This window comes from Salvia hispanica, chromosome 1, assembly GCF_029641045.1.
Source record: "Salvia hispanica isolate PSC_SH4W2 chromosome 1, Shi_PSC_v1, whole genome shotgun sequence".
Lineage (NCBI taxonomy): Eukaryota > Viridiplantae > Streptophyta > Magnoliopsida > Lamiales > Lamiaceae > Salvia > Salvia hispanica.
The window spans coordinates 61,119,881-61,191,969 of NC_142692.1; the positions used below are offsets into that span (position 1 = coordinate 61,119,881).

General features: G+C 37.5%; 1 protein-coding gene, 5 long non-coding RNA genes and 1 other non-coding gene across 9 annotated transcripts; 3 read left to right on the forward strand and 4 right to left on the reverse strand.

Annotated features, from left to right (window-relative positions):
- Window positions 1-3,660: 3,660 nt before the first annotated feature.
- On the reverse strand, window positions 3,661-5,436 carry LOC148934309 (uncharacterized). 2 transcript variants are annotated; one of them, XR_016134428.1, is made up of 4 exons: window positions 4,748-5,436; window positions 4,188-4,333; window positions 4,004-4,075; window positions 3,661-3,896 (listed from the first exon to the last, which is right to left on the reverse strand). It is a non-coding gene; the product is annotated as an uncharacterized LOC148934309 (long non-coding RNA). The 2 variants fall into 2 exon arrangements; XR_016134427.1 differs by lacking the exon at window positions 4,748-5,436 and having other exon boundaries at window positions 4,188-4,703.
- A 601-nt stretch (window positions 5,437-6,037) lies between these two features.
- Window positions 6,038-6,775, forward strand: LOC148934310 (uncharacterized). Its single transcript, XR_016134670.1, has 2 exons — window positions 6,038-6,076; window positions 6,536-6,775. It is a non-coding gene; the product is annotated as an uncharacterized LOC148934310 (long non-coding RNA).
- A 6,947-nt stretch (window positions 6,776-13,722) lies between these two features.
- Window positions 13,723-15,498, reverse strand: LOC148934311 (uncharacterized). Of its 2 annotated transcripts, XR_016134426.1 has the most exons (4): window positions 14,810-15,498; window positions 14,250-14,395; window positions 14,066-14,137; window positions 13,723-13,958 (listed from the first exon to the last, which is right to left on the reverse strand). It is a non-coding gene; the product is annotated as an uncharacterized LOC148934311 (long non-coding RNA). The 2 variants fall into 2 exon arrangements; XR_016134425.1 differs by lacking the exon at window positions 14,810-15,498 and having other exon boundaries at window positions 14,250-14,765.
- Window positions 15,499-16,099: 601 nt separating this feature from the next.
- LOC148934312 (uncharacterized) lies at window positions 16,100-16,837 on the forward strand. The gene is made up of 2 exons (XR_016134669.1): window positions 16,100-16,138; window positions 16,598-16,837. It is a non-coding gene; the product is annotated as an uncharacterized LOC148934312 (long non-coding RNA).
- A 6,192-nt stretch (window positions 16,838-23,029) lies between these two features.
- Window positions 23,030-24,195, reverse strand: LOC125217905 (uncharacterized). Its single transcript, XR_016136462.1, has 4 exons — window positions 23,970-24,195; window positions 23,829-23,888; window positions 23,703-23,745; window positions 23,030-23,165 (listed from the first exon to the last, which is right to left on the reverse strand). It is a non-coding gene; the product is annotated as an uncharacterized LOC125217905 (long non-coding RNA).
- Window positions 24,196-25,695: 1,500 nt separating this feature from the next.
- LOC148934313 (replication protein A 70 kDa DNA-binding subunit B-like) lies at window positions 25,696-27,666 on the forward strand. The gene is made up of 8 exons (XM_089062261.1): window positions 25,696-25,801; window positions 25,881-25,965; window positions 26,056-26,180; window positions 26,257-26,341; window positions 26,422-26,539; window positions 26,680-26,843; window positions 26,950-27,064; window positions 27,148-27,666. Exons 1-8 carry the CDS (start codon window positions 25,696-25,698, stop codon window positions 27,439-27,441), a joined length of 1,092 nt encoding a protein of 363 aa, XP_088918387.1. The 3' UTR covers window positions 27,442-27,666.
- Window positions 27,667-63,814: 36,148 nt separating this feature from the next.
- LOC125185789 (small nucleolar RNA snoR69Y) lies at window positions 63,815-63,921 on the reverse strand. Its single transcript, XR_007170287.1, has one exon. It is a non-coding gene; the product is annotated as a small nucleolar RNA snoR69Y (small nucleolar RNA).
- Between the last annotated feature and the right edge of the window lie 8,168 nt (window positions 63,922-72,089).

Below are 72,089 nucleotides of genomic sequence, written 5' to 3' on the forward strand. Positions count from 1 at the left end.
TTCACTTTCTTTTGGTTGCTTCCGCTGAATTTTTTTGAAACTTATTAGTATCATTTGGTTGTTTTGAACTTATTCCTTTTGAATTAGAAGATCGAGACATATTGTGCTTTTGTTGAATTTATGTCAAACCCTTGACTTTTGATCATAGTTTATGGTATATATTCTTCATTGATTTTCTTGGTTAAACCGTTGACTTATTTCTTTGATAGTTCGTTTAATACCTTGGCCAAATCTCTTTAAATGAAACCCTAGCCTATGTTCTTATTGCTTTTAAGTCCGCCTTGGTAGCAGTCGCCGTATTTATTATACCCTAGAAATCCGGGCTGTTACAATCGTGGTGGATGCCATAGTGGAGGAAATGATGGCGGCGGTGGTGGCCGGAGTGGTGGCAGCAGCAGTATTGGATTCAGTCGACATCTCCAAGCAAAGGTGTTTAAAGTTTCGAAAGTTTTAGTTTCAGGTTATAGGTCCAAATCCCTTCAAAGGCAAGTCGTATCTCGTCTTGCGATTGTTGGTTTCTGGATTACAAGAGATAAACACTAGCCGGGCATAATACAACCCAAAGAAGGAATGTAAATGGAAAACTGAAATGAAATTACAATATTGAAATCGAAACAAATAAACCGTGAACAGTTGTTAGCCGAGTCGAGGAGTCCTCTTTCCGCAAGACGAGTTACGCCCCGGTAGTGCTCTTCGGATTGGCGTTTCGTCCCCAAAGATAAAACGGCTACGTGAAGTAGAACCGCTATCAGCAGAGCTCCGACGAACTGGATGGAGGAGAGGGCAGAGCTTCGACAGAAGAACAATGCAAGAGAGGGAGAGAGCTTATGCCTTCTAGAATGCTTGTAAATGGTGTAGAGAATGCAAGAGTATGCATGCCTATTTATAGGCCAAGCCCACTCATTTGAATTGATGGAGTCAACACTCATAATGAGTGTCATGATGGCTAGATTGTAACCGCCGGAGGTTACTAGCCGTTACAGACGTTACAAACGTCAACCATGGAGGATGAACCTGGATGGATGTATCTAGACACCTCTCACGTAGTTGTTCATTCCAGAAATGTATCTGGACAACCCGATCAATGTGCATGCATTCTACGAAGCTTTCTCTCTATGCTCAATTGCCACATTGTTTTATCTACGCGTCCAAAATTAATTAATTAATTATATATCTTCATATATCGTGACATTCTTTGATATATTATTTCTCACTCACCGGGAATCGATTTAGAGAAAATGAATATACCATAATCATCTACTCGGAGCGTAGATCGATTTTAAATTATTTAATTTTATCAAAATTAAATATTTCGTCACTTGAATGATCCGTCAAATTGCATTGACCGGACCACGATTCCAACAGATTCAACCCATGTCTGATGCAGCCAACTTGGATCCATCACAAACGTCGTGGTTCGATACATCTTCCATATCTAGAAGACATTCTTCTTCCCTTTCGACATCAATGACCTCACAAGCAGCTGAGGTTTGGACAATGACATTTGATTGTTTGAACAAATTAGTTCGTCCGGTCAGCAAAAGATTTCTACCACAACGTAGATCTATACTCGGAACAGATTTAAGCATGCCTCGTATCTTCTTCAAAGACCGATCGACCTTTTTTATTCTGCGGAAACTGAGCATCCATGTTGCCTGCATATCCTTTTGAAAGTCGTAAGTCAGACTTCAAAGATTTAGGACAAAAACATGTAAGGTTTGATCAATACTTTCCAAGTATGGAAATTGTATTTGACAATTTCTCTACTCGCTATAATTATGCAACAATTATATCAATTGATAGTTGATACCCAAAAGAAAAACAATCACTCACCACCAAAACTACTTGCAGCATCTTTGAGGCTCCGGACAAGTACTTCTGAAGAATATTCAAGCTAATGTTCTTCTCACTCCGTGTTTCTTTTCTTCTCCCTAACAAGAAACGAAACAACGCAATCACGTTACCAATGAAAGGAACACTGCAGATCAAAAACATGAGGACAGTATTTGCTTACTAGAATCTATTTTGGTGGAGTCTAACTCATCGTTTATAACTGATTGCTCAGGCTTCGTTTCCTTGATTAATAATGCTTACCCACAAATCTAACCGTTATAAACAGAGAATTAAGGTATCCAAACTTTCCCTAATTTTGGTTCTCTTTATGCGATTCCACTCCTCAAATTTTGCAACCAATTTCTCAGTATATATATGCCCTATACTCATCTCATTACTCCAAATATTCACACACCAAATATTCACACATCTTACATTATAATTACTTCCTCCCATGGTAATTAACTTCCCCAAATTGGCAAAATTTCATATATTTAAAGGTATGTTATGGTATCATTTCTAGTTTATATTTCACTTTCTCATTGCATTTTCTTTGTTTTATCATTGAATTTTCTATGATCATCTATTTTAAGCACTTACCATAGAAAAAAGAAAACAGAAACGATGGAATTTATCTTCCTCGATGATCTACATCCTAACATACTTATGAGTCATCAAAAGTTCGGTGAGAGAGGAAGGACAAGGGGTTGTTGTGACTAATATAAAGAGTTCTTTGTGTGATTATTATGTTCCTAATATGTGATCTTACCATAGACAAAAAAAAAAAAAGAAACGATGGAATTTACCTTCCTCGATGATCTACATCCTAACATACTTCTGAGTCATCAAAAGTTCGGTGAGCGAGGAAGGACAAGGGGCTGTTGTGACTAATATAAAGAGTGAGTGAAACTGAGACGGAAGATGCTACATTAACAGTGAGTGTAAGAACCAACTACTAGCAAAAAATCTTATAGAAACAAGGATGTAAATGGTGTATTTGTTGAAATTGGCATGACTCCATAAGGGAGAAACAAGGATGAACATTTCGTTTCTGAGCTAAAGAGCCATTTTCAAATAGTATTCGATCAATTATGTATTAATCAATATTCGATTGATTGGTCTGAGGTTATCGACAAAAAAGATTTTTCTAAGCCACTTCGTTTGTTTTTGTCCAAGTCACATGACCTTGACACGGAGCTGGAACTGCTGACTATGACGCATGCGCTGACTATGGATATGATGCCGGAAATAGGCCGATTTTATATCATCCTTCAATTCGAATTGGCAATATTAAATTTCGTACAATAATATTTATCTTTTCACAAAATTATTTTACAATATAAAGTTAATATGAAGAAAAATCAATAAGCCGTGCAACGCACAAGGTTGATACTAGTATAAATAGAAAACAAACTTTGAGTGTCTTTATAGTTGGAATGAGATCTGAAAAGACAAGAAATCAGGGCAAATCCCTCTGTCACGTTCCAGTAGGTCGATGGGTTTGCACCCAGAAGAGTCAGCGTCCCGTTGGAGTGTCTCTAGCCCTTCGTGCATTGACAGTGGATCGTTCGGCGGGTGGTATGTAAAGGTTACATCTGTTTGCTTGTTTCACGAAGAGATCTCAGCAAACCGATGAGTTGGAACGTGTAATACCCGCGCCAGTTTATAATTATTTGTGTTCAATATAGTAATGTGGAACTAGAGAAGTAACGTCCCCTCCTTTATTTTAAATAAATGGAACGCGAGCCTTTATTGAAGCTAATTCTTTCTTTTATCATTTTCGTTACAAGATGATAGAAATAAAAAAAAAAAGGATGAGCGAGCAAATTAGAACAGACTAAAGATACACTTCGGACTAAAGAAGTTCGAATATCCTTCTACATACACAAACTATCAAACTAGCTTTCCAATGAGTTACATGAAGTAAAAGATCGGGATGTGAGCCTTCAAACAAGCCCTTCGGTTTTCTTCCTGTAGGCCCGAACCACGGCCCGTTCCCGAGAAGCCCGTCAGGCCGAGGATAGCGGGCTGGGCCGGGAGCAATACAGCAGCCAAGTCTTGCTCTACCCGAAAGGAAATTGAGACAATGACAAAAGTTAACAAAACCTCATATAACAAATGTGGAAATCTGCCAAGTAAGAGGAAATTCTAGGAAATGAGACAACAATACCTTGCAAAAGTGAACACAAGTTGTACTAAAAATAGCAAGCATACTCCTGCACCTCCCCACCTCAACCGAGAGCTGCAATGAGAAAACAAAGGTTCTTAAAACTAAGGAGTACAAGGCTGCAAAATCTGTGTACTAAACAATAAATTAAGGAGGGACAAACTGAGATAAAACAAGTAGAGTTTACCTCTCAATGCTGCCAAAAAAAAATTGGAGGCTTGCCTCATTTGGAGTGGCAACTTATCCTTGACCGACTCCTTGCCATTCAACTAACCCAAACCGTCGCCCTCCAGCTGCACCAATTCAGTCCAACCCGAGCAGCCACCTGCTCCCCTGCACATCAAACAAATAACCTAATGAAGGTAGTACTTAGGCTTCAAGAAAGAGACAAATGAAATGAATTAAAGGTGCCATCTGCAGCATGAGAACAAAGAGCTTTGACAGCCCATTTAATTTCCCCTAAGGTACACAAAATCAGCCTATAAAAAGCCCCTCCACCACACTTATGAACTCCCTTCCGCATACTTCAAACTTCCAGCAACATAACAAGATTGAGAGTAGGAGAGCTTGAGTTCTAAGAGCTGAAAATTCAAGCAGCTGGGGTTTCAAGAGGTAATACACCCCCATCCTTTTTCTTAATCAATCTTTCATGTCATCATGTAGAAACACTAGAACCAGAAGCAATAAGCTACTGCCTTTACATCAAAAAGCAACAGCTTAAGTAGTTTTCACAGCATAGAAACTCACATGTTGTTGCAACTGCCTTCAAATGTTAAAAGCCCCACCACAGTGGCACTTTATAACCATTTCAAGATCAATACTTTAGCCTAAAGATCAAGCTCATTGCAGTGAGCTAAACATTAGCTCAAAACTCACAAACTCAAGTCACAATAATAAAAAAAAAGGCCACCAACATAACTACTGTCCAAATCTCAACAAAATACATAGAAGGGAGTATAAGAACGTAGCTTTAGGGCCGAAGGGATCCTCGGAGACCGCCGGCGACGGCGAGGCCATGAGGGCAGCCGCGGGGACTCCACGGCAAGCTCCAGCTTCCGAGGTGAAGACGGTATCGCGTACACCAAGCAACGGCAGGATGGCCATTTGCAGAGCCCGATCCCAGCGTCGAATCGCCGTGGCTGTGGCTGCCTCGGCGGCGCATCCAGACGATGATGGCTGCGATAGCGATGAGGGGAAACGCAGCTCGACGGAGGGCCGGCGGCGCTGGCGGAGCGGAGCTGTGGGTGCACAGAGAGAGAGAGAGAGGCGATGCTCCCTCTCCTTCTCCGACGGTGCGACACCAGCGACGAGCGGCAGCCGCAAGGTGGCGGCGGCGGGTGGCGGCGTTGACGACGAGATGGCGGCGACCGGGTGAGGCGGCGATACCACCGAGAGAGATGAGGGAGGTTGGATTAGGGCTAGTGTTGATTTGGGGAAGATGAGGGATGAGAGAGAGGCCGATGGATTGAAGGAAGGGAGAGTAGTATTTGGGCCTCTTTAATTCTAGCATTTGGGTTTTCTTTTTAGATGTTGGGCCTCCTAAATTTTATTTTGTGTTGGGCTGGTGATGAAGGTATTAATTTGGGTCACTAATTAAATTAAAGTAGGTGTGAGGAATCTAATTAAATCATGGGCCTTACTATATTATGGACTTAATAATTAATAGCCCGCAAATTAATTCCACGAAGATAAGTCTAATTTTTCCGGAAATTAGCAAGAGTGCTCAAATGATTAATTTTAAGAAATTACGATACGCTAACGATGAATAGACCTCGAGCCAAATTTTTAATACTTGAATAAATAGCATAGGAGGTAGCACCCTCTAGCTAAGCGAATAATTTTCCCAATTTAATTAAATCAGATCTGCTGATTTAATTAATACTCAAGAATTTTAGAACTCTTCTAGAAAATTTAGAGAAAGAATAAAATGATCACGCACTGAGGATGCATTCATGTCTAAGCTTAATGGATATCTCAAAATCTAATTAAGTATCTTTTTATTTCCTAAAGGGACGTCTTCGAACGTCATCTAAAACCAAGTTAAGGAAATTTCCGGAAGGAGCTTTAGCTTTTGAGGTGAGCATTCTTTTAAAACGTGTTTCTAGTATGAAAATGTGAAATTTTGCTCAAGTATGTTGTCATGCCATGTTTTGTTTTATGATTACCTATCTGCTTGGCTATGCCAATTCAAGTTAAATCGAATTCGGGTCCCAGTAGGGCCGCAAACCCTACTCGGACTAGTGTACACATAAGGGGACCGTGAGCTAACAAAAGGGGTTGGCCGGTCCAGTGACCGTCGTGGAATGTGGCCACATTCCCGGTTCACACAAGGTTCAGATATGGTATATCTATGTTACGTGATTGCGCAATCAAAATTCTTATGAAAGGAAAAGTATTTAGAGACTCGGGCCTTTTAAATAAAAACCCCGTGATCTCTCAACTGTGGCTTGACAATTAAAATCAAAACTGTTTTTGGCAATGTGCTCACTGAGTATATCAAATACTCAGCCCTGCATGTTATTTTCAAATGTGCAGGTTGAACGTGGACGGGCAGGCGATGGTGTTGGGCATGAATCCTCGCATAAGTCAATAGGTAGCCCAGGGTAGTATGTCTCCATACATACTGCCTTGTCTTGGACGTTTCCGCTGTAATAGGATTCTATGTTAGAAGGATTGTGAACCTAGACCGCACTCTGACTTTATGTTGTCCCATTTCACTTTCACCTGCGGGACTTTTGTCCTAGGCTTCTTCTTTTAAATCATGATTTTTTTTCATCCCTTGACTCTAAGGTACTATTGAATCACGTTTAGATGCAGTCACTATCATTAGGAAGTTTGTGGTCGTGACAGAGTGGTATCAGAGCACCGTTCTTTCGCTCTGGACCCAAGAACCTTCCTTCAAGCCTTAGTCTAGAATGATAGCACTAGGCTAGAACATGACTTAAATAGAAAGTTAAAGGACCCAACACCTCGACTCGTCACGTTCAACCGCAGCAAAAGAGGTAAATACCTTTTGTTTCTTGAAAAAGTCTTTTTCAAAAAGGGGATAATAATGTTTTAAGTCATGGAAAAACTATGCAATCTCTTTGAAGAAAATGTGTCTTTCATGAAACATTGTGAGTGCTTTTGAACACTAAGTGTAATGTGCTATGCATGACCAGCTATGTGATCTTGGACTTATGGTGATAGTGTTGATAACTCACATCTGGGACTATGCATGCAAACCTAGAACGCCTAAGGAGGTACATTAGGCTAGAGTATCTATGAACGAATAGTCGTGAATGACAACTCTTGCACCGCTTCCAAGAGCGATGAAATCAACGGAAAAATGCAAGATAGGGCGAACCCCTAACTTTACTTGAAATATAGAACTTTAAATGCGAACTACGGCGTACTGTATTACGACCTTTACGAACGTCCAATATTATGAGGGCCCACGTGTCACTCAAAACGAATACTAATACGATCTACCCCTATCAGGGAAAACCCTAACGGTTTATCGATACGACGGCTAGTACTATATATTTCACTATACATATTACTTCTATACTTTATTTTCTCTTTTTCGCGTTTTTGAGAGCCCATTCTTTCGTACAGATGGCACGACAGCGCTACACCCATCGTAGGCCGCTCCGAGCTGGCGCGGATTCCGAGGCAGTGATTCGCTACTACCGGTCCTACCGCCGCTGCCATGGGGATACGCTGGCAGAGTTCGTAGCTCACTACGCAAAGTTATGGGAGGAGGCCAACTGTCACGGGGTGAAGCCCTACGAGGGTATCATGAGGCTCGTCGGTCTGTTTCCTGAGGAGTGGCAGAGTTGGATGACGGCCACTGCCGAGTTGTACACGTCGTCCCCGCCTCCCACATATGAGCCTATTGGGGATATGCCCGGTTTTCTTAGCGCAGTCTCCGCAGGGTGCTTCCACTTCGGTGATGGGCCCCCACCAGGGACGCAGGCGCCCGGAAGCGAGGGATTCCGCAGGTTGCCACCCTTGGCCCTCATGCGGGGTGCAGGCGGAGTATTCGAGGAGGGGCAGTCGTCTCGAGCTCCCGCCCACGAGAGGGGCCGAGTAGAGGTTACGCCCGACTCGAGTGATGAGACCGAGTCTATGGGGAGCAGCACGGCGGATGAGGATGACGACGAGAACCCAGAGGAGGAGGGCGTACACGACGATGAGGTCAGTGAGGAGGACTCCGAGGGAGAGGACTCGGATGAGGAGCCCGAGGAAGTTTTGGAGTGGGGCGAGATGCAGGAGGATGGTTCCGCTGAGGAGGAGCCACAGGTTGGCGGCCTCGCTGATTTGGAGTTGGAGTTCATTCCCCCACCACCAGCCGGACCACCACCAGAGATACCTCCACCCCCAGTGGAGCCCCACCCGGAGACGTTACGGTTGTCCCAGCAACCGATAGATTTGACTTCTTTCAGCGAACTGTATCATCGCATTTGGCGTATGCGCAGAGAGTTGGCCGCCGGGACCGATATTCCCTTTGCACCAGTGGCAGCCCCGGGGCCATCAGAGCCGGTGGCAGTGCCGGAGCACCCCGAGGAGCCGGTGCCTCCGATCGAGACGTCCCATCAGGGGACTAGTCATGGCGACCCGATGTGGATCAGCAGCGACTCTGAGCAGGACTGATTGAGCAGGCCTCAGGCGTGTTTATCGTAGTAGCTTAGCATCATGTTTTCCCTTTCCATGTATCGAACCTTTTAGGAGTTTCTTATTTTCCTGATTGCCCTCACATGTATCAGATTGTAAGTCCTCGCTAGAGGCAATTTTCTTCGATTATGACATGTGATGTTTCTTGGCTACGTTACTTGCCCTTGATATTATTGCTCCTTGTGTTCAAGAAAATGGTGCATTTAATGAACCTAATGCTTGCGATCATGACTTTCGACGAGTATAAATCCATGTTAACCTTGTTATCCTTAGAACAGAATGCCACCAAGGAGACGTGCCGGACGGCCAAGAAGGAATGGCGAGGTGCCACAAAATGTACCACGAGGAAATGGAGCGGGAAGAGGGATGACCCCACCACCTCCTCCGCCGCCTCCACCTCCACAGGAGCGGCGAGTAGAGGAACTTTTTCTGAGACAAAACCCTCCGGTTTTCAATGGTTTAGGGGACCCAGTTGTGGCTGAAAACTGGATACGCGCCATGGAACGTATCTTCAACTTCCTGCACTGCAACGATCAGGAACGCTTGACTTGTGTGACCTTCCAACTGACAGGATCAGCTGATTTCTGGTGGGAGGCACGAAAGAAAATTTTGACCCCGGAACAACTGGCTCAGATGACTTGGGATGAGTTCAAAACTGGAATGTATGACAAGTACATCCCGAAGAGTTACCGTAAGGCTAAGGAAGTGGAATTTTATAATCTGAAACAAGGGCGGATGTCCGTTACTGAGTATGACAGAATGTTCTGCGACATGTCTCGCTATGCGCCTGACCAAGTCGATACTGATGAGAAGATGGCTGAGAAGTTTTGTGCCGGTCTGAGGTACGAAATAAAGATGGCCTTGGCAAGCCTTGGAGGGTTGTCATACCCTGAATCACTAAGTCGAGCTTTGGATATCGAGGCTGCTATGCCCAAAGAAAAGTCTATTGTGCCTGTTGCCACAACACCACCTCAACAACAGCACAACTTCCGAGAGAAAAGAAAGTGGGATGGAGATCGTACTCCAAATGAAACTAAGAGATCACAACTTGCTCTGAAGCCACCGCAGAACGGTGGAAGGCAAATTGCTCCAAATCAGATGATGGAGTACCGACCTAGAGCCCCTCCCTGTGCTAAGTGCTCAAAGAATCATCATGGGGAGTGCAAAGCTGGGACTGATAGGTGCTTCTACTGTGGCAAGGGTGGACACTTCTCCAGAGAATGCCCGGATAGGAACGCTGGAGTCAGAGGGAGACAGAACTATCAAGGGCAGCGTCCACAACTGCGGGCACTTCAAGCTGAGCCGAAAGGAAAAGCGGCCCTACCCCAAGCTCCGCAACACCAGCGGCAGTTACGGCAGAGGCTTCCCACTCAGCCCAGAGCTTTTGCACTGAGACAGAGGCAGCCTAAGACGGAGCCAGGGAACCAAGAGCAGGGCAATCTGGCAGGTATGGGAACTCTCCTCAACATACCTATAGCCATTTTGTTTGATACTGGTGCATCACACTCGTTCATATCAGCACCTTGTGTGGATACCTTAGAACTGCCTACTGACGAAGTAAAACATAAGATGAGGGTGTCCTCACCCGTAGGAGGCCTTATAGACATCACACGAACTTGCTCAAACGTAGAATTCAATATGGGAAACCTTAGGTTAGTGGCTCACAATTTGCATGTGATGTTGATGTGGAGCGTCGACATCATATTGGGAATGGATTGGTTAGCCGAAAACTACGCTACCATTCTTTGTAAGGAAAGGCAGATCTCGCTGCAATACCCAGGAAGGGAACCCACAATCTTCCACGGAATCTCCATGAGGCGACGAAAGTCCATAATTTCTGCACTACAAGCAACCACTATGATAAGGAAAGGATACCCTGCATACCTCGTTTACCTGAATGGAGAAGAGAAAGAGGACCGTAAGATTGAAGATGTAGCAGTGGTACGAGAATTCCCAGATGTCTTCCCAGACGCACTACCGGGATTGCCGCCAGACAGGCAATTAGAATTCACAATCGATCTCGAACCAGGATCGGCCCCAGTATCTAAGGCACCATACAGAATGGCGCCTAAGGAGTTAGAAGAACTCAAGATACAGTTACAGGAACTGCTAGACCTAGGCTTCATCCGACCCAGTGTGTCACCATGGGGCGCACCAGTGCTCTTCGTGAAGAAGAAGGACGGAACACTGAGAATGTGTATCGACTACCGAGAGTTGAACAAGCTGACGCTCAAGAACAAATACCCTCTACCGAGGATTGATGATCTGTTCGACCAACTTCGAGGGGCTGGTGTATTCTCGAAAATGGACTTGAGATCAGGCTATCACCAATTGAAAGTCCGACATGACGATGTGCCCAAAACAGCATTCCGCACCAGATACGGCCACTACGAATTCACTGTAATGCCTTTCGGGCTCACAAATGCCCCGGCAGTGTTCATGGACTTAATGAACCGCGTGTTTCACCCATACTTGGACAAGTTTGTCCTAGTCTTTATAGATGATGTACTCATCTACTCTAAGAACGAGAAGGAACACGAGGAACATCTGAGAACCACCTTAGAGACGTTGAGAGCCGAGAAACTCTATGCTAAGTTTAGCAAGTGTGAGTTCTGGCTCAACGAGGTGAATTTCCTCGGACACATAGTAACCGCAGATGGGATCCGAGTGGACCCTGCAAAGGTGGAGGCAGTACAACGTTGGCAGTCACCGACCACACCGAGTGAAATTCGAAGTTTCTTAGGTTTGGCTGGATATTATCGGAGGTTCATTGAAGGATTTTCTAAAATAGCCAGACCATTGACTCAGCAGCTCAAGAAAGGAGCTAAGGTCAATTGGACGCCGGAGTGCGAAGCAAGCTTCCAGTTGTTAAAAGAAAAGTTGACCACCGCACCAGTCCTAGCCGTGCCAGCGCCAGAAGCAGGCTATGTAGTGTACACCGATGCTTCAAAGGTCGGACTTGGATGCGTATTGATGCAGGATGGCAAGGTGATTGCTTATGCGTCACGCCAACTCAGGCCACACGAGTTAAACTACCCTACTCATGATTTGGAACTAGCGGCAGTAGTACATGCCCTGAAGATTTGGAGACATCATCTCTACGGAGTTCGATGTGAGATCTTCACGGACCACAAGAGCCTTAAGTACTTTTTCGAGCAGAAGGATTTAAATATGCGACAACGTAGATGGCTCGAATTAGTCAAGGATTATGACTGTGGTATAAATTACCACCCAGGCAAGGCGAATGTAGTGGCAGATGCCTTGAGCAGGAAAACTACACCCCAAGTGGCCACCTTCCTTACACAAAGTGAGGAACTCATACGGGAATTCGCTAAGATGCGATTGGAGGTAGTAAGAGCACCAGAGACGGTGGAGAGTAGAATCGCCACTTTAGTGATTGAGCCAGACTTAAGAGCCAGAATTGTTGAGGCTCAGAGGAGTGATGAAGCATTTGAGAAAATTCGACTTAAGGTGAGGACGGGAAAAGAGGTGAATTACCGCGAAGAAGCGGATAACGCCCTCACTTTTGAAGGGAGATTATGCGTGCCCAATGACGAGGCTCTCAGAAATGAGATCATGAGCGAAGCACATGAGACACCCTACACCGCCCACCCAGGAGGTACGAAAATGTATCAAGATATGAAGAAGCATTTTTGGTGGGATGGCATGAAGAGGAGCATAGCGTCGTTTGTAGAAAGGTGCCTAACATGTCAACAAGTGAAGGCTCTACATCAACGACCCTATGGGAAATTACAACCCCTAGAAATTCCCGAGTGGAAGTGGGAGCACGTTGCAATGGATTTCGTGACAGGATTGCCAAAGTCCCAACGAGGAAATACAGCTATTTGGGTGATTATAGATCGCCTCACCAAGAGCGCCCACTTTGTACCAGTTCGTATCACTTACGGATCGGACAAGTTAGCTCAGATCTATGTGCAAGAGATCATACGATTACATGGAATACCGGTGACGATCACATCAGACAGGGATCCAAAATTTACTTCTAGATTTTGGATAAGCCTGCAGCAAGAGCTGGGCACTAGATTGAATTTCAGTACTGCATTCCATCCACAGACAGATGGGCAGTCTGAAAGAACGATCCAGACCTTGGAGGATATGCTAAGAGCCGTAGTGCTCGACCGCGGAGGAAAATGGGAGCCAGTATTGCCACTTATAGAGTTTGCTTACAACAACAGTTACCAAGCAACTATAAACATGGCCCCATATGAAGCACTGTATGGGAGGAAATGTAGATCACCACTTTATTGGGATGAGGTCGGTGAGAGAAAGACGCTTGGACCGGATTCTGTAGAGGAAATGATAGAGATCGTCCGTCAGATCCGTGAGAGAATCAAGGAAGCTCAAGACAGGCAGAAGTCTTACGCGGATGCTCGCCGCACCGACCTGCAATTCGAGGCGGGAGACAAAGTTTTTCTAAAGGTATCTCCGTCTAAAGGGATTACGAGATTTGGCGTCAAGGGCAAGCTAAGACCACGTTTCATCGGACCCTACGAGATTCTAGAAGAAGTCGGTCCTGTGGCGTACAGATTGGCACTCCCACCGAGTTTCGGGAACGTGCACAATGTCTTTCACGTGTCACAATTGAGGAAATATGTGTTCGACCCAAAACACATAGTCCATCAAGAGGAAATGGTTTTGGAACCAGATTTAAGCTATGAAGAGAAACCAGAGGCAATCGTGGATAGGAAAGTCAAGGAGTTGAGGAATAAATCCATTGTAACAGTGAAAGTTCTATGGAAGCACCATGGTCACGAGGAAGCTACGTGGGAACTAGAAGACAAGATGAAGGAAAAGTACCCAGAGCTTTTTGAGTAACTTAAGCAAAAAAATTTCGGGACGAAATTTTCGTTAAGGAGGGTAGAATGTAATACCCGCGCCAGTTTATAATTATTTGTGTTCAATATAGTAATGTGGAACTAGAGAAGTAACGTCCCCTCCTTTATTTTAAATAAATGGAACGCGAGCCTTTATTGAAGCTAATTCTTTCTTTTATCATTTTCGTTACAAGATGATAGAAATAAAAAAAAAAAGGATGAGCGAGCAAATTAGAACAGACTAAAGATACACTTCGGACTAAAGAAGTTCGAATATCCTTCTACATACACAAACTATCAAACTAGCTTTCCAATGAGTTACATGAAGTAAAAGATCGGGATGTGAGCCTTCAAACAAGCCCTTCGGTTTTCTTCCTGTAGGCCCGAACCACGGCCCGTTCCCGAGAAGCCCGTCAGGCCGAGGATAGCGGGCTGGGCCGGGAGCAATACAGCAGCCAAGTCTTGCTCTACCCGAAAGGAAATTGAGACAATGACAAAAGTTAACAAAACCTCATATAACAAATGTGGAAATCTGCCAAGTAAGAGGAAATTCTAGGAAATGAGACAACAATACCTTGCAAAAGTGAACACAAGTTGTACTAAAAATAGCAAGCATACTCCTGCACCTCCCCACCTCAACCGAGAGCTGCAATGAGAAAACAAAGGTTCTTAAAACTAAGGAGTACAAGGCTGCAAAATCTGTGTACTAAACAATAAATTAAGGAGGGACAAACTGAGATAAAACAAGTAGAGTTTACCTCTCAATGCTGCCAAAAAAAAATTGGAGGCTTGCCTCATTTGGAGTGGCAACTTATCCTTGACCGACTCCTTGCCATTCAACTAACCCAAACCGTCGCCCTCCAGCTGCACCAATTCAGTCCAACCCGAGCAGCCACCTGCTCCCCTGCACATCAAACAAATAACCTAATGAAGGTAGTACTTAGGCTTCAAGAAAGAGACAAATGAAATGAATTAAAGGTGCCATCTGCAGCATGAGAACAAAGAGCTTTGACAGCCCATTTAATTTCCCCTAAGGTACACAAAATCAGCCTATAAAAAGCCCCTCCACCACACTTATGAACTCCCTTCCGCATACTTCAAACTTCCAGCAACATAACAAGATTGAGAGTAGGAGAGCTTGAGTTCTAAGAGCTGAAAATTCAAGCAGCTGGGGTTTCAAGAGGTAATACACCCCCATCCTTTTTCTTAATCAATCTTTCATGTCATCATGTAGAAACACTAGAACCAGAAGCAATAAGCTACTGCCTTTACATCAAAAAGCAACAGCTTAAGTAGTTTTCACAGCATAGAAACTCACATGTTGTTGCAACTGCCTTCAAATGTTAAAAGCCCCACCACAGTGGCACTTTATAACCATTTCAAGATCAATACTTTAGCCTAAAGATCAAGCTCATTGCAGTGAGCTAAACATTAGCTCAAAACTCACAAACTCAAGTCACAATAATAAAAAAAAAGGCCACCAACATAACTACTGTCCAAATCTCAACAAAATACATAGAAGGGAGTATAAGAACGTAGCTTTAGGGCCGAAGGGATCCTCGGAGACCGCCGGCGACGGCGAGGCCATGAGGGCAGCCGCGGGGACTCCACGGCAAGCTCCAGCTTCCGAGGTGAAGACGGTATCGCGTACACCAAGCAACGGCAGGATGGCCATTTGCAGAGCCCGATCCCAGCGTCGAATCGCCGTGGCTGTGGCTGCCTCGGCGGCGCATCCAGACGATGATGGCTGCGATAGCGATGAGGGGAAACGCAGCTCGACGGAGGGCCGGCGGCGCTGGCGGAGCGGAGCTGTGGGTGCACAGAGAGAGAGAGAGAGGCGATGCTCCCTCTCCTTCTCCGACGGTGCGACACCAGCGACGAGCGGCAGCCGCAAGGTGGCGGCGGCGGGTGGCGGCGTTGACGACGAGATGGCGGCGACCGGGTGAGGCGGCGATACCACCGAGAGAGATGAGGGAGGTTGGATTAGGGCTAGTGTTGATTTGGGGAAGATGAGGGATGAGAGAGAGGCCGATGGATTGAAGGAAGGGAGAGTAGTATTTGGGCCTCTTTAATTCTAGCATTTGGGTTTTCTTTTTAGATGTTGGGCCTCCTAAATTTTATTTTGTGTTGGGCTGGTGATGAAGGTATTAATTTGGGTCACTAATTAAATTAAAGTAGGTGTGAGGAATCTAATTAAATCATGGGCCTTACTATATTATGGACTTAATAATTAATAGCCCGCAAATTAATTCCACGAAGATAAGTCTAATTTTTCCGGAAATTAGCAAGAGTGCTCAAATGATTAATTTTAAGAAATTACGATACGCTAACGATGAATAGACCTCGAGCCAAATTTTTAATACTTGAATAAATAGCATAGGAGGTAGCACCCTCTAGCTAAGCGAATAATTTTCCCAATTTAATTAAATCAGATCTGCTGATTTAATTAATACTCAAGAATTTTAGAACTCTTCTAGAAAATTTAGAGAAAGAATAAAATGATCACGCACTGAGGATGCATTCATGTCTAAGCTTAATGGATATCTCAAAATCTAATTAAGTATCTTTTTATTTCCTAAAGGGACGTCTTCGAACGTCATCTAAAACCAAGTTAAGGAAATTTCCGGAAGGAGCTTTAGCTTTTGAGGTGAGCATTCTTTTAAAACGTGTTTCTAGTATGAAAATGTGAAATTTTGCTCAAGTATGTTGTCATGCCATGTTTTGTTTTATGATTACCTATCTGCTTGGCTATGCCAATTCAAGTTAAATCGAATTCGGGTCCCAGTAGGGCCGCAAACCCTACTCGGACTAGTGTACACATAAGGGGACCGTGAGCTAACAAAAGGGGTTGGCCGGTCCAGTGACCGTCGTGGAATGTGGCCACATTCCCGGTTCACACAAGGTTCAGATATGGTATATCTATGTTACGTGATTGCGCAATCAAAATTCTTATGAAAGGAAAAGTATTTAGAGACTCGGGCCTTTTAAATAAAAACCCCGTGATCTCTCAACTGTGGCTTGACAATTAAAATCAAAACTGTTTTTGGCAATGTGCTCACTGAGTATATCAAATACTCAGCCCTGCATGTTATTTTCAAATGTGCAGGTTGAACGTGGACGGGCAGGCGATGGTGTTGGGCATGAATCCTCGCATAAGTCAATAGGTAGCCCAGGGTAGTATGTCTCCATACATACTGCCTTGTCTTGGACGTTTCCGCTGTAATAGGATTCTATGTTAGAAGGATTGTGAACCTAGACCGCACTCTGACTTTATGTTGTCCCATTTCACTTTCACCTGCGGGACTTTTGTCCTAGGCTTCTTCTTTTAAATCATGATTTTTTTTCATCCCTTGACTCTAAGGTACTATTGAATCACGTTTAGATGCAGTCACTATCATTAGGAAGTTTGTGGTCGTGACAGAACGTCTGCGAAGTTAGTGGTCCATTGACTTCCTTTAGCTCGTCAGTGTATTTCCAGCAAACTGATGGGTTCACACAGTGAGACCTCAGTGGGTTCTTGGCTCGATTCTATTTTCCAACTCCTAACTTTTGCACTTTGCACTCTTGGCCTATTTTGAGCCTTTTTTTTCAAACAAGACTAGCCCAAAAAACATGTAAAATCCGTCGCGGATCAACAATGCTCATCCATCATCATCCCACGGATCAACAATGCTCATCCATCATCATCTTAACGACCTTGCTAGCCTCTAACAAATTCCTGGCCTTGTAGAATCCATTCACCAGCGAAGTATACGTGGATAGAGTAGGCCTAGTTTCTAAATAAAGGAAAGACATGATTGTCAACAAAAATAACTTCAAAATCAAAGCATACAAAAAGAAAAGAAGTCATGAAATATTGTAAAAGTTCTTCTAGCAACATTTTTGTCAAATTCTTTACTTTTTATTCCCCTCTGCACTATCTTCATTATTTTTCAGATTTAATAATAATCATTCTATGATTCGCTCTTGTCCGCATGATACGATCATGGAAGCCGTGCATCGAGGATTTTACATACAGCTGGATTCAACCTGTGATCATCCTATTAATATGAAGTCCAAATCCTCTGAAAATGCAACCAATGTCTTTGTATTCGAAAGAGCTTCGCATGGGTACATTGCATGCCTCAATCAGAATCCGGTGGAAGGAGTTATGATTTACGAAAGCTGCGCAGTGCAGAAAAGTTCTACCCTGAGAGGTGTCATTTTCGGACCCCATTCTGCCCCAGCGGGTCACCCAAGCCTTAAATAGTATATTTCCTCTTTTTTCATAGATAGACTTGGATGAAATTAGATGCTTGAGAGATTTGTTCCTCTTGAAGAGGGTTCCTATCCAATTCCTAGTCATAGGTTGCTTGAATCCATCAATTGCTAGTTCAAGTATGTGATTTCCATCAAGTGCTAGTCAAGCATGGATCAAGTAGAGGTATGCTTTGAGGATTGTGGTTGCCTTGAAGATCTCGCCATGAATGCATTATGCATGTTAGTTATGTTTTAAGTGCCTTAACTTGCTTAATCAATGACTTTGTATTCCAATTTTCACCCTATCCAATGTTATTTCCTTTCTTGTTCATCCTATAGTCCATTTTATGGTTGAGTTTCTTTTTATCCTTTTGTTTTTATTGAAAAATTGAAAATCAATCACACAAAAATATCTAGATCAAACATTACAAATGGATAATTCCTTGGGAAATGGATCATGAATTACATGGATCCACGTCACCGCTAAGTCTCTCCCATCTGCCTCAATCTCAATAACATGTAGTATCCATTTGTTTCTACTCCCTCTGTTTCACTATAGTTGAGGCGAAACTTTTGGGCACGGAGTCTAAGAAAGGGATGTTGAGTGTGTTAAATAAATAGATAAAAAAGTAAGAGCGAAGAAAATGAGAGAGAATAAAGTATAAAGTGAATAAAGTAGAGAGAATAAAGTAAGAGAGAGTAAAGTAAGAAAGAGAAAAAAGTTACCATATATGGAAATGACTAACTATGAAGAAACTTCCCAAAATGGAAAAATGACTCAACTATAGTGAAACGGAGGGAGTACTTGGTATTTGTTTGTTTCTACATCAATTTTACTAAAACAATTCACCCACAATATATCAATTTACACAATATCTGTGTCATTTTGAATAAATATTTTTCTTCCTTTTATTGTTATTTATTACTCCCTTCGTCCCACAAAAGATGTCACACTTGTGGGACGGCATGAGATTTTAGGAGGTTTTGTTTTGTGTGTTAAATGGAGAGAGAAAATATAATTTTTATATTCATGTGAGAGAGAACTTTTTTCAAAAGGGAAATGTGACATCTTTTGTGGGACAAACTATAAAGGAAAGTGTGACATCTTTTATGAGACGGAGGGAGTACATTTTTATTATAATATTTGAAATAATATATAATTTTATTTTCAGTTTTATGTATTAATTTTATTTATACTTTTAAATAATCAATACTTCAAAGATAGTCATATTTTATTAATGTAGGAAAAGTTGGAATTTTAGCCCTTTCTTTATAAAACTATCCACATTTCTATCAGTGTAGTAGTATAATAAAATTGTGAACAATAATAAAATGATGGTCTTTTCAAAAAATATTCTCTCCGTCCTACAAAAACATGCACTCTTTCCTTTTTAGTCCGTCTCACAAAGCACATTCTAATTTTGGAAATTCTTTTCTATCTAATGAGGTGGGATTCATTCTCTACAAACAATACTTAATTACTTTTTCTCTCTACCTCTCTCTTACTTTACCAACTTTGCATTAAAATCTATATCGAAGCCAAAGTTCATATTCTTTTGGGACGGAGAGAGTAATTAGTATAAGAGTAGAAATAAATAAAATGAATGATAAAATTTTGTTGAATATAATCAATATTTTTAAAATAATTGATTATGAGCAATACATAAATAGAAAAATAATTACTCCTATATTGTATTTTTACATAATAAAAATGTGAAAAATAATAAAATGAAGAGAAACTACACGCGGCACAGGGTTTGTGTAAAATGAATTGTTACATTCCTAATTAAATTGTATGAAGTCATGCTTATACGAACTCAACTTATAAAACAAACATATGGCAATATAAGTAGAAAAACAATAAAATGAAGAGAAAAACAATAAATTCGATGAGATCAGTTGTTATAATTAAAAATGTCAACAACTTTTATTATAGATGTTAAAATATGTTTGTGTTAAAATGACAACCTCTCTTAAAGTGACACCGTGACACCACTTATACAACAATATTATAAACGCTACACATCAATATTACAAACACTACACAACAATCTATAGATTGTTGTATAGTGTGTCGGATATTGCTGGTCAAGAAAAATTGCTGGATAAAGACCAACAAATTATTGGCCGTCTTTTTTCAGATATTTTTATTTTTTTTTGCCACGTGGCAGCTTATTATTCGTCCACGTGTACAAATGATTGGCTAGGAATGGTGGTATGGTATTATTTTAAGGGGTGGTGGCACCCTAACATGCCCCTGCTGTTGACATAATTAGGAATGAGCAATTTAAGATAGTTAGTAAGTATATTAATAAGTTTGAGCATAAATTTTATTATAATTCATTTCGTTTTATTTTTTGTATTTGAATTTTAAAAATAATGATATTTAGAGAAGTTAAAATTTTATCCCATTTTATATTATTCTAGTAGAAGATATATTAGGAAAATTGGAATTCAAGGGTGTTTTTTATTTATAAGTTCTTTTATGTTAGTTTGAGATATTAGGAAAAGTATATGTCGATTTTTATAAGGATAGCAATAAAATATAAACTATTGTATGAACTTCAAACTCTTCAACAGTGTTAATATAGTGTAAAATTTTAAAATTTTGATATCAACACGATGTTAATATAGTGTAAAATTTTAAAATTTTGATATCAACACGATGTTAATACTGTGTCAGTCAGATATTTTTTGTTGATGTTATTTTATAATCTTGGTCCAGATTATATAGTTTGGAATTTGCATTTAACTACAACCCATTTTATTCGTGTAATCGGAGATAAGAGCATCTCCAACGGCGCTCTTCTCGTCGGACGTCGAAGAGGCTTCCGGGAAGGGCGCCCAGGACGTCCGCCATTAGGTGTGGAGGGATGGACACGGACGTCCTGTGAGGACGCGGGAGGGGCGCGGTCTTTGGCGGAAGGGCGACAGGACGTCCGCCATTGTGGCGAGTCGCGGACGTCCGGCGCGGACTTCCCAATTTTTTCAATTTTATTTTATTTTTTTTAAAAACTCTATATATACGGCTCGTTGGAATTTTAATTCTGTAACGTAAATTGCATATTTGTGAATTTGCGAATTTTTATTTTATTGCGGGAAGGGCGATGGGAAGTACAGATTGTGCAGTGGAAGTCCTTATACGTGGCAGGATGGTGGGAAGTCCTAGCATTGGAGATGCTGTAAGCTTTGATTTCATTTTGTTCTCTGCTTTGCTTTTGCATTTTTTTTCTTGTCTTCTTCTCGATTTCAAATTTCATTGGATCGCGACAATCACCCAATTGATACCGATATATGAGAGCTTTATTGATGGAAAAATAATTTGTGGATCAAAAGCTGGTGAAGGCGATCATAGCTTTATGCTTGAGCGATAATTGAAGAATGCATCGAAGACGAAAAAGCCGCTGAAACTCTCTTTTACTTTAGAATGTGTCTTTTGGTATCTGGTCCAATCTCTTTTCCAAAGCCCCTTTTGTTCGTTCCATTGAATTCCTCCTCTCTGTATTTCGATTTTTGACAGCCATTTTGTTTCAATTGCGATTCTTTCTGGTTATAGTCACTCCACATTTTTGTTTGGTAGCTTGAACTGAGAAGAATCTGGTACGAAGTCAGGGTCACCGGAGACCGGAACGGCGACCGAGAGAGTACCTATGCGTAGAGCACTATGAGAGGAGGAGGGGGAAAAGCTATTTTGCATTAATTCGATAATGATTTGTTTACAAAGGAAAGGCAGCTTATATAGATGCTGCATGTACGGAAATAACAACATCACAACTATCTAACTAACTACATTCTTCTCATGCTCCGCGCTCATGGTTGATTTAATCCTCTGTTCTCCCGTGTTGCATGCACCCATGCTCCACTTATTTAAGTTTTCCATCTCCCGCGCTTATTCAAATTGCCTATCACATATCAGAATCAACTTGATTGTAGGAGAATTGAATTATTATTGCTAATTTTTCATCTGCATTAATTGTTTCACTGCTATTCCCATCACGAATCCTGTCTTTCATATTGAATGCAGAGTTAGGGTTATAAATAAAATCAGTAGTAAAGTACAGGATTATGCTGTTGATTAATTTTCTTCGTATTCTGTTGAAGATTATGTAATCTGGTTACTTTAATAGATGTAATGTTTGTTTCAATTGATCCTTTTTATTGAAAGATATGAATAAGGATTACTATTCCAACATGAGTTTATAACTGATGAACATGTATGGCTTCAGATAAGGATTATGTATATATCAGCTAAAGACGAATGTATTCCACAAATAGGAGTTGTTAACATCCCCAGAAAGTTGGATCAATGATTATGCGTTTATGCCAATGTGGTTGAACTAAACCTGCTTTGGTGTTATCCTTCTTTTCTGTGACAAGGACTGAGTGGCTTGATTGAGATATTTTTGTCGTCACCACTCTTCGTTGCTTTCAGGGCGTGCTTGACATTAGCTGAACAGAACTGTTAATATTGACACGGAGAAATATTGTTCACTCTGTTATTTTTTATCTAATGCTTTGTGGCAGCATGCACTCTGCTCTGGATTTTTGAAGCAATTTCATGAAAATGTATAGATAGATTTGAAATGAAACGTTTTCCTTTTTGGTCTGTCCCATTAAAAATGAAACGTTTCTAAAAATGGTATCAATACTCTCTCTACTTTTTCTTCTCTCTTACTTACTCTCTCTTCAATAACTCACAAAACAACACTACATAAAATCCCGTGCCGAAAATCAAATGTTGCATATTTAATGGGACGGAGGGAGTATATTACTTCTGATTGACTGTTTTCTTGACTTTAAACACACACATTTGTGTGTTGTTTTTGTGTTAGTGTACAATGAATTATGCCATGCTGCATGAATTGCAATTATTTGGAATACTACTTGCTTTATTCTTTGCTTTTGAGCCCCTTTGTGTTTTTATTTTATTTTTTCCTCTGGATAACAATTGGGAGTATACTATTAATATTATCCTTTTTCTGCTTAAGATTTCTGTAAACCAACTTCAATAATTTAATAAAGTAAGAAATTTGCTAGTCAAGAAGTTGTAAATGATGGAATTTAGGCATCAGAAATTTAGAGGATTGTGGTTCTCTATTCAGTTTGTTCTTCTTTATATATGTCAATCTATCTATTAATATATAAAGTGCCAGTTTTTTTGACTGCCACCTGGCAGCATTTTGGCGGGAAAATGAGTTTCTGCAGTTTTGCTATTTTGTATTTTTCTTGGTTTTTTTGTGCATATTTTTACCATCATTTATGGTTCCAATGCTGCTGTGTTTTTAGGCTTAATTGCATATTTTTAGCTTTATTTTGATTGGTTTTGTGCAGTTCACTATATTTTGCTTTTTTACATCATGTATTAAACAAATAAATCCCACTTTTCTAAAATGATTGAGATTCAGTTCTTCATTTGTTTCCAAAGCTTTATTTACCTGAAAAGTATAAAAATACATTAGAATAAGTATATTCTCAATTTTCTAATATTAACGATTGGAAACTAAACACATTAATTTAATAGCACCTCATTAATAAATCACAGAATGTTAGTATTATATTTTTCATAACCTCCTGTCCAAAATATACCATAATTTATTCGAATCTGACAACCATATAACCTAATTTGTTGGAATCTGTCCAAAATATAACATACACATTAGATGCACACATAAAACATAATTAAAAGTCATAATATTGTTTCAAAGTCACACACAATATTTACACACGACACAAAAGAGAACTCTGAAAATGCAAAGGAGGAAGTTGATGAGATCTTAATAATGTAAAAATTATGAATTGGATAGCATCTGTATATCTTCTATGGAATCATTTATTCGTAATTGGATAGGCTGATTTATCCATTTATCTATGTGCTATATAAATTATGTTAAGCTCCATTTCTAAAGATCATTCATTTAGTTATTTATAATAGATATGCATTGTATTAAAATCAGGTAATTGAAGAGTTTTACCTGTTTTGTTGTTCTTATCTCTCTTCCATTAAAATTCACACATCTGCAGTAGTAATCATTTGTTGATTAAAATCTTAATTTGGAACTAAAATAGGTATTAACAGTCACTGTCATTAATGCACATACCAATAATTGGAAATTATTATTCATCCTCTTCTTCTCTTAATGTATATTGCAATATGCAATCTGCAATCAAAATAAAGCTATGGTTATATTCATTATATGTGCAAAATGTATTTATTTAAGCTAATAAATGGAATAAGTTACCTGTTATAAGTTGTTTCTTCTTCTTCTTCTCTCTTGGTTCTCTCTGTAATCATTGCCTATATTTTTCTCTCTCCTTCTCCTTCACAAAGCCACCTATTTGCAGAGATGAAGAGGCTTATAGGCGTGGCTCCTCTGTCTGGATCCTATTCTTATTGGTTCTAGCATTGGCTCTCTCTCTTCCTTCTTAGAAAGTAGGGCGGCTCCTCTCAGATTAGGGTTTATATATTTGTTTTGGTATCCCTGCAAAATAGGTTCATTATTAATAGGGGAACATTAACTAATAGACATTAATTATGGCTGTCATTAGACCCAATAAATGCTCCTAATAAATAATATAGAAAGCATAAAATTCACATTTATTGAATATATGTATATACGTATATGCATATGGATATTTAGTATTTCTATAGACTAATATATATTATATTTTCAGCATTTATTGGTAATCGAAATGAAACAGGTTATTCCATTTATTTGATTACTTGAAAGGTCTCAGCTATCATTATTTCTGTTTCCCAAGTAATTTTTTTTTTATTATTTATTTGCTAAATAACTTCACCAAATCACTATAAATACTCTCTTCTACCTCTCTTTAACTCACCCTGCAATAGCTCCTTCTCTATCATACAGTTCCATTGTTCTTTTGGTATGGTGTAGTTCCATTGTTTATTTCTCCCACCTATGTACATCTGAATTCTGAACTTCTGAAACTACTCAAAAAATTGTAACTTATTAAGTTCTTCTTCCTAATCTTACATGCAGTTTCTATAGTTCTTTTTGGTATTTCTTTCCAACAAAACTCTTTTCTTCTATATTACTATTTCAGTTGTAGCTACTATATTGAAGTTTCTGAACTTCTTTTGTATATATTTTACCTGTGTTTTGTCTCTGTCATTTCTTTATTTCTTCTTTTTTGTGTTTTGATCACCACCTTTTTTGAGTAGTTTCAGCTTCATTGTCAGCAACTTTTTATAGTTTCCTTCCTCTCTTCTTCATCTTATGGAATGTTTATGCTTAGCACCTGCAAAGAATAAGCATATGTATTAGTCTATATGTTTATGATTCTGAACTTTATCTATTTATCTTACAGTGATATATCAGTGTCCACCATGGCCCCCTATGTTACCTTGCTCAAGAATCTCCATACAGCCATTACTAATTCTGTCATCAAGGTCTATTGTGTTCGTGTGTTTGGAGGTCTTCCGGATGACAATAGAGATATCAGCACAGAATCTGTCTTTCATGATGCTAAGGTATGCCTGAAATTTACCATGTCTCTGTCATTTAGTAGTTTTCCTTTTCATCCTTCATGTCATTACCCTTTATCATATATGGAATACGGAATTTGGAATCTGGAATGTAATAATAATCACCTACAAAAGAATGCACAGTTAAGTTAGTTGAAGTGTTATGTTTCTGACATAAGTCTAATAAGTCTAATTAAGTGTAATAAGTTTAATAATTCTAACAGTAGTAATATCTATTATCTATTATATTCTTCCATTTCTATTATCTTATATTTTTCTTATATCTAAGGGCTTATTCCTCTTATTTTCAGGGTACCTACATCCAAGCCACATTCCCAAAAATGGTTCTACAGAACCTTCAACACAAGCCTAGAGAAGGAGGGATCTATTATATCAAAAACTTCTTTGTTAGGAAAAACACACTTAGAAACAGAGCCACTAATCATCTTTTTAGACTCTTTATGAACTATAAGACTGAGATGTATGAAGTCAGAGACAATGATTTTCCACCTATAGTGTATTCATTTAAACCATTTGGGGATATATCAAACATCAATGAGATTGATGAGCATGCACCTTTTTTTGGTATAACTCTTTGTTTATATTTATTGTTTTTGAACTTATTTTTCACTTTATTGATCATGTATTTCATTTTACTTTGCAGACATCATTGGTGTCATCACTTCCCCAGGTAGTGTAGTGAAGCAAAGTAGATACAGACTAATTGAAGTTCATATCAGTGATGAGAAGTATGTTTTATACTTGCTGCTCATTTTTTTTGTTTGCTATTATTTTTTCTTTTTTTCATATTGAAACTAAATTTGCTACTTTTTTGACAGCCATAACAAGATATTCTGTACAATTTGGGATGCCAATGTGGAATCTTATATGTCTCAATTGTCTAAGGCTGAAGGGACTGTTCCTATAATCATTGTACAGTTTTGTAAGCCTAATATATTCAGAGGTCTGTTTCTATCTTTTTTATTTGTAGTTTTGTAAAAGTGATGTATTGGTTTAATGTTTCCTTATTATATTTTTAGGTGAGGTTGGTGTGTCTACTCATTATGAAGCTTCCAAGGTTTTGATTAATGCTGATCTTGATGTTGTGAAGGAATTTAGGAGCAGGTACTGTTACCTAATACCCAATGCTATATTAATAGTTTGTTTAGTGATTGACTATAACAAATTTTAAATGTAATCTATAGGATAAAGCATGATGATAGATTTGTTGCACAAGGAATGGTTGATCAATCTGGAGTAAAACATAGTAGAGAGTTCGATGATCTTGATGTGAAGTCCCTTGGTGATATTGGCTATTTGGAGGTATTTTAATTTCCTGTTTGTAAATAGTTTTGTAGTGTAAATGCAAATCTTATTAAAGGTCAGATAGTCATTTTATATCCAGAATTTTTATTTTTGAAGTACTAAATTTGGAATAGTATATTTCTTATTTTGGTCATCAGGATGGATCATATTGGGTTTTTGGAAAAGTGGAATCAATTGAGCCTCATTTTGGTGAATGGTATTATTTAGCATGCAAGACTTGTGTTAAGAAACTTAGAGTGTTGGATGACAAGAAGTATAGATGTGACTTTTGTATTAAGAACTTTGATGTTGCTGTGAAAAGGTATTATTCATCTTCTCATTTTTAATTTTGAAGATTTGTGTTTCTTTACGGTTTATTTGAATTTTAATGAAGTTATTAAGTTCAATCCCTTCTTTCTCAGGTTTAGGTTTGTGGTGAACATTGTTGATGACTCAAGTAATGCATCACTTCTATTATGGGACAGAGAAGTGGTTCAACTTATTGGAAAAAGGGTCAGTGACATGATAGGGAGTAATATGGAGGTAATTACAAATTAGTGACATATCTTATATTCATTAGTGTTATCCAAATATATTTTACTCAGTCTTTCTTTTTTCTGTTCCAGAATTCTGTTATGGAGTATCTTCCTAAGAAAATTGAGGAGCTTTTGTTGGGGAAAGAAATTTTGTTTAAGATTCAAAACAAGAATAGCAAGGAATTTTACCGTAGATATCCATATACGGTTAACAAGATTTGTAATATTCCAGAAATTGTTGAGAAATATGTTCCTAAGAATATTGCTTCACAAGTTCTCAATACCGATGTCAAGCTTGCTGATTTACTCTTTGGAGCTGATATTGTTGAGGTATTTTTTGAGAAATTATGCTTAGCTTTGTTATTTATCTTCTTAGTCATCTGAAATTCTTATTATCTTATTATTTTAGGTATGTAGCAAAGAATTTGTCACGCCTGATTTCTCAACTGTTACTAAGCAAAGTGGTTATGAAAACATCGGTGAAGGAAGTGTAAAGCGATGTTTGTTAGATGAATTTGATGCAGAGGAAGTAATCTGTTCTGATAAGATCAAGAAGAAAATGAAGAAGGTGAATGTCATTGAAGATGATGATTATGAGGAAGCAATTAGCTACACTCAGGATTTATTTGGTGCTGATTAATTGAAGACATGTTTTAAGTTCTTAACTGTTTCAAGTTAGTTGAAGTGTTTTTTGAACTTATCTGAACTTCTATTTTGGTTAGTTGGTTTAGTTAGTGGATTGTTAGTGGACTATCTTACAGCTCTTATCAGTTCTGTGTTCTTTTGGTAGTTCTTTGTAATGATGGTTTATGTCCTTTTCATCACTTTTGTATCTTTTTGTTGCATTCCAGTGGGGATGTAGGATAAGGCATTCTGATTTTTGTTTAATCAAGAGAAAGATTTTGCACTCTTTCTCTTTAATCTTTATTTTTGCAATCCCATATTATGTGTTGGTTTTTCACTATCTCTTTTTCTGTTATATTAATAGACAGTGTAAAGAAAGGATTTTTAAAGTAAATATACAGAATTATAAAATGGTTTAGCATATTCAGACAAGGACATACTTAAATCCTAAGTATCTTAAAAATTATGCCTTCAAATTAGTAAGTTTTTTAAAGGCTTCTGTACCTATTAATTTGCATGTTCATCTCTTTCTAACTCAGCTTTCTAACTCAACTTTCTAACTCAATCAGAAATGACATACTTTGTCTTTCTAAATCAGCCTAAAGACATCCGAAACTATTTTTCTAATATATATTCATGTTTTATGTCAGTCAAGTATAAGCCAACCTAAAACCTTATTAGAGGACAACATTAGTAACTCTCTGCAGCAAAAGGAGGCAGTCTCTGATATATCTATATACCATACTACAAATAAGTATTATTTGAAACCAAATAATACTTCCTCTAAATTATGTAAATCTCATGAAAATTAAGAATTATAAGTGCTGTAGGTTCAAATTAATAATTTATTTGTGTCAAATCTACTTAGATGGAGCCAAAATTCTTGATTTATATTCAATACTATCACATTGCATGCATCTGTTTTTACAATCATATAGAATAAAAAAAAATTCAAACAGATATTCTCTTAAAAATATTTCTGAAACTATCTTTCACTAACATCATACATAGTATTTAAATTTTCCTATCATTCATATAAACAGATCTTAGCTATCAGCATGTGTTACAAATTCTGCAATATTTTTTCTAAATATTCATATCCAGGTGTTTTTAACACCTAAAAGAACCATCAATCCTTTTTTTTTTGGAAACTCAAAGGTCATGTTGAAATCTGTGTTGCTTTTGGAATGAACACCTTTTAAGAACACAATTTTTTTAAATATATCATTCAACTTTGAAGAGAGAAAGTTAAACAGATTTTGTGCTATTTGCAATGAAAAAGTTGAAGAGTTCTACAATCATAAAGGGTTGCTCATCTCAGGGTGTATCATCTGATGCTTCAAGTGAGTATTATACCTCTGAGTTTCTTGCTGAACTGCCTTCTAATCCCCTTTTATCTTCCTTCTTCTTGCATATTTCACTTTCTTTCAATTTTTTTCCTGTCAATGAACAATGTAAGTACTTTTTTAAGACCCCAGAAATGCATAACAGTTTAATACGCATATAACTTTCATTTTGAAGTATAATGTTATGTAGTCTCCATTTCACAGCAGAATAATCAAACACAAGTGCTATATCACTTCTGAAATTTATCAAAATCTTCATATTTTCAATAACTTGCTAAATTTTGAAACCTAATAGTGATATCCCTTTTTTTTCTATTTTCCGAATGAAAAATATGCTTGAATATAGTCTACTAACAACATTGCTGAATGAAATTGACAACAATCTGAAAAAAATGAACTTTGTTTGAGGTAACTTATCTCAGTCTGGTAGATTTGAACATCATTCTCGAAATAATTGTTGTCTGACTTTGCAATACTTTGGATCTATGATTTGAATCTTCGAAAGGCATCCAATCCTTCTCCGATACTGTGAAAAAAACAATTGATAAAGTTAGAATAGACCTAATCTTCGACTATTTTGGTATATTCGCGAAATTTTGTTGGAATATACCTGTAATAGATTCCGATTTCGATCTGTGGTCTGCCGTTCTGTCGCAATTCTTGAACCGATGACGGAGGCGACGCTTAGCAGTCGGCGAAGAAATTGTTGGCGATTTTTTTTCGTTGTCGATTTTGTAGATTTTAGGGTTGTTTTGGTAGATTTTAGTTGCAAATCTGGAGATTAGTTGTGGTATGTAGTCGATAAGGTATTGTGGTGTCCGGTCAGCGCCGATTGAGAGGAGAAGACGTCGTCTTCCGCCGAAGGAGATGGTTGTGAACTAGGGCTTTCTCTAAGGCGCCGACATTTTCATTCTCGAAAATGTGTATATATATATATATATTAAGGTATTGTTTCAATACTTAAGTGTGTTAATTAATACAATTAATCTATAGTTTAGAAATCTTAATTAATTCCCCAATAACGTATTTTATATAAGAATTGGGCTTCGGTTCAAAATTATTGGGCCTAAGTTAAAAATCGTTTTGGGTTTTAATAATTTTTTTTTGGGTATTGTTTTCAATTTATTGGGCCAATATAACATTTTCTAATTATTATCTAATATTTTTGTTTAATATTTATATATAAATATATATAAATATTAAATTTTATTTTAATTGATAATTTTTAATTTTTTATTAGTTTATAGGTTAATAAAGTTTATGGTATGTATTTTTCTTATAATTTCATGTAATTAGTAATATTATGAACAATTATTTTTAAATAATGTTTGAAATTTTTTGTATAAGTATGAAATTCTATTTAATGTGCTGGGTTATTTAGGTGTGTATTATGAATATGTAATAAGTAGTATGAATTTTTTTAATTGTGTTTGGCCATCTAATTGTGTATAAGGTGTATTTAATTTGTTTTATTTATTTCAGCCATAATATTATGTAATTTGGTATATTATGTACAATGAAGTTTAAAGTATTAATATTTTTTTCATTATTTAGTATTTTTGTTTGGGTATTTGTTTTAAATTAGATATTAAACATTCGACCCAAACCAATCCAAAATCCCCATTGAATTAGAAAAATATGAACGCAGTCTAATTCGATTCCACCATCTCGACTATTTCCAAGGCTTAAATATAAATAGTTTCTATTCTTTATTTTCAATAATTTTTACATATTTCCTATATATTCCTTATTTTTATTTAATTTGTTTTAAATATATTTTCTTATTTTTTAAAAATTACTTGGCCCGTGCATAGCACGGGTGGTAAAACTAGTTGTTATTAAAGTAGCACTCATTATTAGAGATGACTAGGGATGTCAATCGCGCCAGCCCACCGGGTCTCGGGCCAACCCTATTCGGGTTGCGGGTCAATCAGGTGCGGGCTAATCGGGCTGTGATTTTTTCGGGTTATAAAAGTTCAACCCTAACCCTAAAAGCTTGAAACTCGGGCTAGCACAGCGGGCTAATCGGGTCGCTACCGATAAAATTAACATGCGTTCAATCCAATAAATAATGATGAAAATTAATTATATTTATAAAATGTAAAATATTTAATTATGATAAATTTGAGATATAGGCTTAAACTCAAACATAAACAAGATCAAATACTAATATTTGAGATTTATGCAAAATAAAACATAAACATCAAGAAATTTTAAAGCATATTTTAGAAATTTAAATATATATTTTTAGTGAATTTGAAGTTTCTAATTTATATATTTATTATTATGTTAATAAAAATTTAATATATAATTTATATATTTAATATCTAAAATTGAAAGTTACTCCCTCCGTTCGCCATTAGGAGTTTCATTCAATGGCGGCATGGGTTTTAAGAAATGTTAGGAAAAGTGGGTAGAAAAAAGTTAGTGGAATAGGGGGTCCCACTTGTATATATTAGTTTTAAATGAGATGTGAGTGGAATGAGTTAGGTGGAGGTGGGACCCTAGTACCATTTATGGTAAAAGTTTACCGGGACTCCTATTTGCGGACGAACTAAAATGAAAAAACAAGACTCCTATTCGCGGATGGAGGGAGTATTTTTTTAGTAATCTATATTATAAAATAACCTATGAAGTGTCGAATTAGAGTCAAACAAATAGAACGATAGAAATTTTATCGGGTTTTCGAGTCTGGCCCTAACGGGTTGCGGGTTAATCGGGTGCGGGCTAATCGGGCTGTAATTTTATCGGGCTAGAAATTTTCAGCCCAAACCCTATAAATTTGGCGGGCTATTCCGGTCGGCCCACAGGTTGCGGGCTACATGGACATCCCTAGAGATGCCCAAGGTTTAGTAAATCAGCGGATAACCGTGAAATAGGAACCTTGGCATTTTGAATCGCGGGCCATTTCAGGTTCAAAAAATTTAGAACCGAAACCGTGGCTAAACTGCCTGTTCCGGACGCATCTTAACTGGAATCATGAAAAACCGTCGGATAATCGATGGTTCAAACCGCGAAAAACCGTCGATTCAGAACCGGCCGTTTTGGAACCAAAATCGTAACCGCAAAATTAGAATCCGAGGAACACTAAAATTTCTACTTCCTCCGTCCCACAAACATTGTCCCATTTTTCCATTTCCGTCCGCCCCACAAAATTTGTCTCATTTCGCTTTTTACCATTTTCGGTAGTGGACCCCATATTCCACTAACTTAGGGGTGGGAATACGGGTATCTGTGGATACCCGACCTGTAAAAACCGGGTACCCAAACCCAAAAATCATCTAAATGTCTATCCAAAACCCAATACCCGATATCCGTATTCCCACCCTACACTAACTCATTCATACTCACATTTTATTATAAAATTAATATATGAAAGTAGGACTCACATTCCATTAACTTTTTCAAATCACTTTTCATTACATTTCTTAAAATTCGTGTCCGGTCAAAGTGAGACAATCTTTGTGGGACGAAGGGAGTATATTATTTGACCATTAAGTTATTGGCCAATGCAAATATATATATATATATATATATATATATATAGGGGTGCACTATGGTGCCACCATAAATAAAATAACACTATACCACCAATATACACCCTTAGATCCGAAAATCCAACGCTCAAATTGCAGTCGGGGGCGGTTTAGTCATTTCATATAGAATCAAATTGGGGATATCCCCCAAAAATAACATCACTCTCCAAATCCGTCTCTCTCTCCCCGACTCTTCTCTCTCCCTGACTCTCCGATAGCGATTACTCTGAATCCCGCCGCCTCCGCCTCTGCCTCTAAATCTGTCTCTGTCTCTCTCTCTCCCCCCCCCCCCCCACCGCTGATTCACTACGAGAAACCCTAAATTCACAAGTTCACGCCGCCTGCGCCTCTACACCGTGAGTCAGCGATTAACCCTCACTTCGACGGCGATTAACCCTCACTTCGACGATGATTAAGACTCACTTCGACGGCGAACTGAAGCAACGTTTCCGATGGAAAATGCAATTTCGGACGGCGGTATGGTTTTTTTTTTTCTGGATATCGATTTTCAGAGATGCAATGGTGATATGAAAGTTTTTTATAGTCGCGAGTTCAGTTTTAATGGGTGTTTTTGGTGATTTTCTGAATTGTGTAGCTATTTGCTCCATCTATTGGTGATTTTTGCAATTGTATGATGATTTGCTTCATGCAGTGGTGATATAAAGGTTTTTTGACACATTGTGATTGACTATTGTGATTTTTTTCTATTGGATTAAGTGTTGTTGTACCCGAAGTGAATTGAAAATAAATAGTTTACACCCTGTGCAATCTACAGCTCAAAATTCCTTGGATTTCTTCTTTAAATAGCTTGTCTGCAAGTTCTCTAGCTCAAGTTGTGTCTGCATTTGAAATCTGAATTGCTGAATTGCTGATTTGCTTCTAGTATATGGAATTTGGGTCAATTTTATGCTTCTATGGTTGCTAGTTTCTGATTGGTTGTATGATTCATTATGTTACTGTATGATTCATTTTGTGGTGATGATTTGGTTGTATTAATGTAAAAAAGTAGTGTTAATTATAATAGTGAGGTTAATTATGTTACTGTATGATTTGGGTCAATTGCTGATTTGGTTGTATTAATGTATAAAAGCGGTGTTAATTATATTATTGCATGATTCATTTTGTGGATGATTTTGTTGTATCTACTTCATTTTGTATGTTGCTTTATTGTATATGGTTCATTTTTTGGATGTTGCTTGATTGGTGGACGATATTTGATTGATATTATTGGTTTAATGTAGTGCAAGACAAATTAAAATGGCACGAAAAAGAACAAGATCAGAGGCAGAAGAGGAAGAGTCTAGAAGGGATATACGTGAAGCTGAAACCAGAACTTATCATCAGAATATGAATGAGGAGGAAGTGGAAGGTGAAACAAGCAATAGAATGAATATCGATGATGAACTAAGAGGACCAGGAGGTGAAGGTATTGTGATACATCTTGCAGTATTGCTTGTTATATATTGCAGTGCATCATTTAGAATAATGCAGTCTTGTTTGTTATATATTACAGTGGGTCATTTAGAATAATGCATCATCATCTTGCAGTTTTGCAAGTTATATTGTTGTATTGCTTGTTATATATTGCAGTGGGCCATTTAGAATAATGCATTCTTGGTTGTTATATATTGCAATGGGCCATTTGGAATAATGCAGTGGGCTATTTAGAATAATGCATCATCATCTTGTTGTATTGCTTGTTATATATTGTCTTGTTATATTGCTTGTTATATATTGCAGTGCAACATTTAGAATAATGTTGTCTTGTTTGTTATATATTGCAGTGGGCCATTAAGGATAATGCATCATCTTGCAGTTTTGCATGTTATATTACTGTATTGCTTGTTATATATTACAGTGCATCATTTAGAATAATGCAGTATTGAAACAATCTTCTTTTTTTGTAGTTCTGGTAAAGCTAAACAAGGGGGTAAATGTCCTGCTGTTCAGATTAAAGGCCCTGCAACAAGAATAGGCCCTTGGCTATGTGTTGAGAATTGCCTTAGATCAGTTCGAGGAGGTAAAAAAGAGATGACCGATAGATGTTGAGAAGATGGTTGCGGAGTACAAGAAACCATGAACAATAAATTAACTCTTGGCTTTTCTGAACATGAATGAAATCTTGGCTGTGTGAATGAACTTAGTACTGAAACATGTAATTTTGCAGTTTTAATTTGATTTGACTTTTTTTGCGTAGTTGTTTTGATGTCAGTTACTTATAAAATGTTTCATGCTTGATATTAAATATAGGTAAAGAATACGTCTCAACATTATACATCATATTGTTATTAAGTGCATTGCAACTCATATAGTCGTGTGCTACAATCTCAACACAAACTAAGTTGTTCTCATCAATAATATGTAAATTGCAGTATTGTCTTGGTAACAGTGCAACATTCATTGAACAACACAACAATATGATAATGTAAAAATTTGTAATTAAAAAGGATTGAAGTTACACTTATTACTGAAATGGAAGGCAACCTGAAAACAAATAGTATAAAATTAATAATTAATCCTTCTGGAAATAATAGATTGAAGCAAATAGTGTAGTCGACAATCGTTACATTAAGACTGCAATATGGTGATACTAATACTACAATATACAATGTATAAGACAACAATATGGCGATACTAATACTGCAATATACAACGTATAAGACTGTAATATGACGATACTAATACTGCAAATATACAACGTATAAGACTGCAATATAGCGAAAGTAATATTGCAATATACAATGTATAATATAAGACAACAATATAGCGATACTAATACTACAATATACAACATATAAGACTGCAATATGGTGAAACTAATACTGCAATATACAACATATAAGACTGCAATATGGTGATACTAATACTGCAATATACAATGTATAAGACTACAATATGGGTATGAAAAAAATAAACTAATAATTTTATTTTCCCTTTTGTCGGCCGTAGTTCCTAGAGTCACGGTAACCTAATTCTCCACAATTTTTACAACGACGCAATGGTTTGTTGTTCAACTTTATAGCCTTCTCCTTCGCGGACACCAAACAACTTTTAGAATCACTTTGCCGAACCTTTAGTTATTGGATGCACTGCAATCTCGACACAAATAAAATTATTCTCGTCAACAAACACTAATTACTAAAATGGAATGCAATATGAGAACAATAATATAAAAATTAATAATTAATCTACAATTGTTTCTTTAAACTACAACATGAACAAAAATTATTAACAGAACATGTAAACTGCAATATCACAATGGTAACACTGCAATATTCAATAACACTAGAAAAAATTTGTGATCAAAACTGAAACCAGCAGCAAAATTAACAACAAAATTTATGAAATCAGCAGCAAAAAAGAAAGAACCGAGAAGAGATTCACAGAAACCAAAGGAGAATACACGAAGTAAACTACTACAAATCGGAGAGTTCAATTACTTAGTAAATTCACGTAGTTCAATTACACATCAAAACTCATGGAGTTCAATTACAGATCACGACTTGCAGAACGAAATTCAAAAAATTCAACGATTTCAATTAACAATATGCTCCAAAATTATGCACAAAATTACAGATAAAATTGAGAATAGAGTCGTCGGCCATATCAGATGAACGAGATTCAGTAAATCAAAAATTGAGTGGAATTGGAACGGATTGAGCAGATTCGTATGGAATGGATTGGGCAAATTTTTATGGAGTGAAATTGGAGCAGATTCGTGTGGAGACAAATTGGAGCAGATTCGTATGGAGTGAAATTGGAGCAGATTCATATGCAATGGATTGAGTTAAATTGGAGATGAAATGCGCAATTGAATCGCGTAAAATTTCCCAGAATTGGATGAAAATTGGAGTTTGATTTGGTGATTCTGGAATGAAAAATTGTGTGATTGTTGCTGCCGTGTAAATGATCTGGGAAGGAGAGTTCCAAATTTACCCCTAGGCAATTTTTCATGATTAAAATTAAATAAAATCTGCTGCCACATGGCAGCTTTACAATCGCCCGATTTCCAGATCCAAGGGCCGAGAATGGTGGTATGATGACATTATAATAAGTGTTGTTATCTTAACACATCCCTATATATATATATATATATATATATATTCAATTAAAGTAATTTAATATAATTGAATGAGTTATCTAATAAAAAAAGAGATAAATGATTGAGCTATTTGCAAACACATTGAAAATAGTAGGCTTAAGCGAGATGATTATGAATGAAGAGATATTACTATTAACATTGTGTAAATGTTTGTTTATCAAATTTACATAAACGCCCTTCATATATTGAGCTACACTGCCAACGTAGTCTAGGAGTTTTGTGCAGATGATATACTTGGTTTTTGCATGTATTGTTGGAAAGTTGATATTGCTCGATTCATTCTATATTTGACCAATGTGTGGCCTGATTAGGTCTTATTGATACGCTCGAATTTTGCACTGTTTTAAGGCTTTTATTTGATCTGTTTTTAATGTCAAAATCACGATTCATGTCCATATTTTGCATGTTTTGTGAGATTTGTGCGTATTTGAGCCTAAAAAGACAAGAAAAAGTCGAAGTTGAAAATCTGGAGCGTTCAAGAAGTTCAGCGGTCCACTGCAACATGCACACAACGACCGCTAGAGCCTAACGATCGCCGAACCAGTAGCGGTCCACTTCGGAGAAAATTGTGCTGAAATAAAGAACACGTCCGGCGACCGCTCGAGTAGTTTCCGAAGCTACGGGATTATTCACAGCGACCGCTGCAACATAGTGTAGCGACCGCTATCCAAGAGTCAGAGGCTACGGACCATTATGCAGCGACCGCTGGCCAAGGTACAAATGCCCGCTACGTAAGCGCAGCGCACAAATTTGACCTACTTTCTATCCAAGATTTACCAAACTTAGCCATCATTTACCTTATTTATAGAGCTTTTTTTCCCACTATATATATCCCCTCAAACCTCTTCATTAAGATTTTCTTTTTGCATCATAAACCTAGAGCATAAAATTGAGAGAGTTCTTCATTGTACAAGAGGTTGAAGAAGGAATCAAGAGAAGATCAAGACTACAAGAGCTTTTTATTGCTTTAGTTCTTATGTTCACTTTGTTTTCCCTTCATTCTATGTTTTTATCTTATTCAATTATGTGTAACTAAATTCATAGGATTCTAGGGATGTGTTAGTAACGACTTTGGTTATACAATTCCGTTTTCTATTTAATATCCGTTTTGTTTTTACTTCATTTTTTCCCTAAGTTGTTCTGTAATACTTCATGTTTGAGTGACGCATTCGATGATGATCTAATATAACTTCCTACATAATCATGAGAGGAGGTTGGCTGGTTAGATCCACTTAGTAGACACTATAATTAGCTTTCCTTAAAACGACACTGTTAAGTGATAGTGAAAGGGTCTTAGGAGCTTTTAGGAGTCACGGATCTAGGATTGACAACCCTAGTGTTAGTAATCTACGCTTATACTACATGGGCATAAGAGCATCCTCATCCGTGCTCTTAGCTAAGAGCACGGAAGTGGGCCAGACCCACTTTTACTGCTTGTCCTTAGGCAAGAGCACACCACCCACATTCGTGCTCTTCCGCAAGGACAAGCTCAACGGTCCTACCATTCTATTATTCAATTTAAATACTTCAATTGCTAAAAACATTTCTACATTATAAAAAAACATTAAAAAATAAAAATTAAATAATTAAAATCCTAAAAAATAAAAATTACATAATTAAAATCCTACAAATTAAAAATTACAGAATTAAAGACTAAACATTACCCCCGTGGAAGACTAGTCCTCTACCCCCAATGTTCTCTTGAGACCACGTATCATTCCCACATGTGTTGCAAGTTGGTCGGGAGTCATGTTAGACGTATCGGTCGTTTGAGTTGACCCAAGAGGGCCCACAACGAGTTGGTCGGGGGTTGAGGTGGCACAAAGGGAGCGGGAGCGGGAGCGGGGGCGGGGGCGGATGGAGTCCGGGCACGACGGCGGTTGGCCGTCGCCTTCTTCCTTCCTTGCGGCCGGCGGGAACTTCTCGGGCCAGCGTCGAGACTACGCAAGTTAGTTCTGCCAAGAGAAGCCACATCATCGGAGGCGCCGTCCGATAGGGCTACCGACCTCGACCGTTTGCTGGAGGAGCTGGAGGAGGATGCTACTACGCCACCCCTATACTTTGGATGTTGGCGCCCCTCCTGCCAACAACTGAGGTACTTGAACGGTTTCAACTCCAAGCATTCGTAGGTCGCCAAGGCGGCACTAATGATGTCGAGCTCGCTCTTGCCGCTCCCCGCTGCCCGCTCTTCCTGTTGGTAATACCCCTGGAACTTACCAATTGCCTCGTTGGCTCTGAAGATGCAATTGCGCACCATACTATCATTGTGATAGATGGTTCTCCTCGGCCGGGTTTCATTGTAAAGATGAGAGATACGCCACCAATACGTTTTCCCGATTTGGTTCGTGCCAACATCCGGGTCTTCGGAGACTGCCAAGTAGGCTTTGAACATCTGCATCATCTTATCTGGAGTGTACGGGGTGCGGGTACCACGAGTAGGAGGAGTAGGAGTAGGAGTACGAGCAGAGCTGCCGCTCCCTCCCGATCCGGGTTCAGGTGCCCACCCGGAACTTGAGAACCTTGGGTTTGAGGAGTGGCCGAAAATTGCATTCTGGACTAGAGAACCTTGGGTTTGAGGAGTGGCCAAAAATTTCATTCCAGACTAGAGAATGGCTCGGAGCCGAACCATTCGTGGTTCCAACCGCGGGAGCCGGAAGGGTGATCGGCGGAGCCGGACATTGTGTAGTGTGGTGGGAATTTAGATGAGAGCATATGAGAAAAAAGATGAGAGTATAAATGAGAATAGATGAGAAAATAGATGAGAGAATTTAGATGACAGAAGATGAGAATTGTGTAGTGTTATGGGAACTTTTTTGTGTTGAAGTGGGGTAATTTATAGATGAAAATGTGAATTTTGGGGAAAAAAAATTGAAAAAAAATTAAAAATGTATATAATTTATTGGGAAGTAGGAATTTTTTTTTATTTAAAAATAATGTTTTAATTAATTTTGAATTTTTTTAAAAAATAAAAATAAAAAATCAAATTTGCCAACGGCTATGCCGTTGGCTAATCAAATTAAGAGTAGCACCGTGCCGCTGGCACGGACGGACGACATGCATCAGCGGATGAGCGGTGTCCCCGCTGCTGGCATGGACGGATGGGGCACCGCTGTGGATGCTCTAACTAGTGTGACTCGTTCTATCGAAGTATAACAATAACTGTTAACGCACATCCCTGGAATTCTCTTATCTCTAATATTTTTACTTCTTTGATTATTTGCAATTAGTTGTTTTATTTTTTTCAAATTGTTCTTGTTTTCAAAAATCTTCAAAATTCTCGGTTTTCCAAATAGTGAAAGAAGCTTAGTAGAAGGTAAATTGTCTGTTATTCTATTCCTCGTGTTCGATATCCGGTACTAGCCTTTAGCTATACTGTATATACTTTGTATACTTGCAGGTTTATTTAGTGCTAATAAAAAGTGCGTCACTTGTTCTCTAGTTGTAACACCCAGACTTATTCCATTTTTTTTCAATTGTTCCCCAAAGAACATCAAATATTTAAGTCAATTCTCGCCGTTGTTTCTTTGAGTCAATAGAAGGGAAATATTATACAAAATTAGGGCTGAGCAATTATTCTTTTCCAAGCCCAAATTTTTTCATGTCTATGAAGCCCATTTTTTTATAAGTTAAATTAGTTATTTTTCATCACCAATCTGCAGCCCAAATAAACCCCTCTCAAATATGCCATGTACCCACTTTTCTTTGTTACGTAAAATCTGGCCATGAAATCTCAACAAATAAACCAGATGCATATGTATAGGTTTCACCATCAGTCCACGTTCACACAATCATACACGAATGTTCACCCAATTTCATTCAAAGAGAAATCAAGAGATAGAGAGCTCCAATAGTAAAACTCAATCTCCCAAATCAGTTCTCACTGGACGACGGAGAATGGAGAGACGAAAGACAAAAGTAGTAGGGCGCCGGCTCTGTGTTGGCAACAGCGACCACGGCGACGAAGATGGCCTCAACACGACACTGGGAGTGTTCCACGGTAGTCCGCCGAAGCGATTCATGGAGATGGAAGGGAAGGGTCGGCCACGCGGCGGTGGAGCCGAGACAGCCGGCGGTGGTGCCAATTTTGGACGTGAGATCGAGGGAGAGGAAATTGGGGTTTCATTGTGTAGAAGAAGAAGAGAGATGAAATCTTTGCTGCAAGAAATAGAGAGAGACAGATTTCTAGATTTGATTGGAGAAGAGAGAAATTGATGTTGATAATTTGAGAGAAAAGAGCTATGAGGAAGAGATTGGCGTTGATCGAGATGATGCGAGGCTGGACAGCGACGACTCCCACTCCGATCAGCAAACTCGCAACTGGCAGACAGCAGCGGCATCGCGAAGGGAAGAAAGCAATGAGATGAAGGAAGGGTGGAGAAAGATAGATTCGAGGCGACGACAGATTGAAGCTGGTCATCAGCGGTAATCGGGGATGGCGGGGTCGAGAGCGCAGCGGCGCTGTTACAGTGAAGAGAGAAAGATAGGGCAGTGTGATACACTTTTTATTAGCACTAAATAAACCTGCAAGTTTACAGAGTATGTATAGTATAGCTAAAGGTTAGTACCGGATATCGAACACGGGGAAGACGAACACAAAGTGTCTATCCTCTACTAAGACTCAATTACTATCTGGAAAAACATTTGGGTTTTGAAAACTTTTGAAAAACTAAAAGCAATAAAAAGCATAGATCAACTAAACGCAAATAAATCAGGAGAAAGACAATAGAGATAAGGGAATTCCAGGGATGTGTGTTCACAGTTATGGTTATACAAAATTCCAACTACAATACCCTAGCATAGTTATTACTTTGATAGAACGAGTCACCTAGCTTATGCTCATGCGATACAAACGTTGATTACAAGATTAGGGTTGTCAATCCTAACACGTAACTCCAAAAAGCTCCTAAGACTCTTGAAAAGTCGTCACTCTCGATTAACAATGCCGTTTTAAGGGAAGCTAACTGTAGTGTCTACTAAGTGGATCTAACTCGCTAGAAATCTGTCACAGTTATGAAGCAAGTTATATTAAATCATACACGATTGTGTCACTCAATCATGAAACATCAAGATTAACTTAGGAAAGCAACAAAGTAAAAACAAAACGGATATTAAATAGAAAACGGAACTTGTATAACCAAAGTCGTTACTAACACATCCCTAGAATCCTATGAGTTTAGTTACACATAATTGAATAAGCTAAAAACATAGATTGCAGGGAAGACAATTTGAACATAAAACTAAAGCAAATGAAACCCGTAGGTTGAATCCTTGTCGTTCTTGATGTTCTTGAAATCCTTCTCCAACTCCTTGCACCAATGAAGTACTCTAGGTCTTGATCTCTATGAAGTATTTTGCAGTTGGAAGTTCTCTCCTTTGATGAAGCTTGAGGTCTTATTTATAGGGGAAAGCCATGACTTGTTGTAGAAGGAAAAAAATCTCCAAAATATGGTAAAACTGGGTGCAAATTTAGGGCTTCTCGGATTCGCCGCCTTTCTCCGTCGGGCCGCACATCTTGGCCGGCGGTCGCCGCGTTGGAGTCCAGAGAGTCTGTTCCCTCAGCGGCGGACCGCCGCACATCTTCCAGCGGTCGCCGGATGAGACTTCTCTTCCAAGCACATTTTTCCGAGGAGGACCGCTGTGTTGATTTGCCCGCCGGGCGCCGGCGGTCGCCGCACACATCCGCGGCGGTCGCCGGTCGCCGTCTGACTCCAGATTTCCAAACTTGGCGTTTTGGCTCCCTTTTTCGGCTCAATTATGCACATTTCTCACAAAACACGTCAAAATACCAAAATAGTCAAAATATGCAAATAATTGACGTGTAGAGTGACTTTGACATAAAAAATGGACCAAATAATGGTCTTATAACAGTGCAAAATCCGAGCGTATCAACTCCCCCAAACTTACATTTTTGTTTGTCCTCAAACAAAACAACAAAGACACAAATTGACGCACGGAATGCACAAGGACTAGACGTCATAATTGCCTCAAAAGATGGAAGAATAATTTAAACATGTATTAACGCAATCAAATCAAGCATGGCTTATTAGTGCACTTTCATTACTAACTCGTGGAACACCTTGAATTCAAGCCTTCACATGTGGCAAACTTCCAAAGATGGGAAGTGTTCTCTCACTCTCAAAGTGTATAAAGGTAATATGTACATAAGCACTCAAATCATGCATCATGCAAAGTTTACCATAAGCTTGCTCAAAGTCTACTCCCTCCTCTACTAAATGTGATTAAGCTTCAAAAGTCCAAAAGGTCTTTATCTTTGGTTGTAATGTAGGCTCTTTGGTAGGTGAGGAATATTTGGCTAAAAAGTACCAAAAATAAAAATATCCCAAGTAGAGTAAAGATAACTCCACTTTTCTAACCCAAGGCACTTTTAACACTTCATTTATTTTTCTCCTTCAACTCACTTTCTAATCCTTTGATTTTTTTCTTCTTTTCACAACCTTTCACACTTTTTTTTTCCTTTTTCTTTCTTACACATCCTTTCTTTTCTTTTCTAAGATCAAGCACATACTTGTAATTTTTCTCAACTTCACAACTTGTACTTTCTTCACATTAAGCACACCACTTTTTATACTTTCTCCTTATCTCTCCAATTCGTTTACAAAAAAAGATAGCAAAAACTAACTAACCCAAGGAATTGTCCCCATTATTTTGGCTTCCAAATAATAGGCTTAAAGGCTCAAAATTGCCTCCAAAGGGAAAATTTTTGAAACTTTGAGAAGGTCAATATTTTGGACAAAAGTAGGCTAAGAAAAGATGACCAATCATCCTCCTAAATCAACTTAAACACTATGTAAACTTAGGCAAGACTAGGAGCAAGTTCTAGAAACATATACATGAATGCAGATAAATCACACAAGAATGAAATATAGGCTCAAATCCTCACAAGGTATAAAACATGATTCAAGGCGAACAAGCAATTCACTAATTATGCACCTTTTCACCAAACCATCAAATCAAAACGTTAAGCCACACTTAAACATAGATGGAATGTAATATCATTGGCAACTCGATCTAAAGTGTGTCCCTAAGCATGCGTGTTTCTAAGTTCTTCATGTTAAGTTCACGACATGGATTCAAGAAAACATTTTTAGAACACAAAATTCACCTACGGGGTTTCGAAAAACAAAAACAAAAAAACTTAAAACAAAAAGAAGAATCCTAAACTCACGGTCCACCACTTCATCCCCCCAAACTTATTTACAACAAAGTGTAGAATAAGTTTGCAGAGTCGGTAGGGATGTGAGTGAACTACTGAAAAAAAACGTACCTTGAAAATTCTTGCGTCGAGGCTTGACCGGGCGAAAGTTGAGAAACTTTGGAAAAATAGCGCTGGAGAAATACGCCCAGGCAGCGGCCCGCCGCTGCATGTCCGGCGGTCGCCGCGTGTCAACAGAATGTTCCTGCGAAAAAAATTTCAATGCACAAAATTAAACTAAAACCAAAAATACTTAACTTAAAGCAAAAATTGTCAAAAATAAGGTTGGGTTGCCTCCCAACAAGCGCTTATTTTTCGTCTTTAGCTTGACGTTCTTTGAAGCTCATGAGTTATCCCCCATCGTGAGGATTCCTTTGGGATGCCTTTGTACCAACAATCTTAGTCTCTGCCACCGCAAATGGAACCAACTTGTTGAAAACTTTCTTCCATCAATTGAATTTTCCATTCGAGGTTTTGATCACGTAGATTTCGGGGTCATCTTGAGGTGGAGTCTTCTTCCTATTCTTTCTCCATGGCTTTTCCTGCAAGGTAGGCTTAGTAGGATTAGGCTCGCCCCTTTTAGGAGCTTGAGGTAAAGTGTTAACAATGAAAATAGTAGGGTTAGAAAGATCTTCCCCTCCAAATGGATCATAAGGCTTAGACAAATCGGTCACCATGACCTCCCTGCAATCATGTTCCATCTTAGCTTGTTTCGCCTCTTCATATTTAAGCATCGCGCTTTCGATGTTGTACGTCGACTTTCCTCCATGGTCACTTATTGTGATTTCTCCTCTACCTACATCAATAAGAGCTTTGCATGTGGCTAGAAAATTTCAACCTAAAATCAAAGGAACTTGTTTATCAACTTTCATGTCTAAAACAAAGAAATCGATAGGGAATATGAAGTCATCAACCTTTACTAACACATCCTCAATTACCCCTACCGCATTTACCACAGTTTTATCGGCCATCCTTAAGCAGGTATCTGTGGATTTGAGCGGCCCGATGTTGAGCTTCTCGTAGTACTCCCATGGCATTATGTTGACGCTAGCTCCAAGATCACAAAGAGCCTTGTCTACCTTGCCATTCCCAATGGAACAACGAATGATGAATTGGCCAGGGTCCCTCTGCTTGACAGTCCTTTGCTTTTGGATGATATCACTACAGTGAAGAGGTAGCTTTAGATCAATTTCTGGAGATTTTGCTTTTTCATCACCGCTTCTCTCAAGAGCTTGGCATACCTAGGTATTTCCTGCAATGCATAAACAAGAGGGAGGTTAGTACGACATTTACAAGACATATTTAAGAATTGTCGGAATTGCTCTTCAAGCTTGAATGGCTTCCTCGGCTGGAAGGGGAGTACAATCCCATTGTGCCGCACGAATTCCTTCTTGGCGGGCGCCTCTGCCTCTTCAGTGGCGGGCCGCTGTGGGGTTTTCGGCAGTCCGTAGGCGTCGGGCAGGATCCAAACTGTGCCCCAGTGGCGGCCCGCTGTAACGTATGCGGCGGTCCGCTGGGTGTCGGACAGTCCCTAAAACTCGTTCCGGAGGTGCTGGCTTCATCCTTGTTGGTACCGACAACCTTGGCAACAGCCTTGCCTTTATCTTCCACTGCCTTCTTTTGGAATTGATCCATTTGCAACTTAATGATGGACACAGTGGAGACAACAGTGTTTAACCCAGATTCAAGCTTGGTTAGTCTTTCCTCTACAACTCCCATCTTGGTCTCGTTGTTCTTTCTATCCTCTAACGTTAGCTCCAAGATCTTTTGGATGCCAGCCTCATATTTGTCTTCCTTGGTAGGTGGCTCCACTCCTTTCTCTTTGCCTAGATTGAACCCTGCATGAGATTGGACAAAATTATGATTATTAGCATGAGATACATGTGGATGTGGGTGATTTCCATTATAATTATTAAAATTACCACCCCCCCTGATTAGGGCGATAATTATTATTATAAAGCCTGTTGGGATCACCCCCATTTTGGACATATTTGACATCTTTGATGGCATTCCCCTCTTTGCCTGGAGCTTCTAATTTTTCAATTCTTGCTCTGATGGATGCCAATTCTTGAGATGTCTCATTCCCGCATGATCTCTTCACTGCATCTAGCCCTTCAGCTTTATGCTTCTCTTTGGACCAACCCCGACTATTGGTAGCTAATTCATCGATTACCTCCATAGCACCAACTCCTCCTTTCCTCAAGAATCCCCCATTCGCCCCTGAATCCAACAAACTAGAGATTTTTTCATTAAACCCATTATAAAGGATTCCTACCTGATGGTCTATTCCAAAACCATGGTTCGGGCATTTGCGGAGAAGAGCTTTGAAACGTGCGAGAGCTTCATATAGAGGCTCATCGGATCCTTGCATGAATTGAAAGATCTCACACTTGCTTTACGATGGTGCCAGGCGGGTAGTACTTGTCGAGAAAGAGTACCACTAGATCATTCCAATTGGTGGTTTTATCTTTAGGCAGACAATCATACCATTCTTTAGCAGCATCAGTCAAGGAAAAGGGAAAAAGTCTTACCCTCACAATATCATCATCAACACCATTGATCTTGATTGTATTTGCTATTTCCACGAACTTGGTGAGATGTCGATATGCGTCCTCGGTGTCTCTTCCTGCGAAGGCATTTTGTTCAACCCTATTGATTAGGGGTATCCCCAACTTGAAGTTGTTGGCCTCTATCTGCGGACCTGCAGGAATATCCACAATGTTACCATGACTAAACATATTCAAGATTGGAACTACCTCCCTTGGTCGTTTTTCTTTTTCAGCTTTTGCCCGAGCTCACTCTTCTCGCATCTCTTCCACCTCCATTCGGAGGGCGATGATAAGATCGTGGTTGGTAGGCTTCGCCATCTTATTATCTCCACAAGACACGCAAATCTGCACAACCTGCAGAAACTAAAAAAAAAAGAAAAAGAAAAAGAAAAAGAAAATAAAAAATGAAAGCAGTAAAATCTAAAGCAGTAAAATTATCCATTTGAAGATATCACTCCAAAGTGAATTGTCTTCCCCGGCAACGGCGCCAAAAACTTGATGCAAATTTTATTAGCACTAAATAAACCTGCAAGTTTACAGAGTATATATAGTATAGCTAAAGGTTAGCACCGGATATCGAACACGGGGAAGACGAACACAAAGTGTCTATCCTCTACTAAGACTCAATTACTATCTGGAAAAACATTTGGGTTTTGAAAACTTTTGAAAAACTAAAAGCAATAAAAAGCATAGATCAACTAAAAGCAAATAAATCAGGAGAAAGACAATAAAGATAAGGGAATTCCAGGGATATCACAGTGCAAAATCCGAGCATATCACAGTGACGGGGCAGCGAGAGTGGGGTCGGCGGTGTGCTCAACGGGACGGCGACGACAAAAGCCGAGCTGGGGCAACGGAGACAGAGGAGAGACCGAGAGGAATGGGATTAATTTAATGGATTGCTGGAGCATCTAATTCATTGCTAAGCACCTGGAAATGGAGTGGGTGAGTTCTCTTTTAAACTTTTGAGCTCGTTTGATAAGAACATTTATTTTGTTAGTCTCAAGCAACATGGCATTGAAATGAAGGGAAAGGGAATTAGTCTTAGGCCTAATTTATATTTAAAGTGTTGGGCTGGTGTAGTTTTGTTGGGCTAAGGATTATATATATATTGATGATCTAGTTTAGCTTTGGGGCAGCGAGCTTAGTTCTTGAAGTGAGTTTGACAGGTTATCTAGGACGTCTAATTTTGGCATACAATGTTCTTTTGAAAAGGGTGAATTTTGTGCACGTCTTTTGAGGTTAGAACGTAAAGTTGTTTTGAGGAGATAAGCGAACGAGGTGGGCTTTCTTTTTAAATAAGGACTATGTCCTAAGTATGTTTCTTTTTAAATGGTGCAAAATATGTTTGTCATGTCATATTTTTGTGTTGATGTGAGATTTGAAGTGTCTTTTGCCATGTATGGTTAATCGAATTCAGATCTAATTAGTGAGTGAGTCCCTACTCAGGCTAGTGTACACTCAGTAGATCGTGTGCTATCTCTTTGAGTTGGCCGATCTAGTGACTTGGAATGTGGCCACATTCCTTGTCATGTAGTTCAGATATGGTATGGTGATGTTGATGATATTGAGGTTGATGGTGATGATGATGTTGGTTAAATGTTTTAGTGACTCAGGCCCTTTCAAAGTTAAACCCCCGAGGTCACTCGTTATTGGCATGATAAACAATTTTTATAAAAATGTTTTCGGCATGAGTCCACTGAGTGCATCAAGTAATTAGCTCTGCATTTGTTTTAAAAAAATGTGCAGGTTGATTGGTGACGAGCACGGTGGGTGTTGAGCATAAAAGTGAAGAATGTTTATCAAATGTTCAGATTATGTTGTGTCTTCATACATAGCAGTATTCTACTCTCGAAATGTTTCCACTGAGTTGTTGTATTTCTTTTGAGTTCATTTATTGATGAGATATTGTATCCCTTTGAGATGCCAATTGTTGAGATGATACTCTGATTTTATTCGAGCTAATCCAGCTATTTCTATTATTTTGAGCTTTGGTCGAGTTTTGTTGTTTTCCCCCTTTCTTTCCCGCTTCTTTAACCCTCCCCTAGTCGCGATTCAACCGTGCTTTCTATCCTTAGAAAATGCGGACGTGACACTAGTATTTTGATATTTTGATCATCTTATGCTAGATTCATAGAAAATAAGCTTAATTAGGTGGAAAATTTAATGAGAAAATGGAGCTCAGATTGTTCCTGCCCAACTGGAGGTTTCAGCGACTAGCTAGGTGCACACCCAACGACTCACCAAAAATGCAAGACAAGTTAGAGAGTTTCTGGCGACTTGTTGGGTACACACCCAGCAACTCGTCAGGAAGGCGCAATGTACCCGAATGACTCTCGGTAGGTTGAACCACCTCTTTCTCAGCCATAAGTATAAAAAGCGTTGAACACGTTTTTGAAGCAATTTTTCAACCCCCAATTCACCATATTTTCTTCCAAGCGCAAGGAGAGAGTTATTGTGAAGACCTTAATCATCAAGAAGAAGGATATCTATTGCCCAATTCATCCAATGATATATTTAGTAGTAGCTTTTTACTTGTGTTGAACTTGATTTTAATGAATTACTTTGTTAATTTTGGTTTGAACACGAATAGCTAGACACCTTTTGTTGAGTTTTTGGTGAAGACTATTTTGACTATGTTATGATTTATTGAATTTGAACTTTCTCCTGGCACTTGTGATTATTTTGATTGTATTTGTGCTTTTATTGTTCTTTTGCTTGGCTAGCTTTTGAATTATGATCGTTTAGCTATATTAATCAAGAGATAGGTAGCTTTTCGTGGTTAAAATAACAATCATCACTTAGATTATTCGCAATCGAGAGAGGGGATACTTTAGTGAGGGCTTGGGTCTCAGGAGCTATAAAAGTTAGATTTGAAATATTGAAAGAAAACTTTTTAATCTTAGAATATAATCAATTGGATAGGTGCACTCGAGAGATGGCTTATCCTATTTAACGAGTTTTCTAATAATTTTAGAGATGCATAAAGATAAAGATTTTATGAGATAGATCAATATAAAGTCGTTGTAGTTGGATCTTAAAGTCGCAGGTGAAAAGAGCGCAAGAAGGGTGCAATACTGACCAGGATGCAAGCCAGAGAAAAGGCTCGAGATGGAGAAGAAGGATAGCTGGGATGATAAATAACAAGGGCAGAAAAGTCAATTCGGAAAGGAAGTCTACCCTAAAAGCAAGGGCAAGCCTCCCTATAAAAGAAGCCACTTGAAGAGAGAGAAAGAGTTCCGAGTTCGAAATTCCAACCACTACACTTAGTAGAATTCTCTCTAGAAGATCAGTTCCTTCAGCATTGTCCAATTCTTCTCGTTCCTCGCCACAGCTATGATCACCTAAAGTCCAGTAGTCCACCGGAGAGTCATCACACCACCGTTCCAGCCAGTTTGTCGTCGTAGTATAGCAGTTTCATCATCCGGAGTGGCATAAACAATCTTTAATCGCTATCCTAGTTTAAAGTTTACTTGCTTTCTTCGTTGGATCTGTTGCAAACATTAGTTCTTGTTGCCTTTTGAAGTATTTCGTGAAGATCCGAACGTTTAAGTTATGAAGTTTCTATTTCGCATGTCTCTATGGTTTGAAATTGCTTCGTTCTGCCTAGGAAAGTTAGATCTTGTTATCGGTTTTAATTTCTAAGTGTTCGCATGTGTTTTTATTGAGTAATCTAGACCTGGAGTAGTTAATCAAAATTATTAGTCATGTTTCAGTTTAAGTTTTCGTGCATGAGTTCCCTGATCCACGTTATCATCACCACCTTGCATGTTAGCCAGTAGGAGAAATCTGCAGTTTAGCCGTTAATCTTAAGTTTAAGCTTTTTAATCGATGGATCTTGTGTTTAATTTTGTTGATCTGAATTAATCCATGGAGTTTGAGTTCATGTAATTTCTGTTGATACTTGTTGAAGAAGAAAACATCACAATCTACTTTTGCTTTTGCTTTTTGGCTACTTTTTGTTTTTGTCTTTTACTTTTCAGTTGTACCTTCCACACCTGATGTGCCACCTAGCCACCAAATATACCCTGCTTTCTAGTTTCCTCATTTAGTAACTGTCTACTTTCCATATGTCTCTAAGATACCTTGTCCCCTATTTCCACAAGCACAACCACATGTCGGTCACTTTCACACCCACTAGTCAGTAGAGTACCATCTTTAAATTCCGTCTAGGTAGAATCTCAACCCAAGCGTGGTAGTTAACCATAACCACCCAGGAGTATCACCACAGTTGTCCGAACGTGTCCATCCTCGTGGGATTCGACCCTTAACTCCACTATACTGGCCAGTAGAAGTGGGTTGAGGAATTTGTTTGATATGTCAGGTCCCGGTTGTTGTGCCAACGACTCCGCTAGTTTGGGATTTCATCTTGATCAGTTGGACGCACTCCCTTAATTTAACACAACACCCATGGAAAACCTGCACTTTCACGACACCTCATACATTGATGTCTAAGCTCCTTGCCGGTAGGACAAAGGCTCTGGACTAACAACTCTGTACACTTGCAGGATGATTCTATTGCTATAAATAAAAGTGAGTCAGCCGACTTCGATTAGATCGTCGTCGATAATGGGGTCTAAGGGGTCGCCCTTTTTTATGTTTTTATCCTCTTCAGGGTACAAATTTGGAGCTGTAGATTATATCTAATGCTAGTCAAGTGGGAGATTGAAAAGAAATGAGCTAGAACTAGAATAATATGAGTTATGTGATTATAGTTGGCTTATAATTATATTACTTTATGAACCCATTGGCCTAAAGCCCATGTGGCTATTTATCTATCCATTCTTCTATTTATTATATTCTCCATTGTGGAGAAAGTGGAGGATACATAAAAGGAAACAAAAAAGTAAGTTAATAATATGTAAAGTTTCAACAAGCAAATTTTCTTCTGCAGAGCAATTGTATCGGGAATAGTTCCTATAATAAAATGGAATATGTGTTGACCTCGATAATATTGAATTCAACTTGCAGGATTCAACCAATTGAACGAATCAAACAATACAACAGATAAGATTTAATTATGGTGTGCTCTACCGCTCAACCTACAAATTGCATTATGAATATGTGTTCTTGTAGTATGCTAATTCTGCTGCCCAATTATTAGATAAATACATGAATTACTAACACTTTGATTTAATCTTTTATTTTCTATTTTGATTACAACTTTGGTAAAATCAATTCAATTTTATTACTCAGAGGTAAAAATCAATGCCGAGAAAGATCTTCAATGCTTTTCTGTTTCTTATCTGTCCCATAAAAATATGTGCATTTTTCATTTTTGTATGTCCCGTAAAAATATGACCCTTTTATTTATGGAAAGTTATCCCAATTTATTACTCTTATACATTAAGTTATTTATAACTTATATCATCATTAAAACACTAATAATAATGTAGGTCTCAATATTCATTCACTCGAGTCGGAGTCACTCAGCTTGATCAGCATGAGCTTTTACTGGATCCTCTCACCCGCGTGTTTTACAGGTGAAACAGGCAGAAATAGGTTGGCCTGATCAGGTCAACTGCCCAACTTGAGCAGCTTGCGACAACACACACTACTTTAAAGAAGAAGGAGACGAGAGCGGAAAGGGAGAATGTCAGTCGGGACCAGATATCGAACACAGGGAAGACAGACACATATTGTATACCTTCTACTAAGCTTCTTTTACTATTTGGAAAAACCAAAGGTTTTGGATTTTTGAAAGTAAAAACTTATAAAAGACAAAGAAAACTACGATTTAAGATAAATCACGGAGATAAAACAAATGAGATAAGGGAATTCCTGGAATATGCTTGCACAGTTCATACTTCAGTAGGACGATTCGCCTATGTTTTGCCCATGCGGTTGATACGCTCAGATTTTGCACTATTTTAAGGCCATTTTTAGGTCCGTTTTGAGAGTTAAGGTTGCATTACATGTCCTTTATTTGCATATTTTATGCATTTTGGTATTTTGACGTATTTTGTGAGAAATGTGCAAAATAGAGCTGAAAAAAGGACAGAAAAATGTCGAAGTTCGGAAGATGGAGCAGAAGGCAACCGAGCGGGCTACTGAAAACCACTCCAGAACGTTCTGACTCTCTCCAGCGCCGGCTGGGTCTGATCGAGTACGAAAGCCTCTATTCAAACTCGTTTTGCTGGCGATTTTAAAGTCCGATCAAGGCGTGCTACATATCATTCTATTCTTCTTTGAAAGAGCTTCATGTTGGTAGCTTGATCATCTCAATCGGAGTTCTCTGGAGAAAGTTATGGTTGTTCTACCAAAGTCGCGCAAAGCTGTCAAGTGCAGAATTTTAGGTGAAAATTTAAGGAAGGAAAGAAGACATTACCTTGTGAAGCCAAATCTTTTCCTTAACCTATGGAGCACGAAAATTCCATATTTGCTATTGTTTGGAGAAAACTTTTTACCGAGTTTAAATACTTTTCAAGCCTATATATACCCAATAACCTAATTCATAATATTCAACATTCATAGCCACCAAAATTAGGGAGCCACCAAGGCTCCTCCTCCACTCTTCAATCCTAATTACTCCATCCATCATTCCATCCACCATTCTTGGAGATTGGAGAAAATCAAGAAAAGACTAAAGAATGCACAACAATTCATCCTTGGATTTTATTTGCTTTTTCTTTTTATGTTTTGTAATTTAATTTGTTGTTTTTGCTATTTGTCTATGAGTAGCTAAATTATAAGAATTCTCTGGATGTGTTAGTAAATTTTATCGGTGATATAATTCTAGTTTTGGTATCCGTTTGTTCTTTACTTCGTTTCTATTCTAAGTTCTGGATAATTGCTTCATGTTTGAGTGACACATTCTGTGATGATCTATTGACTTGCTACATAATCGTGAGAGGAGGTTGACGAGTTAGAATGACTTAGTTGACACTACAATTAGCTTCCCTTAAAACGACAGTGATAATTGAGAGTGATGACTTTTCAAGGGTCTTAGGAGCTTTAGGGAGTTACAAATCTAGGATTAACACCCTTAGTGAAGTAATCTACGTTTGTACTACATGGGCAAAACTTAAGAAACTCGTCCTACTGAAGTATGAACTGTGCTAGGGTATCATAACTGTGTTTTGTGTGAACCATAATTGTTAAAGCTCTATCCTTGGAATTCCACTCTTTGCCTGATATACGTTGGTTATTTGAATGTTTTATTTTAGTTACTTTATTTATTTTTTCCTAGTTAATTAATCCATCCCAAAACTCTTGTTTCTCTTTATAGTATTTAACGCTTAGTACATGATAGTCACTTGCAAGTAGTTGTAGTGCTAAAAAGTAGTACATCAGCGGTACAAGCGTAGATTACACACACTAGGGGTGTCAATCCTAGAGTTCTAACTCCCTAAAGCTAATTAATAGTGTCGTTTTAAGGGAAGCTAATTATAGTGTCAACTAAGCCGTTCTAACTCACCAACCTCCTCTCACGATTATGTAGCAAGTCAATAAATCATTACAAAATGTCTCACTCAAACGTGAAGCAATCATCCAGAATATAGAATAAAAACGAAGTAAGAACAAAACATATATTAAATAGAAAGGAATTGTATAATCAAAGTCGTTACTAACACATCCCTAGAATCCTATGAGTTTAGTTACACATGATGAAATAAGCTAAACACATAGATTGAAGGGAAGACAATTTGAACATAAAACTAAAGCAAATAAAACCTGTAGGTTGAATCCTTGTCATTCTTGATGTTCTTGAAATCCTTCTCCAACTCCTTGCACAAGTGAAGTACTCTAGCTCTTGATCTCTATGAATTATTTTACAAGTAGAAACTCTCTCTTTTGATGAAGATTGAGGTCTTATTTATAGGGGAAAGCCAATCCTTGTTGTAGAAGGAAAAGATCTTCAAAATATGGTAAATCTTGGAGCTCTATGTGTTTAGCTTATTTCATCATGTGTAACTAAACTCATAGGATTCTAGGGATGTGTTAGTAACGACTTTGGTTATACAATTCATTTTTCTATTTAATATTCGTTTTGTTTTTACGTTGTTTCTTCTCTAAGTAGTTCTGATGCTGCATGATTGAGTGACACAATCTTGTATGATTTAATATCGCTTGCTTCATAACTGCGAGAGAGTTCTAGCGAGTTAGATTCACTTAGTAGACGTTACAGTTAGCTTCCCTTAAAACGGCACTGTTAATTGAGAGTGAGGACTTTTCAAGGGTCTTAGGAGCTATTCGGAGTTACGTGTTAGGATTGACAACCATAATCTTGTAATCAACGTTTGCATCGCATGAGCATAAGTTAGGTGACTCGTCCTATCAAAGTAATAACTGTGCTAGGGTATTGTAGTTTGGAATTTGTATAACCATAACTGTGAACGCACATCCATGGGATTCCCTTATCTCTATCGATTGTCTCTGTGTTTTACTCGCATTTAGTTGTTAATTGCCTTCTATTGTTTTCTGTTTTCAAAGTTTTCAAAAACCTTCCATTCTTCCAGATAGTAATTGATTCTTAGTAGAGGATAGACACTTTGTGTTTGCCTTCCCCGTGTTCGATATCCCGGTATAGACCTTTAGCTATTCTATATATACTTTGTATAATTGCAGGTTTATTTAGTGCTAAAAAATAGTGCATCAAAAGCCATTTTATATTTTGAGACGACTCGCTTAAACCAAGAGCACTATCGGGACATGTACTTTCTTGGTTGTTTTACGGTTTCTATGTCATTTCATTCTATATTAATTTTTGAGTTTCTTTTGGTGCATTCTGTTTGTTATGTATTTTGGAATATGTCATTTAAAAATTACTTTCTCTGTTCCACTGTAAGTGAGATATATTCCTTTTTGTGTTGTCCCACTATAAATTAGTCAATTCCTTCTATGTAAAAAACAACACTCTATCTCTCTTACTTTGTCTCTCCTACTTTTTGTCTCTATTTTATTCTCACTTCTATTTTATTCTCTCTCCTTTCAACTACTAAACACCATTACATTATAAACCTGTACCCAAAAGAAATGTACTCCTTCAGTCCAAGAAAAATAATCATATTTTGCAATTTTGGGTTGTCCACAAAAAATAGTCTTAGTTATAAAAATGGAAAATTTCTCTCTACCCACTTTTTTCTCCTTTCTCCCATACTTTACTTATTTTTTCTCCATATCTCTCTTACTTTATCGTTTTTCTCCTTTCTTATTTTACCAATTTCACAGTAAAATCAGTGTTGTCCTATTTTTTTTGGACGGAAGGAATATCACATATGATGGGACGGAGGAATTAATATTTTATACTCCTGAATTTCTCAAAGATACCACATATAGGCTTTTAACATTGCAACATTCTCAATTTTTTTGAGATGTATAAAGTTCATTCATACACTACACATTCTCACCAATGTCCTTGAGTCGATGGACATCACATAATTACACTCATATTAACCACCAACACAAATAGCCATAGTATATTCTTCAAAATAATTAAAAATGTTTAATTTTAAAATATTGTTACTCACACCCAATATTTTAAAAATCAGACCTATATGCGAACCGACCGATAGCCCCTCCTCTCCACATCGAGAGCCTCAGTGTGATGAGACAACCGCAACGGGATCTCGTATCGTCTTGGCGAGACAAGACCAAGTCATTTCGCCTCACTTGTTGCATGTGCTCTTAGGAGTTGTAATTAGTTTTTAATTAATATAACTTCTCAGTATTTAATCTTTTGTATTTTTTGAATGTTCATAAAAGTTTTAAATTTTTAAATATAAATTTGAAAAGTTAAATTGTGAGCCAAACCAAGATATTCGTACTAGAAAAAACTTTATCGGAAAATAAAGTGTACGCTGATAAAGGCTGTGAATTATATAGGATACTGCACTAATAATTATTTGAATGGTCCACTATAATTAATAGAGGAAGCCCAATTATCATACCATCATAATATCTGAGTCTCTACAGTTTATGCAATTAAATTCACTACTACTTGTTCACTGCATAATTTGCATCATATATTAACGAGTAATGATAAACAACCAAATTTTGTACAACCAAAACAAGATTATATTAGTAATTTTGATGTGTTAATAAATATTAAAATAATAAATATAGTTAGTTAACAAATTAAAAACACTTTATTAGTCTTTGTCCTTATTTTCAATTTTTTACTTTTATATTTGAATTATTTCTCTATTATTTTTCAAATTTGAATTAAAATATGCATTAATTACATTTTATGGTTCAAAAAAAATTAAAAATTATACAAAAATACCATAATATTATGCACATTTCCTATATTATATATATGTCTATAATTTTTAATTAAATGCATACATAAATTACTTTTTTTTTTCTCAAATAAATCAATTTTTGGTTATACAAAATTTGGTTGCATAGATTTATTGTATATTAACCGCACAAAAGTAAAACTTTTTCAACTCTGATGTAAATGACGTCAACTAGCTAAAGATCTCGATATGATGGTTACTACTCCACAATCCATACTCCACAATCCACATCATGAACGGAAAACAATGATACCAAATCTACTGTAAATATTTTCTTTAATATTTTTGTCTTTTTACCTGACGACAAACAGTTACAGACTTTTATACAATAATTAATTAGGTCATCCGCAGCGCTGTCTCTTATCCATTTTTTAACCGTGTCATCTCTTAACTATTCATGGGTCTCACTGTACTTTTCAGCTCATCTCTTAACTAAGAGACAATACCTGCATCCCTCCATCTCTTGACCATCTCTTATTCATCTCTTAACTATTCATTCAATTTCATATTTTATTTTTATTTCCAACAAATTCAATTAATAAAAACACACTTCATTAAATAAAATAAAATCACAATTTAAAGGCCTAAAAAATTAAAAAATACATAATTAAAAATACATAATTAAAAAATAATATAATTAAATAAAATAAAAATTACAATTTAAAGGCCTAAAAAATTAAAAAATACATAATTAAAAATAAAAATTTACATTTTTTTTTTTCGAATTTTCGATTTTTTTTAAAATAAATAAATTTATGACGTCATAATTCCGACGCCCACTCGCGGGCCGGCGAGTGGGCGTCACGCCATCGCTTAGCGCGCGCCACGTGGCCGCGCGCGTCGTCTCGCCAACTCGAGGCCGGCCTCTTCCGGACGCGTCGCGCGACGAGATGTCTCGTCTCGTCGAGACGAGACGAGCGTCGCAACGCTGTCTCGATGCTGTCTCGTCTCGTCGAGACGAGACCGAGATAGCATCGAGCCGCGTTGCGGATGCCCTTAAATTCATAAATATTTAAGATGAAACTCTCAAATTTTTAGTTTTTCCAAAACAAGATGATATATTTTTATATTTGAAAATTTTCTCTCTCCAATTAATAAACTAAATCGTTTTTTCTCGCTCTAATTAATTATTCAATTATCTTTCACTCTTCATTTAATACTTACAATAACTTTTTATCTCTCCAATTAAACACATTAACCAATATCTCCTAAAATCTTATATCAACTAAAAAATGTGTTATCTTTGCCAGGATGGAGGGAATATACAATATCCTTACATACGCTATTAGGAGTTCCACTTTTTCTATTTTGATATGTCCACGGATAAAGTTTTGATTCACTTTTATCATAAACGGTACTCCCTCCGTTTCAAGAGTCATGACTCCTTCCTTGGGCGGTATGAAATTTTATACAATTTTATTTTGTGTTTTAACTGGAGAGAGTAAAGTAACAGAGATAAAATAAAATAAATATAAAAGTGTTTTCATTTTTAGTAATGAGTTATCTCGGTGGGGACAAACTAAAAATGAAAGTGGGTCGGTCACCTACAGTAGGACAGAAGGAGTAATTTGACATTTTTGGTTGTACACGAAAAATAGACCAAGTTTGAAAAAAGGATCACGCATTTGCTGCCTAACACAATTAAATACTACTAATAATATGGACCCCAAATTCCATTAACACTACTTCTCTTTTACATTTTTTTCTTCTCTCTTATTTTTTTCTCTTCTCTTTTACTTTACCAATTCCACATTAAAACCCGTATCATTCACAATGTGATCTATTTTTCGTGAACAGAGGAAATAACATATTCTATTGACTAATTTCGCTCGCATCTTAATTAAAACTAATACTCACATTCCAGTTACTTTTTACACCAAATTTTTCAAACAATTCTTAAAATACGTAAAAAAAAAAAAAGTTTGTACTTCTATCAATGGATGTGGACAGAGTAAAATTTAATGTATAGCTAAAGTAAACTATGACTGTAATCTAAAGAAAATTATTTGCTTCATATTATCATATGTGACTTGCCACATGTAGGAGAAAATCGTATAAGGCTGAATTAGGCTTTATAATAGATTATTAGGTATAGAAATTTATAATAGTGTTATTGGGCACCTAATGTCATGATTTTATTTTTATAAAAAATGATTTTTTTACAAACTTTAAACCTGGTAAATAATATCACCACTTTGATTGAGGTGTTGATTTCACACCCATTAGCTGATGTGGCTATATTTTTGAGTAGATGGCTTGTCAGGGCTAGTCACGTAGTTAACACAGACTATGGTGAACTATGGTGAAGAGGGAAGAGAGAGAGAATACACAGAGTGGGGTGGATATGGAGATGAAAGAGAAAATTCCTAATTATTCATTACATGTCATTTATTTTTTAACAAATATGAAGTGACGTTTCACGTCATCAATTAAATTACAACGGATTTTATTTGTCATTTTTAATAAACTGGAACCTATTGATAACATGATCAACGTTAGTGATTTTATTTGCAAAGTTTAAAGTTCATGAAAAAAATTAAATTTTTTGAAAATCGTGTGATATGACTTGACAATAACCCTATATAATAATAATAATTATAATAATAATAATAATAATAATAATAATAATAATAATAATAATAATGATAATGATGATGATGTGAAACTCATTATTCACATGAATTCATTTATGAGTACGAGTCTATCATAACAATAATTAAAAAACAAAATTCTCCCACTTATTTAACCGTCGAGTTTTTTTGCGAAAACTCTACACATAACTTTTCAAGTTCATAATTCTCAGTTCAAAACTTGCAGGTAAATTAAAAGAATTATTTTTTTAAAACCAAAGATCGTTACATCATTTTATTTTATGTTCATTTTTTTAAAGTTTGTTTGCTTAAAAGGCGTTTGTAAGAAAACTAGAATGTCAATAAATGCGTTTCTCCATACAATAAGTCTATGCAACCAAATTTTGTACAATCAAAAATTGGCTTATTTGAGAGAAAAAGTAATTTATATATACATTTAATTAAAAAGTATAGATATACATATAGTATAGGGAACGTGCATAATATTACGGTATTTGTGTATAATTTTTAAATTTTTTCTTCTCCGTAATAGCACTTCCAGCACAAGAAAAATTGTGTTTTTTTATGCATTAATTATTCTCAAACTACTAAACATTAGTGAGCGACATTTCAGCTGAAATAGCAGCTAAAAGCCTAAACCAGGGGCACATCAACAAAACATTACAACAAATAAACCCTTTCGATTTGTTTCAATAAAAATGACACATTTTCTAATTTTGGTAATTTCCTTTCTCCAATTAATTATCCAATTACTTTTTTTTTTCTGCTTTCAACTATTCAACTATTTTTCTTCCTCTTTTAATACTTACACTCACTTTTTCTCACTCTAATGAACTACATTAACCAACAACTTCTAAAATCTCGTGTCAACTAAGAAATGTCATCTTAGTCGGGACGAAAGGAGTAATGTCGCACACACATAGACCAAACATAATACACTACTAGGTGAAACTGAATACCGACAGAGCTTTTTCTACATCGGCACTAGAAGTTGGTGGTGGTGGCATAGATCATTGTCCTAATGGAGGCCTTCTCGGGGCCTTTTCTACTCCACTTAGTGCCACGTCGAGCTTCGATGCGAAGCTTCTTGCTCTTATTCAGGGCTTCTCACTGGCCATGGAGTATGCCTCACATATTTGGATTGAGATAGACTCAGCGGCTTTTGTTTCTACCTTATCGTCTGGACAATTTGATGATGCGAATTTCAAGCATTCTATGGTTATGCTTCGCAGCATGACCTCACAACGGGAGGTTCGATTCTCAACATCTATAGAGAAGGAAATCGCGTTGATGGTTACCTTGCAGGAAGAGGGTCCCACAATCTATCCTATCCTTCTATTAATCTGATTATGTGCCTCGTTACCTGAATCCACTTATTAGGAGAACTAGTTGGGATTTACTTCTTGCTTCTGTCATAGGGATAATAATTGAGACATATTTTATTAGTTGTTTATGTTGATTTGATTTGCTTAATACTCCCTCCGTCTCACAAGAATATGCACTTTGTGTTCAGCACGAGTATAATGCACAATTGGTAAGGTAAGAGAGATATAGAAAGAAAAAAGTAATTAGAGTATTGTTAGTGGAGAATGAGTATCACCTCGATAGAGAGAAAACAGTTTCCAAATTTAGAAAATGCATATTCCTATGGGACGGACTAAAATGGAAAGAGTTCATATTCTTATGGGACGGAGGAAATAGTTTCTTATGTTGATTATAGTTGTTGGTTAGTTTTTAATTTCATAGTGGAATCCAACTTGTGGGGCTTCTAGGTTTTGTTTCTTAATCTGTTGTTGTATTCAAGTCGATTATGCTTTCCACTGTGATTTGGAACGATAAAAAAAATTATTTACAGGTGTTGGGGGTCGGCTTAACCCTTCGCACATATTGCATTTTCATTAAAAAAAACAATACACCATTTATCGACGATCTCAAGGGAAGAAATTGATTACAACTCAAGAACCACACATAAAACCATATGACCGTATAGATCGCCAAAGCCATCCTCGCTTCAGCACATCGAAGGTTTCTCATTAAACAAACTCTCACAAACACTAAGGAACAACCTCCGATTCAACACATAACGTCAGAATCTTCTTCGAGTTGTGAATCAGAACCGCAAAGTTCTGATTAAACGCTTCACTCATTAGGGTACCCAAGAGGTTACCTCGACCAGAAGATTTCTCCATTCAACACTTTCGAAAGAGGTGAAAAGATTGATTGAAGAATGCTATTGATATCTAAAACGAAGAGATAAATTATAAAAATTTATGCAGAAAATAATTATTTAAAATAACGATATATATAGGGATGTGATCGGGTCCATAAGTGAAATTCTATAAAAAATCAAAGCAAATCTCAGCCATTGGATCCTGTAATGTAACCATTAGATTAATGCCATGTGTCACCTAATAATGTAGATTGTGTAGTCTAATAATGTAGCTCGGCTAATAATGTAACACGTTGTAGTCTAATAATGTAGATTGTGCAGTCTAATAATGTAGCCTAGTTAATAATGTAACGCTTTTAGTGTCACAACCATCTAATCTGAGGATCCAAGGACTGAGATTTGTTTTGATTTTTGACAGAATTTGCCTTATGGACCATAGTATGGTCCAAATGACCCTTTAGTGTTAAGTTCAAATATAATTATAGCCTTAGGATTAACTTGATGGATGGATTAGATTAATAGTATATATCATTCTCAGTGTTACATTATTACAAAGTCCGATTTACATTATAGGGGTATATATGGAACATCAACAATAGCAATCGGTTTTTTAAATGGAAGTTCTGAAATAAGCTCTAATTAATTTCAACCAACCTCCCACATCCTCTCACCCTCGATTTTTCACTCCAATTCAGCCCATTCTACACAAAACCTAATTCCCTAAATTTCTCTACACATTCAACCCTAATCGTTTCTTCATCACTACAACGCCGATATTTTCTATTCAGCACATTCAACCGCAGGCGTTTTTGTATTCAAATTCGGTGGTTTAAACACAACAATTTCGTTTCCACTGAGCATGGCAGTGGTACAATTGAAGCGACCATTGTTCGACTCTTTTGAGGTAATTTATAGACTTGGTTTTTTAATTAAATGGTTGTTCTAGAACAATGTTGAATTTTGAGGTAATTTACAACCGTATTCGTTTTTGTTTTGAAACTGTTCAAGACTAAAGGTTGAATTTTTTGTTTACATTATTGAGATGAATTGTACAACTGTAGTGTAAGTTATGAATTCTGTTGCTGAAGCTTCTATTTACAGTGTGTATCAGCACACGTTTCGTCTTTGAACATTGATTACATTATTCAGTTTAACTTTGGGTATGTTGCTTGTTTGTTTGTTTGTTTGTTTAGGGTTTTTTTTGAATTCTACTAAACCCGGTTGTAATGTTGTGGTCATTCAGGACTCTCCGATGGAAAAGGGGAAGAACGTAGTCAAAAGAGGGCGACCCTTCAAGTCGATTGCAAAACCCACAGATGATAACCTGTAACTATAAACATGATACATCATCATATTTGTTTACATTATTGAAGAGTTCCAGTAACATTATCCACATGTATAATGAAATAATGTATTCTAGATTTATCAACAATGTAACTTAATATTTAATTTAGTATGCGCCCTGGAATAAGTTGTTTCTTGCTATTATTTGCATGCCCTTTGTTTCATTATTAACCACTTCCTGTTACATTATCCAACAGGCAAACGATAATAATGTATTGCGTAATTGTTAACATTGTAGCCATGGGTACGAGCTCCGTTTGCCAAGTGTTTGTGCTATACGTTACATTGTTACCCCCTAATTAGTAACATACAACAGGCTGAACACAGTAGTGTAAGCTAATAAAAGCAATAATGTAAATGGGATGTGGCTCATGTTGGTGTGTACATACATTATTCAATTGGTGCTGCAACATTATGCGCTTTTAGTAAAATTATATTTTAATACATGTGTGAAATACAATATTCTGTAGTTGATTTGTAATCGTCCTTGTTTTATCTTATGTACAAGGTCTAAGAGGGCAAGAGTAGTTGATGGTGCTGATGATTAAATGTGCTCAACAAACGATAATTATATATAAAAACAAAACAAACAATGAAATTGGACAGTATTGAATTACATGTACTAAACAATATAAATCGAAAAATTGACTAATGTAAATCTAGAGTAATGATAATGTAAATCGTTACTAAGTGGGTCGAATATATGTTACTTAGCTATTACACAATGTCAAATACTGATATTGACAAACGTTGGATTCATAAATACCCTCGGTAAGACAACAAGATATATACCAAAAACACGAAATACATTATAGATATTACCAAGTTACATCACCCAAAAACACGAAATACATTATAGATATATACCAAGTTACATTATGTACATATTCCTATATTTCAGTCCAACTCCAACAAACATGACGCGATTCCACTGCCTTCATGATACTAAAATATTGTCGTGCAAATACAAAAAGACATTAATCACAAAACAATTTGAACAACGTATATTCACTAGAAAAATTGCAACAAATTAACATTAAAAATGGAGTGGCTCAGACGAGACGTGAGAAAAAAGTATTGTCCCTGACCTTCACACAAAACAAAGGTCTCATAGAGCTGGGTTTAGTAATCTAATCATCACTGCCAAACACCATTTTTTCGTCTATAAACAAAATGTAGATACTAATTCACATAATTGGAATATTTGCTTTGATCTCCATGAACAGGTACGGACTAGGGCGAAGGCCGAACAAGAGTGGCTACCTCCTTAGTGGTTAGAAAAATTGCAACAGATTGTAATTTACAAAGTTGCAATAATTTATAGAACGGAATGCACTACAAAAATCATACGCATAAACATTTTTTACATTCCTCCATCGTTGATAACCGCGAAATACTCTTGAGATGGTGAACGACGGCGCAGGACTTCTTACTATGCGTGGTTGTGTTTATGTTTACGGAAAAAAATCTCCAAAGAAAGAGCCTTCTGTGATTTTGATTTTGTTTCAGTTAAGGCAAATCAATCTTGCTAAAAATAAGAAACATGAACCATGGATACTTAAAAACTGCCAAAATATATCAATACCATCCTTACCCGTTTATGCTTATTATAATTATTAAATAAAATACAAATGGCAGTCAAATCCACCGTCAGATTAAGAAATTGAATGGGTGAGATTTAATGTACTGTTCTAAATATTGTACACACTAATAATGTACATTTACATTATATGAATTCTGTACATTATGCTGACAGTACATTATACATGAATAAAATGTACATTATTAGTGTGTATATTGTACATTATTTTACATGGTTTGATGTTTTAATATACATTATGGTTTTCATCCGAATACACCCCTATATATATATATGTATATAGGGGTGCACTAGGGTGCCACTATAGTTAAAATAACATCATACCACCAATGTCCACCCTTAGATCTGGAAATCCAACGCTCAAGATTTAATTTCGTGAACAGAATTGAGATTGCTGTCTAGTGTATACCCAATTGCTGTCGGGGTCATTTTAGTCATTTCAAACAGATTCAAATTAGGGTTACCCACAAAAATACCTTCATTCTCCAAATTCACCTCTCTCTCCCCCCGACTCTTCTCTTTCTCTCTCCCCGACTCTCCGATTCTCTAGAATATCATCCCGCCACCTCCACCTCTAGATCCCGCCGCCTCCAATTCTAAATCTCGTCGCCTCCGCTTATAAATCACGTCGCCTCCGCCTCTGCCTCTAAATCCCACCGCCTCCGCCTTTACACCGAGTAACTTCAATTTCAATCCACGACTACACCGTGAATCGCGAGATTTAGGGCTAATTTCTGGAATTCCGAACGCCTACAACAAATAAACAGTGAAAACAGTTCACAAGGCATGTTAATTGGATTCCGTTTAGGGTTGAACGAAATAGGTTTCCAGAATGTTACTTTGTTGTGAATGCAGATTTATGTATGTGTATTATTCATTCAATTGATTCCTTGTTTAATGTTTAGATCTGAGGTTTTAGTCTGTTTTTGGTGATTTTCAAAATTTTATAGCTATTTGCTCCATGTATGAGGGTTTTTTGACACATTGTGACGGACTATTGTGATTTTTTGTCTATTGGATTAAGTATTGTTGTACTCGAAGTGAATTGCTGATTTGGTGATTTGCTTAGTTGGTGATTTGCTTGTATTAATGTATGATTTTGTCACGCTCGTAATTTCTAAGGATAGAAAACACGGTTGATCGCGACTAGGGGGGTGATTAAAGAAGCGGGGAAGAAAGGGAGAAACACACATCTTTGACCAAAATTATTTAAATAATTGAAATAACTTGGAAAACAATATAGTATCATTTCAACGAAGTACCAATTCTAAGAAAAAAAAAGACTAGATGGTAGACAATTTTGAAAAGAGTTAGGTTCTCCATACTAAAACAATTTTAAAGAAAAGACACCTAGCGGAAGCGTTCAAGACACGGAAAATGTCTGAGTATGAAGACACGACATATCCAAAAATATTAAGCCAAACATAAATAATCCATGAATTCTGCTCAACATCCTCCACGCCCGTCGTCGCTCAATCTGCACATTAAGAAAAACAAATATGCAGGGCTGAGTACTTGATGCACTCGGTGGACACATGCCAAATCAGTTTGTCAAGCCATAACGAGTGATCTTGGGGGTTTTAATTGAAAAGAACCCAAGTCACTAAAATCATCTTTACATAAATTTCGGTTGCAACCATTTTCCATCCACATCACCATCACCATATCTGAACTACATGACAAGGAACGTGGCCACGAACCAAGTCACTAGACCGGCCAACTCCAATGAGATAGCGCACGATCTACTGGGTGTACACCAGTCCGAGCAGGGTTTGCGGCCCTACTGGGACCCGAATTCGTTAACATACATGGCATAGCCACTTCAGATAGGTTTATTCAAACACAAAACATGGCAAGACAAACAATTTTCACCTCCTTTCACATAAAAATAGTATTTAGGACATAGTCCTTATTTAAAACGAAAGCCCACCTCACAAGCTTACTCCTCAATCACTTCCTTTTCCAACCGCAACCAACATGCACAAGTTCATCTTTTTCGAAATAACATGATATGTAAAAATCAGACTTTGCAAAATAAATCAATTTAACAATGCATGCATCCTAAGTGTGTGCTCATTATCCATCGTTTTTTTATAGAGAAACATATATATTAACCTTGTACTTTTCGGCTTTATCATCGCTCAAAAATTTGCCCAGCAATATTTCCTATCTACGGCTCAAGCTTACAATTAAATAATATTGTCCAAAAAAGAAAAAAAATTAGTTTAGTCTAACAATAAAAGCAGCAACTACATAAAGTAAAATTATACTCCCACATCACTACGTCTACACGTATATACTCCTATCCAATACACGCCTATGTGTAAAAGAAAAGAGAAAAAAAAATACAAGTACTTTACTATACTCCCTGCCACCAACACGTATATACTCCTTTCACAACACATGTTTACATATTCAACTCCACACATTTGCAAATATAAAGAGAGAACATATTAACACAGTACACTTCGTCTTCCCCAAATTTCATTCCCACAGAAACACCATTTCTCTCCCTCTCTAATTCTAACACCTTTTTCTCAACACAACAGCTCTCTCACTCTGTCCCATTCTTCCACCAAAACAAATTCTCTCTTTCTCGGAAACTCACATATTTCTTCTACAAAAACAGATTCATCACTGCATCTTTTCTCTTCCTCACACAAAAAAAGAAACAACACAAAACTCTCATCTCCCACGTTCCAACATCGGCGCCGCTTCACTGCCAGCCCCCACGCTCGGCTTCTATCTCCGAGCAGCCGCAGTCACTGGCACTGCCTCTCCGCCGTTGTCCGCCGCTGCTCCAGGCGGTCAGCTCCTTTGTCGACAGCGTCTCGTCTCACAGTCGGTAAGTCACTTTCCTCTTTTCCCAAAATTAAATCTTTTATTAAATTTCTAATCATTTGACTTCGGTTATTAATGGGCCGACGAAATTTGCAGAACTAAGATTAGAAGAGAAAACAAGAGAACAAGCTCTACTGATATTAAAGTTTGCAACTTTATCAAGAACAACCATTCAATAATTTCCAGAATTCAACAAGAGCCTAAGTTCGATTTCGTGAACTACTATGATTATGTGAAAGCATGTCATAGAATTGAATACAGAGACTTTCAGGAATTGTGGATATACCTTTTGGAAAGAAGCAAAATTTGCACAACAGAAAGTAATCACAGCTCTCTCGGTTTCTCCTTCACATTGTGATGTTAAATTATGGAGTCAATAAGTATGCACATTTTCGTATTCAATGGAATGAGGAGAATTACCTTTGTGGAAGAGAAGAAAATTGCACTGGAATTGTGGAATGGAACGGCAGATGCTAACAGATGCAGTTGTGGGGAAGATATATAATGTAGAGATTGATTTGTTTGTTAGAGAGATTTTAGGGAGTGGAGATTGAGGAAGGAAATGAAATCGTGTAGAAAGAAATTAGGAGAAGGAATCAGTGTTGACTAAGGATTTGACTGTTGATTTTAAATTAGGAATCGGGAATAAATAGCTAAAATAAAAGTAGTCCAATTGAATAAGTATAATTGGCTAGAGGGAGAACAAATAAGATGTCAGGCCCAAATATTTAATTTAGAACATTGATTAAATTGTGGTATTTTATTTTAGTATCTTGGTGTTATTCCAAGTACTCGTAAACGGACATCCAAAATTTTCCATCGACGAATCTCACGTTAATCCCGTCGACTATTTTCACCACACGATTAAGCAACAACGATTCAAGCATTCACTATTTCCAATCGCAACCAAACAAAACAAATATGGTATTTTATCTAAGATCTATCACTCGCTGGTTCTCAAAACAAAACTCAACGCCAAAAAGGTACTAATAAAAGCGGGTGTTACAGATTTGGATGTTACTTGAATTGGTGACAATATTTGATTGATATTATTGGTTTAATGCAGTGTAAAGACACATTAAAATGGCAAGAAAAAGAACAAGGTCAGAGGTAGATGAAGAAGAATATAGAAGAGATACAACTGAAGATGAAAATATGAATGAGGAGGAACTAGAAGCTGAAACAAGCACGGGAATAAACACAAATGAAGAACTAAGAGGACCCGGAGGAGAAGGTATTGTGATAAATCTTGCAATATTACTTGTTATATATTGCAGTGGGTAATTTAAAATAATGCAGTCTTGTTTGTTATAGATTGCAGTGCACCATTTAGGATAATGCATCATCTTGCTGTTTTGCATGCTATATTGCTGTATTGAATGTTATATATTGTTGTGTTGCTTGTTATACATTGCAGTGCAACATTTAAAATAATGCAGTCTTGTTTATTATAGATTGCAGTGCACCATTTAGGATAATGCATCATCTTGCTATTTTGCATGCTATATTGCTGTATTGAATGTTATATATTGTTGTATTGCTTGTTATACATTGCAGTGCAGCATTTAGAATAATGCATCATCATCTTGCAGTATTACTTGTTCTATATTGCAGTCCATTATTTATAATAATGTAGTATTGAAATAATGTTTTTTTTTTTTTTTGTAGTTTTGATAAGATTAAACAAGGGTGTGAATGCCCTGCTATTCAGATTAAAGCCAAAAAATATTTGGAAATGCCATGGAGTATCTAAATGGAAAGCAAAAAAGGGATATAATTGACTTGGGGTTCGGGACACTTCTGAATTTCAAGTTTAATCACATACCTCCAAAACTGGGGTTCTGGGTTGCATCATACTTCAATCCCATTGCTTGTGGGTTACCTATAGGAGGGCCGGGGACAGAATGCAGGCACATCGACGAAGTTGATGTGCATCTGACGCTTGGTCTTCCTTAAGGAAGACATCGTATTGAACGGAAACTCAGGAAGCATGATTTGTCGTGGATGGAAGCCGTTGCCAAGTCTCTTAAAAAACCAAGAAAAAATATATATGTTGATGACATTGCCATCCTTATGTTGAAGGATGTAGATGGTGGTGACCAATTCAAGAGATTGTTCTTGGTACTCATGGAATACTGTTTTATAGAGACCCCAGCAGATGGACCTGTTATCCCAAAGATCCTACATATCTTGGATGATTTGTCAATCATCCATGACTACAATTGGTGTGAATACGTCATCACTGTTCTGTTAGATGTGCATAACAGATGGTTGAACTCTTCTAGCAGATACTACACTGGTCCAATAGTTTTCCTTGTGGTAAATGTAACTTTCTTACAATTTTTTGAAAAAGATGCATATACTAAAGTTTTTTTTGCTTCTGTATGTCAGGGATGTTATGTGGACAAGATGATAGTAGGAAGACGAACAGTTGAACGGAGTTTCCCATCAATTAACATGTGGGAGTTGGAGGCGTTAAAAGCAAGAGAAGCCCTAGAGATCAATACGGGTGGATTTGGGCTGGGTCACTATGATGACTGAATGCCACAACAACTTGTTGATGATGACAAAGCATTAATCCGAGCGCAAGAGCAACAAATCTTGGATGAGTTTTGGTCCTTCAACTTCAGCAGAAACAAAGCAGCAACACAACGAGGAAAGAGAAGCAAGGAAATTTACTGCTGATGTCTATCGTGTTGGAAATCTTTTGGCTGATGGAATATTCAATTTTGCTGCTACGTTACATGCACCACCAGAGCACATACGTGAAATGAATAGTTTTAAGGTAGCATCTGTAGCTGGGTTGATAATGCTGACTAATGGAAAGAGAGAGAGAAGAGACGGATGAAAACAAAAGATCAAGTTGAAACACTTGCACAAAATTTGGATGACGAGGATCTGCAGAATCCTGACTAGCTGAGAGCAATCGAAAAAATGATGACTGCTCTAGATAAAAAAATTGAATTGGAAAATTATATGCCTAATTGGAATCTGTTTGATGATGATGACAGTCAAGTAAGTTTTTCTTATTGATAACAATATGTGGTTTATTTATATTGTATTTGAAATTTCACTACACTTTTGCAATTGGAGATTGTTCGTAATGATGGTTTTATGGATATGCAGAATGTGCAAGCACAAGGTGGCCAGTCGAGGAGTGAGAAATCACCTGCTGCAGATCAAAGTCATGGAAAGGAGAAGATGGGTGATGCAACTGAAGCAAGAAAGGAGCCTTCACAGGCTATGTGCTCATCGAGCCAAGCTGCAGCTACTGGAATGAATGAGGCTTCAAAGGATAAAAATGATAGTACATCAGCTCCTGCAGAGGTATGATATACATTGTATAACACAGTTTGAATTTTTGCAGATTACTATATTATATATTTCACATTATAATGCATTTGTGTTTGTGGCTATTGTAGAATGTCTGTCAAGAACCTTCGAAGCCTCCACAAGGAGTGAAACCTGCAGCTTCAAAGGACACGCAAAAGGCTAGTGCTGCATCGAATATGAATGATCCTTCCAAAGAAAAGGAGGAACAGGTATATAATGCATCTTGCCAAATTATACTATGCATTCTTAAGTTTAATAATTGTAATATTGTTTGCTGTAATTTCCAACAGGGACAAAAAACAATCTTCACCCGTGACAAGTCAAAACATAAAGTAAGTGATGCAATCAAATCTCCTTATGTTGTGCGTGCAGTTACGATGTCAAACAAACTGACGGGGGATGAGAGGGAACTGTATTTTTGGATGATGAGTACTGAAATCAATGCCACGTATGTTTCGTATGAAATTATTTTTAATACCAAGTGTTTATTCAATAATTGTACAAAATGATAACATCCTACATTTTGTAACAGGGAGCTGATTGTATTCAACATCAACAACTTCAAAATTACTCATGCTCAACTAATGTCAATGCTGCCATATGCAAGGATCCATGTTGCAGTCATAGATGGGTGGAGTTGTTACTTAAATTTGAATGAGAATTTCAAGTCCCGTACATCACCCAACAGATTGTTTCTGTCTACTTTCCCCTCCGTATGTCTCAAACACTTAATGCATATTAGACTTTTCATATGGTTGTCCTAATTCTTATTTTCTTTGGCTGCAGAGTGGTACAGTTGTGGACCCAAAGACTGATTGGAGCAATGATCAGACAAAGGTCTTTCATGAAAGAATCATTGTTGAGCTCAAGTATATCCAAAACTTCAAATGGGAAAATTATAGTCTGGTAATAAACTATCAATACATTGAACTACAATATGTTTCTTAGTGGAATGCAATTAAATATGCTCATTGTTATGAACTAGGTTTTTTTCCCTATATATACAAACGACCACTACTATGTGGTTTGTTTTGATTTTTTGAAAGCAACAATCTGCGTGATAGATAATGTTAGATCAGAAGAAGCTGATGTTGGGGATAGATATGACGACCAAGTCTATAGGCTGGTAAGCAAACAAAGCTATATATGTTATTCTGCAATATACAGTATATAAATATGCAAATCTCATCAACTTGACAATTCTTATTTTATAAATTGCAGATAGATTTCTTTGTCTACACTCTGGAGACATGTGGTTGTGCTAGCTACGGTCGCATGCTCCAAAAAGCAAATGTGAAGATTCTAGAAATGAAATGGAGTGCTAAAGAAGATACTACAGATTGTGGCCTGTATGCAATGCGTCATATGGAAAATTATATGGGCATGAAGATCACTGACTGGAAGTGTGATCTAACAAACAAACAATCAAAGCCTCTGCAGCTTCTTCGAGCCAAATATTGTACAACAATGTTGTATAACAAGAACAATAGGGCCTTCAGCTTTGTGTCAAAACTTGCCTCACATCTATATACGGAGGCAAAA

What these genes read in the sequence shown, in the direction of transcription:
- LOC148934313 (XM_089062261.1), top strand. Translation starts at nt 25,696, where the DNA reads ATGTATGAAGTCAGAGACAATGATTTTCCACCTATAGTGTATTCATTT. An exon ending in GTTCATATCAGTGATGAGAA is followed by an intron (nt 25,966 to 26,055) that starts GTATGTTTTATA and finishes CTTTTTTGACAG; the next exon opens with CCATAACAAGATATTCTGTA. An exon ending in TTTGATGTTGCTGTGAAAAG is followed by an intron (nt 26,844 to 26,949) that starts GTATTATTCATC and finishes TCTCAGGTTTAG; the next exon opens with GTTTGTGGTGAACATTGTTG.